The 72,089-nt window shown below is 38.6% G+C and overlaps 1 long non-coding RNA gene and 1 other non-coding gene across 3 annotated transcripts; one reads left to right on the forward strand and one right to left on the reverse strand.

The window, feature by feature from the left end:
- Window positions 1–935: 935 nt before the first annotated feature.
- On the forward strand, window positions 936–1,040 carry LOC111756992 (U6 spliceosomal RNA). Its single transcript, XR_002791379.1, has one exon. It is a non-coding gene; the product is annotated as a U6 spliceosomal RNA (small nuclear RNA).
- A 9,096-nt stretch (window positions 1,041–10,136) lies between these two features.
- Window positions 10,137–48,085, reverse strand: LOC134477996 (uncharacterized). 2 transcript variants are annotated; one of them, XR_010050333.1, is made up of 7 exons: window positions 47,916–48,085; window positions 22,438–22,522; window positions 18,666–18,864; window positions 17,711–17,824; window positions 11,829–11,930; window positions 11,147–11,276; window positions 10,137–10,585 (listed from the first exon to the last, which is right to left on the reverse strand). It is a non-coding gene; the product is annotated as an uncharacterized LOC134477996 (long non-coding RNA). The 2 variants fall into 2 exon arrangements; XR_010050334.1 differs by lacking the exon at window positions 18,666–18,864 and having other exon boundaries at window positions 10,140–10,585; window positions 47,916–48,080.
- Window positions 48,086–72,089: the final 24,004 nt, after the last annotated feature.

Consider the following 72,089-nt stretch of genomic DNA (forward strand, 5'->3'; position numbering starts at 1 on the left):
TTGTGTCTGATTTATTTCATTTAACATTATGGTCTCAAGATGCATTCATTTTCCTGTGAATAACTCAAGTTTATCTTTCCTTACAGCAGAGTAGTACTTTAGTACATGTGAATACCACATATTATTTATCTATTCATCTGCTGATGGATAAGACTTAGCTATTTTGTGCTACTATAAACATGGATATACATTTATCATTGTAATATGATGTCTATAACTCTTTGGGGAAGATACATAAAAGGGAATAGCGGGGTAAGATGTCATTTTAGTTTTAGTTTTTTATGTATTTCCATAGCGGTTATACTAGTTATACTAGTTTACATTCCCATCGCTAATGTAGAAGGGTTTCCTTGCAGTCTCATCAATGTTTCTTATAGTTGATTTCTTGATGATGACTATCCTTTCTGGGGTAAGATGGAATCTCAGTGTTGTTTTAATTTGTATTTCTCTCGTGGCCAATGATGCTGCATTTATTGGCTATTTTACACCTTCTGTGGCCAATTCTTCATGCATTTATTGGCTATTTTACACCTTCTGTGAAGTGTCTATTTATTTCACTTGCTCATTCTTTGACTAGGCATTTTATTTTGGAGGGTGTAATTATTTTGAGTTCTTTATATATTTTGTGTATTAGTCTTCTAAAGAACAGTTGCAAATTTTTTTCCCATTCTGTAAGTTGTCTTTCATTTTGTTGGTTGTTTATTTTGCATTGTAGAGTTTTTTAATTTGATATGATCACATTTGTTGATTCTTGATACTATTTTCTGTGCAACCAAGATTATTTTCAGAAAGGTCCTGTCTATGTGTATAATTTTTTAAAACTGTCAAAATCATAGAATGGTAGAGGTTATGGTACATTTTATGATTAATGGTAGTATAAATCACCACAAACTTTGGAAAGTAAGTTAGAAATATATAGTTTCAAGAATCTTTAAGTTCACTTCAGCCTCACATATACTAAAATTGTAGTGATACAGAGAAGGTTGGCATGACCCCTGCACATGGATGACATGAAAATTTGTGAAGTGTTTCATATAAATAAAAAGAATCCTCAAAAATTCAGGCAACTCAATGCAGCAGTTCTACTTGTGTGAATCTATTTTAAGAAATTAATCATAATATAAACCCAGTCTTAAACACAAAACTGCTCATAACAGTTATTTATAGTAGCTAAAACATTAGAAACAATTTCAATGTCTACTAAAAGAAAAACAGTAATAAATTATAGTATAAACATTAGATAGTCATCATCACATATGCTGTTTATAAGATTTTTAGTGCCATATAAAAATGTTTCTAATAAATACTAAGCAAAAGATTAGGATGTAAAAACTGTGTGGGTGTGTTATATCCAAACATTGTATGTGCATGTGAGGTTACTTGAAGAAATATAACATATTGTAAACTATTATAAACAATATTTATCTCTGGTATGATTCCTATAATCTTTATTCCTTTTACATATATTTCTATGCTTTCTAATTATCTGCCTATTAGAATCAAACTTTTATAAATAAAATAATATTAATTTTAGCTTAAATTATCAAAGAAAATTGTAAACTTAAGTGAAAAAGCTATACAAAGGTGAGTCACAACTCCTGCTTATTTTTGATTTTGCACTGATCTTATTGAATAGATAAATCAGTATAGGAGTAAAGGAATATGTGTGTTTATTTTCAGAAGCTCTCCTCAGGAAACTATAAACATCCCTAGGTAGGCTGTCTTTCATATACATTGATGACAACTACCAAAATCAATGTGATTTGGACAATAATTTTGATGCCCAACATTTGTAGCAGACCACACTGGCACTAGAGCTAATGAAGCACAGATTAGCAGGCTAGTTACTGTTTTCATTCTGAAAACTGACAAATATGCATTGTGCATAATTTAGACTCAGTAGCTATTACCAAAATAATAGCCATTGAGAAGTGTAGGTTACCTACATGAGACAGAGCTAAACCATAATTCAGCACTACTACTGCTGGTAGAGACAGTGAGGAAATAATGTAGAAAGTTCATTCTATCTTTGTAGAGAACAGTAGAACAGTGATAAGAGCTGTCAAGAACCCAGAGTATCACATTAACCTTGTGTTATGAATTAAAAACTGATGGTCAACTTAATTAAGTCAGCATGGTGTTCAGTGTACATGTTACATCTGAGGAAGGTTGCCAATATAAATAGAGACGTGGAGAAGAGGAGTGGGGCATTGTGGTTCTCCTATGTGTTGCTGTTTAAGCCATTAGTTCTCCTGGAGGAGCTCTGGTCCTTACAATGAGCATTGCTTCCTGGCTCTGGAGGGGAAAGATGTGTGCCATTTAATCCCCAGGACAAACTCGTCATGCTGGCCTCCTGGCATGTACTCGACTATGCTTATCGTCGGAGGAGCTCGGGGCCTCCATGTCACTGAGGATGGCTGTGGTGCTTTTCAGGACAGCCCTGGTCTTTGTTTTAAGCATGACTTCTCGGCTCCAGCATAGAACCCTCAACCTACCAGCACAGCTCCTTTACTCCACTGGCACAGACTTTCTCTCTTCCACCACTGACCTTTGGGCCTTTCTAGCACTGACCCACAAAAGAGACTGACGTGAGTCCTTCTTGTGGGCTCTAGACCTCCAGCTGGACTTGTGAGACGCATTGTCATGAGCTCTGGGTCTTCATATGGACTTATGTGGGACAGTGCTGTGGGATTCAGGCCATTGGCTGAATATTCTGTCTTTAGTGTTGTGGACAGATTTCCTGTACTTTCTTCTGTTAACTCTGGGTGACCATCATAAAATAATAGTGTAAATTCTGGGTCCTAATTCTAATTGTTCTCCTCACAACTCCTGACTGTAACACCTTACCTTCTTTTCTCATTTAGTCCTCCTTCCTCATTAACATAATTTGAAAGGAGAATGTAAAGGAAGGCAAGACCCCAGACCCTTAAAGAGCTGACACTGTAACAAGACCAGTCGAAGTTTGTGTGAAGGCTTGGAAGGCTGTACCCAAAAGTCCAGGAGAACATGGTGTTCCAAGACACCCAAATGTTAAATATTTATAGATAGAGCTCATAACAGTCCACAAAGACTCTTGAAAAAGAGGGGCAATCTGGCTTGAACGGAGGCAAATCGTGATGTTTATATTAAGTGGAAGTTAAAAAGGTTTTATTCAAGTTTGCTTTAAAAGTGAAGATTCTAAATGGCTATTCTTGGTTTTAAGTTAAGCCAAATTTTGTCATTTTAATGATACATTTTAGGAAATAGGAATAAAATGAGCAAAAAGAGGTCTTTGGTCACTATAAACATAAGCGGGGTTGTGATGGCTGAACATGGTTTACTCTGCCAGAATCTCCCCCAAATATTTTAATTCTCTGTGTGTTTGAGTGTCTGTCTGGGTGGTCTGAGCTCACTGAGAGGCCTCTGGAAAGACACAGGCCCTCCTTGTTTCTCAGGACTCTCAGCAATTGTGCACCAGCTATATTGCATGGGCAACATAATCACCAGATAAACCTTAGAGATACTGCCGAGTAATTACTTTAAAACAGTCCAATTAGTTTCAGTCTCACATTTAGTTAAAATCACACCCTTACAAAGGCCGTGTGAAAAACACCAAAGTACTTGGACTGGTATCTGACACACAGTTCTCCAAAAGTCACCAAGCCCCAGAAGCTGAAGGCACTAATTCCTTCTTCCATACCATGGTATTATGTGGGGCTCCACCCACCAGAGCGCTGCAGCCAGGTCAGCCCAGGAGCTAACAGCACTATGGAGGGACAGTTAATGAACAGAGAGCTCCACTGAATAAAATTTACCTTGCACTGTTCTACAGATAGACCCACTTTTGAGCACCACTCCAGATCAGAGAGGGCGAGGATTTGCCCAGCCTGCCAAGGCATCAGCATTGTCATTGACCTCTGCTACAGAATTACTTCCGGGCTTCACATCTTTCCAGCTTCATCTCCATATCTCCAGCTTTTTCTCATCACATCGTTCACCAGGGCACGGAAAGCATGTCCATTCCCCTATGGAACTGTTTCATGTTTGGCTTCAGTTTCTCACCCTTTTTTAAGACTTCTGTTTTCTCTGATGAGTCACCCTTGCACATTTGAAGTCTTGTTTTCTATTCTCTTGAGAAAGAGAGGTTCTTTCCCATGGGGTTCCCTCATAAGGAATCCTTTTTCCATATCAAAGGCTGGAGGACAAGACATGATTTCTAACAGTCTCCCCAGGTTCCCTCTTTGCCAGGACATGTGACATGGTGATAAAAAGTAGCAGAACACTGTTTGCACAGCAGTATGGCTTCTGCCAGAATATTTTCACATGGACATGGGTTTTCATACGGTTTGAATTACTTTTAATGGGATATTCTAAAGTAACTTTTTTTCGTATTTTCAAAGCCCTCAGAGAAACCATTGACACATAAAGCAAAGAAGAATTAATAAAATTAAAAAGAATTCTATTCTTGTTTGTTTTGGAAAAAAATTGTTATTGACTTAAAGCATGCATTTTTGAAAGTATCAGTAGAGAAAAAGCTTTTGAGCCTGGGTCCCTTGTATAAAATGATCATCAATAGAATTTAAGTAAACTCTTTTCATATTCAGGGAACTGGTATAGAAGCTAAAATGTAGACTCCAGATGCAGGCAGAAATTCACACCCTAAAATGTACTTGAGAAACTAGTGATCTTAATGAAGCTTAATTGTTTAATTATAAACTTCAGCTAAAGAATACAAAAGAGACTGGTTTGTCATTTGCTGGTGGGTAATTCAGAATTTGATCAGAAGGAGATAGGGGCTGAATATGATGCCCTTCCTTTCTTCCAATTTCTTTCTTTATATTTACTTATAGTTGATAGTGATTATTTTCCTAGCATAGGACTCTATTTCAGAACTATGGAACTAATATGGCCAGTCCAACTTCTAGTTATTAACCCTATCACAAGAAGATTTTTTAAATGAAAAGGCACTGTAATCACCAAGCAATTCCAATCTCCTAATTGCCGTTACCTCACCTGGAGAGGCAGAGGGGTAAAGAGTATTCCTGGGATAGATTACTCTGGCTTTTCCTGCATGCCATCTAGGAGTAGTTCTGGCTCTTACTTCCTTGGGGACTCCTCTATGGAATTTTTACCCAAACATTTTCCAGGTCCTGGGACACATTTTCTTTCCAGGACAATTTCTCAGTTATGTATTGGTCTTTCTAACTTGCTATGAAATCTAAAACCATAACAAAGGTGAGGAACTAATCTTTGGTTTCCTTCATTTCTTCATCATCATTTCTTTGTCTTTTTCTCCTGGAAAAACGATCTTTGTTATCCATATTCTTAAACAGTCTCTCTCTTTTTAATATCCACAACCCTGTGTCTACATCATAAAATTTTCTATAACCTAAATTCAAAATCAGTGGACACAGCCCCAAGCCAGCCTAGTACTTACTCAGGTCAATTCTTATACATAAACTGGAGACGTCCTGACCAGCAAAACTGCATGGCAACTGACACTGTTGAGTCTTTTCCTCTGCAGAGTATTGCCTGAAAAGGGTGTTCCAGCTCTGATATTCCAGTCACAAGCTTAGTTTAAAAACACTTGTCTTGACTTGTTTTGCTACTCTATTGCATTATCTTTGGATTCCTGCAATAATCATCCATTTTACATATTCTCTATTCTGATCTCCTGTCAGTTTATTAGAACTGATGCATGTACCGTCTCCCGTGATACTGCAATGGACCCTGATGGTTGGTTCTTCCTCCACCATGCTGCCTGAGTCATATCCACCTTGTTTCTTCTATAGCCTGGGACTTTCTCAGGTTAGTGTCATTTTCTGGGCCTAACAGATTTTCCCTTGACCTAGCAAATGAAACTTGGAGTTAAAAAAAAAAAAGATTACACATTTATAAAAAGGCAGTTGGGTCTCTTGTATTTAGCATAATCTAGATTACATAATTGGTCAGCATATTCATCAGCTTTCCTGTCACTGGAACACAACATCTAACATCCACAACTTAAAGGAGGAGATTATTAATTTGAGTCATGGTCCAAGGGATTCAGTCCATGTTTGATTAGCTCCAAGGTAAAAATATCATGGCAGAGGGTGTGGTGGCACAAAGCTGCTTAGTTCATTGTAACTGAAAAGCAGAGCAGGGGAACATCACTGGGGAGGAAGGGGAAAGGGACCAGATACAGTACCCATGGTCAGCCTCCATGATTCACCCAAACACATGCAGAAATGTGCTGTCCTAATCTCCTCCACAGCTCCTAAGACAACTGAGTTGACAAGATTAAGCTTAACTACCACAGTCATATAATTATAAAACTCGCTGGGTGCAGAAATACTGGGCTCACCTGAGAGTGAGCAGCCTTCCAGCAGCACGTACTTGGCCACTAGGAGGTAAGAAACAGTGTTCTGTGCAAAGGTAACCACAAGTTAAGCTGGGAAGTTGGTTAAGTGGAGGCCAGCTTATAAAGCCACTGTTTCATTTTTCTTATCATACCCACCAAGATTTAATTGTTCCCTTAAAGAAAAAAAAGAAGAAAGAAGAAAAGAAAAAGTAAGACATCTGTCAAACAATCAAACTTAAATGTGTAGCATTCCCAAGGGTGGCAAGTTCAGGAAAGTGACTCCTGCAAAAACTGTATTCCAATTACTCATGACATTTATGAACATTTTATGAAACATTTTATGAACAGAACATTTTATGAAAATCAACAGTGACCTTGGCTGATGCATTTTGTAGAATGCAGAAGATACTAGGCACGAATAATTCAAACTCAAATACCAAAGCAGATGGAACAATAGAAATCAGAGTACTAGGATATAATTCAGCAATAGTGTGATTGGACTAATAGACACACATAATTGCAGCTTGTTCTGTTATTTGCTCATCTATTTGAAATCTTGGAAAGGACTGCACCACAGAGTAAGGTGGCTTTGAAACACTAAACTGTTTCCTGTTTTTGCTTGAACAGGGCCGGCCACAGCGTGTTTAAACAAGGCTGTTTGTGCCTCCACTCTAGTGTGGTTTCACCAGCAAGTGTGGACAAGGATACTTTTTAAAAACCAAAAGAATTGCCACCAAACCAGGAAATCAATTACTAAATCTATCTGGTTTTCATTTTTTAAAAATCCTCTACTCATGCCCCTGGATTTAGCTCAGTGGCCTAAGCGCTTCCTGTCAAGCACAAGCACAAGGTTGTGAGTTTGATCCTTAGTACTAAAAAAAAAAATCCTCTGCTCATACTTAGTAAATCTGTATAAAAATCTTTTTTGTCACAAACATACTTAATTCTAAGGCTTTGCTATGGGAATGCTCAGACCTATAATCAAAGCATCAAATGATAGCTCCTTCCTTTCCTGCATTGACCTGCTTCGCTGGCCAGTCAACAAAGGTGTTTTGGGGGAGCATCTCCAGAGGAACCTGAAGCCCCAGAAGTAAAGGTAGACTGCTAAAAATAATCTTTCACTGTGTGAAGGACATTTACTTCTCAGGGGGCTTGCCTTGGGAGTTTTGTTTTTTTAATAAAGAAGAAGGAAAAGAAGAAAAATAATGGAGTGAGTTAGGCAGAAAGCCAAATTCATTGGCATTTGTGTGATTATAACTACCAAGAAGTATATATAAATCATATACATAGATATGCCACTCTCTTCCTCTACTCCTGAACTATAACTAGATTACTTATTTCTTGAGAACAACTGTCTTCTCCTTCTTTGTCTCCAGGTATCAGTTTTAACCAAAATTTTTTATAACACTCCACAAAGTAGCAGCTGCTAAATCAATGTAGGATAGTGTAGTACATAAGAGTAGGGGTTGTTTACAGGTAAATGGAGGCAACTTGAGACTATCCTCATAAGTGAAATAAATCAGACTCACATTTGTAAATATCCTATTGTTTTTCTAGTATTAAAAAATAATAATAATAAACTGAAAGAGTAATGGCATGGTTTATGTGAGTGGCCCCCAAACCTCATGAATTATGGTTTTGATCAAATCTAGCATTTGTGCTTGGTTCATTGTCTAGTGCTCGGTGTGAGTGCTACACCCGTCTAGGGATGGAGCCAGAATACTATGTAATGGCGGGAAGAAGGTGTGTGCGTGTGTGCCTCTCTGTTACCAGTCTCCACCTTGCTGTTTGTGGCTGCCATGAACTGCGGCTCTGCTATGCCATGCTGCCTTGGAGCCAACTGAATATGGACTGAAACCTCCAAAACTGTAAGAAATAAACTTTTCCTTCTTTAATGTTGGGCATCGGATATTTTGTCTCAGCAAGGAGAGTGAAAAGTAACTAAGACAACTAATAAGATCCAAAATGTATAATAGATATAGTAATAATGAAAGGGAAAGTGCTCTAAAGGATGTAACTGTATGTATGTTTAAGTATGCAAGATGGATAACCATACTACTAAGTTTTTGTTAGTTCATCAAACAGAATGGTTTGTACTGTCATTGTTTGACTGCCCACTTTTTATGCTTTGATTTTGTGACTTGAGCAACTACTTCTAAGATAACAACATGTATTTTATCAAATAGTGATTTCTTACTGTTATTTTTTAACTAGTCATTTCTTATTTTTTAATTCTGTATTATTTCTACCCTTTTTTTCTGTTTTGCTTTTTTCCTCTAAATTAAAAAAAAAAAGAGTAGAGGTTGTGAGCAGATTCCCTGAATTCAAATCTTAACCCCACCACTACCTTGAGCACAGCTCATAACCCTTCTGCATGTAACATCCTTAAGTGAATGTAGAGCTCTCCAAGGAGATGATTAATGTGTAGCAAACACCTGAAAAACATTGACCCTTGGCTGCAATTTGCTCCCCTTTGTATATGAGGAACCTAATTCCTAGAAGGAAAGTCTGCAAAATAGAAATGGAAGCACAGGTTCTGGTTAGTAGGATGGTATTAGAGCATGAATCATCTGGAGCCATTAAAGTGATGTCCCCAGAAATAGTAAATAGGAGAGGTGAGTAATATGCCTATAAACTATAAACCCAAGGGAGACCCTGTGAGTCCACTGGTATCTTCATGAAAGAAAATATTGTGACATAAAAAACAAGAAACCTAAATTATACCTAGTTCTTCCCTTGACTAGATTTATGGCACTATCATTTTCCCTTTTCTTCACATGAGAGCTTTAATATATATACAATGAGAACACTGACCCAGCAGTGCTGTCTAATGCTGTGATGAGTACATCCTAAGTCTGCATATGTAGTTGTTGAGAGCTTAAACTGTGGTGAACACAACTGAGGAGATATATTTTTACTTCAGATCAGTTTTTTTTTTGTTTGTGTGTGTGTGTGTGTGTGTGTGTGTGTGTGTGTGTGTGTGTGTTTAAGACACAGACTTGCTATGTAGTCCAGGCTGGCCTGAAGTCACTATGCAGCCCAGGCTGGCCTCAAAATCGAGACAATATTCCTGCCTTTGTCTGCTGCCAGAGTGCTGGGATTACAGGTTTGTGCTACTATGCCTGCTTTAATTGTTTTTAATCAATTTATGCTTAAATATCCAGGGCCACCTATGGTCAGTATTTACTGTACAGACAGAATCTTTTCTAAGACATTTTAGTTCTAGTACTTAGTCATTCAGGGACTTTCCAGGTAAAAAAATGTGGAAAATAGATGTTGTTAAAGTGAATGGTAAGAGTTTATTTGTCCCTAGGGTCTATGTCATTCAGAAGGCAACTAAAAACAAAAATGTAAAAAGAGAAAAAAAACTTGGTCTTCAGAAATTAAGGGTGATCCTGCCTAAGGAGTACTCTAACAAGCCCCAGTGATAGTTTTCAAATCTTTGAATGACTCAGATTTGCAGGTTTCACATTTTGCAAAGCAATAGCCAGAAACAGACAGTTTTTAGTACCTATGCTGGATTAACTCATTTAATCACAACAACATCATGACATAGGTGTATTATTGGTCCTGATTTACAGATGAAGAAAGGAAGGAAATGTTAAATAACTTGTTTTCAGGCCATACAGCTAGAAAGAATGAGCCAAGGTCTGAACACATATGATGAGGTCTGGAATTTTACTTTGTAAAAGGGAAAATAAACATTTTAATAAATAGTAACATACATACCAAGTAGTGATAAATTCAAGACCATACCATGTCCCTATTCAGTCACTACTCACCACGACCCAATGAAGGAAAGCTATACATAAGAAAGGCTTGTACTTAATCACTATGTTGTGTATTCCTGAATACACTATTAGATCTCATTCTTATGACCAAAGGAAAAAACAGACAATATAACAAGAGCAACAACCATGTACTTGGTAGTTTCAAATCTACAAGTAAAAATGTGTAATTCATAGACAAGAGAGCTATTCATTCAGGTAGAACATATTTATTGAGCATCTATATGATAAGCAGTATATTAAGGCACTGGATATTTAATGTTCATCAAAACAGAGTTCTTGCCTCATGCTGTTCTTAATCTTTGATCTAGCTCATCAGCCAATAAGTGTCTTAGAGCATGGAGGAGGCTTACTCAATGGTCTTTCTGCTGGTCACCACACAGGCTTGGCAGTAGAGCTGATGGTAATGCTGGCATCCCAGACAAGAGCTGGCCTAGAGCTGGTCCTTAGAATTTTAGCAAGCTCTCCTTGGAGTCTCCTGGAATTTTGGAAAAATGACAATTAGAACTCATTGCATGGCTTCCACTAAAAATAACTTTATAAACAATTTCTAAATACTGTCTTTAAAAGCAACAATTTAAGAAAAGTCTACATGCTGAATGTAACTAGAGTGATTACAACATGAGATGAGAAATGTGGAGATATTGCATGGTTGAGAAAAAAAAAGAAAAATGTCACCAGGGATCTCTACCCTAACTAATGAGGAATGGTTGCTCTCTACCAACAAGCAACTGAGCAGTTCTCACACATACTTTTTCCAGAGGGAGATAATGCAAGACAGCAGAGAACCCAGAGGTATTTCCAAACATATTCTGGGATATCCAACCACAAAGAACTAATGGCAGTAAAAATCAGCTTCCATGTGCTACTGAGAATTGAGCTGCTTCTGTCACCATGACCCAGACATGCCTAAGCAAATCTGGGGAGGCTTCAGGAACTTTTTAGTGGCTCAGGGAGAATATGGAAAGAAATCAAGACTTAAATGCACCCATATTTTGCTTTTTCCAGAGTTGATTTGATCTCCACTCTTGAAACTTACATGCTAAACTGGGTGTGGTGGCTCATGCCTGTAACTCAGCACTTGGAAAGCTGAGGCAGGAGGATTGTTGCAAGTTCGAGACCTTTGGGCTACAAAGTAAGCCCAAGGGTAGCAATTGCATAGCAAGACCCTGTCTCAAAAAGACAAAAAAAAAAAAAAAAAAGACAAAGTTACATTGTAGTCATTTATTGTAGACAATGAAACAAATGTGATACACTGTTTTACATGTGAAACAGAATAAATTGATATCAAATCTGTAAAGCAAGAGACAAACATGGCATAGCATTTACATATATTTGCTTAACATTATCTACATGCTAATATGACCCTTGGGAATTGTGCAAACCTATGAACACAGCATAAGGTCAGCTGTTTCGGTGTTGTTGAGGTTTATTTTGATGCTGAGAAAATAGCAATGCCAGCCCTGCAGGAATCGTGCCATTACTGTGTTTTCTTATCCAAACTCGGTTCTCACACTAGCTAGAGCTCTTGTATCTACTGTACAATGAAAACATACTGTGGGAACAACTGAAATTACATCTCAGGGGAAGAGAGAGAGTACATTTCTCTTGTTACCAACTCCATACCACTCTTCAGTCAGTCTCACCCACCCTAATGGAGCACAAGCAGCCTGGCCTATTGTAAACAGTGACTGGAGTGAGCAATAAACAGGACTTCTAACCTTAGAGATCTGGTGGGGGTTGTGCAAAGTGCTTGCAGGGAAATCCACATCCGGAGAGGGCAGCAAGTGTGTAATGAACTGCAACAGTGCCCTGGGTTTTTCCTGAAAATGAACAACAGACAGGCTCCTGGGAGCTTTGCAACTTCACTGAGGAGCAGCCAGGCTTAAGTAAAGAATTCTGCATAGCTCAGAAAGTTCTGACTCGATGAAAAATCTGAGCAAGAAAAGAACTTGGCTTCCAAGCGGAAAGGTCTGGACATCTAATCCATGGCTCCAAGTCTTTTCTCTCTGTGACCTCAGTTTGAGTTCAGTGAGGCCTGGCAATCTTCCCATTCAGGTCTTAGGCCTTACCCAACAATTGTACAAAACTCAATGCTTAGCCTGTAGACTACGTGAAGTATACCCACGGCTACTTGGTAGGAAGCAAAGATCTATGGAAAGCCTGGTGTCTTTGAGTCCTCGTGCTGCTGATTGGGAGGACTGCTAAGTCAGACAATGATTGTTGTCTCTGTGGCTGAAGGAGCCAGCTGCAAATGTGTGTCTGCTTGGTTTTCTCTCACTGTCACGTGGTTTTCCCTTTGCCCTTCACCCTGCCTTTTTCTTCAAGGGACTAAAGGCTAGATACTTCTGTTCATTCATTCTTTTATTTATCCTTCCCTCAGAAAATACTTATTGAGCACGTTTTGGGTGTCAGGCATAGTTTGAAGTGCTGGTGATAGAGCAGCATATAAGACAGTTAAAATCACTCCCGTTGTGGAGCTTACATTCTAATAAAGGAGAAAGAAAAAACCCACATACATAAGTAAATGTATAATTGTTGGACAGTGATAAGCAGAATGCAGAAAAATAAGGCAAACTATAAAGACAGAGAATCCCTAGTGTTAGACAGGATAGTCAGAGACAGTCACGTTATGGAGATGGCATTAGAGCCCAGACCTAATGATATGACAAGACCATGTCAACACGGCAGAAGAATGGTCCAGCTAGCGGAGAGTGTGAGCCCAAAGGCTTGGATGCTTTTCATGCAGGAGGAACAAGAATACAAGTGTCCTTATGAGACAGAAGTCAGGGTGGGGAATGAATAATAAAAGATAAGATCACCAAGGTAGACAGGTGCCTGACTCTGCAGATCTTGGATACAGACGTTGAATTTTATTTGGAGTATATTTGAATATGGTCAGCATGAGATCTTTATTGCAAAACTCTGTGGCTCTTGTCCTCACTCCATCATAGAACGAGACTGAAAACCAAACTTCTAATCAAAGAACATACTGCTAGAGAGGAGTAGGAGAAGTCCTGGAGATCACACGTATTCCAGTGTAACAAAGTTCACCTCTGACTGCAAACTCAGGAGGATTCTTTGGCACCATACTATCTTCTCTGCACTCTCTCTTTAGAATGACTCAGTTGCTCTTGCTAGGAGAAATGATGAGCACCTCGACTGGCTGCAGGCTCCTCCTTCTCAGGCACCGTCAGTAGCCTGAACCTCCTCCCTCTTCTATCACCTGCCTCTCCCTGCGTGCAGCTGAGGCACCTGTCATGGTGAATTATGCATCCTCTTCAAATGTACTACTTCTTATGCCAGAAATGTGTCATTTGCCTATAGCGACAATCTCTGCCTTGTATGCCTGACTAAATACCCACTCATTCTTCAAGGCTCCTCCTCTGGGAAGGATATACGACACTATACTGTATTTCTGTTTATATGTATCATACTGCATTAAAGTAGAGAGAGATGACCGTGAATAGAAATAAACAATCCATACTAGAGGAGAAATGTTACAATTTCAAGAGACATTTTTCTTAGTTTTGGGGATGGGAGAGGTACTACAGCCCTGCTATAGAAGAAGTAGATGACTGCAAAACGAACATGCGTTCAAGTGACCCTTTAACAGGCAGAAACAGACTAGCATGCGAAAGGAATTCTCAAGGAGTGGAGGAAACTGGGTTATACACTCAGGCATAGTCTGAGATGCTTCAACTCCATAGGAGCTAAGAGGGAGCTGGCCCAGGAAGCCAATGTGCATCTGAATTCCTGTGCCATTTCTATCACTGATGAGAGGGAATTGGAGAAAAAAGCAGAGTTTCTGTTCAACTTGAACAATGATGGCAGGGAGGGCTGCTCTGTCAATGATCAAGGCTCAGAGAAAGGTGAGGCACACAGCTACACATGAGTTAACAGTTCATTAAATCATGTGCTTCCACCGAAGAATGAGGAACCGCTGCAGCCTTTGCTCAAAAAGAAAGCAAAGTCAGTCTGACAAGTGATAGTTTGTGCTTCCAATCAAAGCTGATGAGATCACAAGAACAAATGATTTCTGATCTTTCCATTGATTCCATTTATTAGCCAGAAACATCATAATTATTATTTTGATAACTGGAAGAAGAGGTGGATTTTGAGTCTGGGTTATACCATCTTTTGACTATGTGTCACCCTACAAGTCACTGAACCATCTCAAATTCAGTATTCTCACCTCTAAGTGGAATACAGTGATAGTAAACTTGTGTATTACTGTGATAATTAAATGAAATAATGTATGTAAAGTCACTGTGTCAGTATAAAGCATTTTTAAATATAAGTAACTTTAAAATATATTTCAAGTAGAGTTACAATGAGAAAAGCAATGTGTTTACAACTTGTTTACTTTGTCATTACTAAAGAATATAACCAAGTTCAGTGTAGAAACATTAAGCTTTATACAAGTATGTGTATTCTAATCAACATATGTGAAAATTGTTGAGGTGTTTAATGTCAGTTTATCATAGTTGTGACAAATGAAAAAATCCTGGGAAGGAGTATGAAACCTATAAAAATAACGAGTAGTTTTTATAATTCATTAGCTTTTACGTTTTGAGACCCAAACACACCTCAAAACGTTGGTCCTTTATGCCCACCTCGAAGTGGTAAAATCATTTGGCCAGAAGCAAGGACTTTTTAGGCATAATGAGGACAGAAACTATAAATATAAGGATACATGTTGGGAGCCGCAGCCCCGAGCCCGGTCGCCTTACTTGGCGGACGTGAGGCCTGTAGGAAAGAGCAAAGCCTGAGCTAGATTACCCCTCCCATCGAGTGTGCTAAGATGGCGCTTATCTCCTGCTTGGTAAACAACCCGCCCTGTAAGATCTCCTGCTTCCTGCTTGGTAAACAACCCGCCCTGTAAGATCTCCTGCTTCACAACCCGCCCTGTAAGATAGTCTGCCTAGCAACAACTGAACCCTATAAAAGTGAGTGCCTCTCCCGCCAAGAAAAGAAGAAGAAGCAAAAGAAGCAGAAGAAGCACGCAAGGAGCCGCGGAGAGCGGACCGGTAGAGGCTTCGGGACAGACTGTAGGGAGAAGCACGCAAGGAGCCGCGGGGAGCGGACCAACAGAGGCTTCGGCCGGGAGGATTCCCGGGGCAGGCTGTACAGAGAAGGAAAATAAAAGAAAAGGTTGTCCACTGCCAGACTTTGTTGTGTGTCCTTCCTGCCGGCCGGGAGTGACATCGACAGATACATTTGATGACACAAAAATTCTGAGTCTCAGGAGAGTTAGCACCAAGCAAATAAATTTTAAATCACAGTTGAAAGGCTATACACTAGGATAAAACGTAACATATGGAAAAGTTTACATGTTGAATTTATGAATTTGTAATTTTCAACAAAAATCATAATTCAGTGAAAGAAAACATTCAATGATAACAAATAAGAGACACAATGAATAAGACAGAATGCTTAATCTCCCTAGTAATTAAAGGAAAGCAAACTAAAACAAGATACTATATTTTACTTATCAGATTGGCAAAGACTGAAAAGAATGCTAATATCCCTTGTTGGCAAGGGTATAGGAAATGGGCATTCTTATAAACTGTTGGTGGGAATTAATTTTAGTACAACTTTTCTGGAAAGAAATCTGGCAAACACTTGTAAAAATTTAAAACATGCAAACTCTTTGATACAACCATTCCACATCTAGAAATTTATTCTAAAGAAATCATAAGAAAAACATGCAAGATGTTTCTATAAAGTTATTTCTCATGGAGTTCTTTATTACAGAAAAGTGAAAGTACCTTATGTATTTGCATAAATGAATAAATATGTACACAATGGATTATTAAAAACAGTTTTGTACACATAATTATACACATGAAGAAATGTCTGTAATGAAACAATGACAATAAGCATCATTTTGGTTATTGTTGGTATATGGGATTAGTAATAGTGTTCCATTATAATTTTCTCAATTGTTTTGTTAATATTTTCATCATAGTAAGCATATGATAACTATACGTTAAAAGATGTTTCCAAAATGGTTATCTCTAGAAGAAGCAATGACTATTTTATAATAATTGTTTTATATCACAATCTTTTTAAGTGTGACCTATCTTTTTCTTGGCAGATTCCAACTTAAACATATTCTAGAATATTCCAACATAACATTCTCTTTAAGCAAGCTTAATTTGCCATGAGCTGATATGCTGGCATCAAAGCTGAAATAAAAACTTAACAGACCATCTACCCAATTCCAAGTCCTTTGCTAGGAATCTATAATTTCCACTAGGACAATTCTGAACTTTAATCAAAGAACTTGATTGCAGTGAATATCCTTTGCACACAAGGCTGCTAGTTTCTTTTCTGGTTTTTGCCTGCTTCTTTCTTGCTGATCAAGGGTCCAGACCTGGTGTTATTTTATTTAAAACAAGAATGTAAGTCCATTTAAGAAAATCATTCAACACAGTGAAAAATTTATTCAAGACTAGAGAGATTAATTGAAGAGAAAACAAAGCATACCATTTGAACATTCAGGTCTAGAACAGGACAGCATAGATTTAAAGTTTGGTTTTACTTAGTGGTTCTATGACTGTGGTAAATAACCCTTAAGCTTTTTTTTTATCTTGTATAAAATGAGGATGTTATACTCTTCATAGGGTTATTGTTAAGGTCAAAAAATAAATCACAAGTGAAGCATCTAGCACAATGCCTGACACTCAAGTGCTAGTCATTATTTTTACCATTTGTCTTAATTATCTGTTGTGTAATTATTCTAGTTTCTGCAGGTCAGGAATCTGGTGGTGGTTTAGCTGGGTGCGCTGGCTCTGGATCTCTCACAAGGTTGCAATCAAGTTGTCAGCAATGACTGCAGTCATTTTGTGGGTAAACTAAACTCTTTCAAATGGTTACTAACAAGAGTCTGTTTGTGAGCTGCTGGACTGAGGGTCTTAGTCCATCAGAAAGGTAACCTTAGGTCTTGAGCCAGCTAGGTCTTTCTGTATGGAGGTCCACCTCATGGCAGCTTGCGTCATCAGAATGAACACCTGGGAGTGCCACCAGGAGAGGAGTGCAAGAGATGGAGACTGTGGGCTTGTTTAACACAATCCCAGAAATGACATCACGTTACTTTGCCCAATTCTATTCCTTATTAGTAAACCCCTAGTCTCAGCCCACACACAACAGGAAGCGTTACACAAGAAACTGAATACAAAGAAGTAGGGATTATGAAGAGCCATTTTCAAACTATAGTCAGGCCCCACTTGAATGAGTTCCATTCTGGAATAATGTTTGTAAGTTGAATTTGTTTGTGTTCCTCCAAGTATACCGTAAACAGTATACCCATGGAACATCTCACAACTCAAAGGTTCATGAGTTGGGGACTTATTCTACACTATCATATCATTATCCAAGCTTTTCCAGGAAAATACTAACTTTAAAGAACTATATTGTGATAGTTAACTGTTGATAGTCAACTTGAGAAGAAACGTGCAACTGATGGGCTTAGTATGATTCTGAATATGACTGAATGAGTTTATAAAAAAGGAAAGACACATCCTGGGTATAAGTGCCACCAACCAATAGGCTTGCAGCCTCAATGGATTAAAAACGATAATGAAGAAGGAAGACTCACTTCTGTTTCTTCAGAGGAGCTCCAGTCTTTGCCATCATTTTGGGTGCCCATGTGCTGCCTTCCATTTGGCCTCCTAATACAGACTCACTGGGACTCTGAGTTCTGGGCATTTGACTTTTAAAAAAAATTATTTAAAGAAAGAAAGAAAAGAACAAAGCAAAACAGAAAAAAAAAACAAGAAAAAAGTAGAATACAGAATTTTTAAAAAGATTAACATCATAAAATCACTAGTTGATACATTACATATTGTCATCTTAACGATAGTTGTTAAAGTTACAAAATCTAAGCATAAAAAGTGGCTAGATGCTCAAACACTGGCAGTGCAAACTCTTCTGTTCAATGATCTAACAGAAATTTCGTAATATGAACATTAATCTTACACACTATATATGTGGTTATATCCTTTAGAGCACTTTCCTTCCCTTTCACTTTCACGATATTTATTATACTTTTACATCTATTATATTTTCATATCTATTATACTTTTTAGATACCATTATTCTGCTGGTTATTATTATTTTTTACACTAGAGAAACAATTTGATATTTACTAATGTGAGTCTTATTTATTTCATTAATGAGGATATTCTCAAGTTGCCTCCATTTACCAATAAAGGCCTTAAGATCATCCTTTTTATAACTGAATAATATTCCATTGTATAAAAATACCACAATTTTTTCATCCACTCTGTGGTTGATGGACATTTTGGTTGTTTCCAAGATTTGGCTATCACAAATTGTGCTGCTATTAACATGGGTGCACATATATCACTGTGACATGACCTTTTCAATTTTTCTGGGAAAATACCCAGGAGGGGAATAGCTAGGTTGAATGGAACTTCCAATCCTAGTTTTTGAGGAATCTCCATACTGCTTTCCACAGTGGTTGCATCAGTCTGCACTCCCACTAACAGTAAATGTTCCTTTTGCCCCAAAGCCTCGCCAACATTTGTTACCAGTTGTTTTCTTGATGGCAGCCATTCTTTCTGGAGTGAGATGAAATCTCAATGCTGTTTTAATTTGCTTTTCTTGAATGACCAGTGATGGTGAACATTTCTTCATATATTTATTTGGGTATTTGACTTTTGACTGGAACCTTTGGATCTGCAGCATGAGATAGCCCTCTTCCACACCTGACCTGATTCTGCAAAGCCACTATAAGTTTAAAGTGTAGATAGATGAGAGAGAGAGAGAGAGAGAGAGAGAGAGAGAGAGAGAGAGAGATTTGTAAACTTTTATAAGCCTAGACAAATGGCAAAGGGTCCATTTGAAGCCAGTGAGTTATTACTTTGAATTATGATTCATTTGACATGGAAATGAGTTCACAGGGAAATACTACCATAAGGGAAGGAAGGGATGCTAAAAGAAATCTTCTCTGGTACTTATATGGCAAAAACAATAGATATTCTGATTTTTCCTCAAATGTAACCCAATACGTTCTACTTTGAATATGTGCCTTTTTCAACTTTTAAGAGTTGGACATCTTCCAGGCTCTCAGAGTTACCCTTCTCTGAGAGCAAAAGAATATAGACCCATATTTGGGGTCCATCAAAGCCACTCTAGCCTCTTACTTTTGGTGGTTCTTAACCATCCTGAGGCTTTATTTCACTGTAAGCTGTGAGTATCACAATTTTCTTCACTCCTCAGAACACCAGAGAGATTTTCTGTTACTTGGCTTCAGAAGAAATTTAGTTGGTCCCGTGTGTATTAGTCTGTTTGCCATTAGTATTGTTAAAATTTCTGAAGCTAGTAAGGTATATAGAAAAGAGGTTCATTTAGCTTAGTTTTGAAAGATCAAGAGCATAACACTTACATTTGCTTCTGACAATGTTCTTTTCTACTATATCATACCAAGGTGGGTGGTATCAAGGTTACAGCAAGTATAAGAAGATATCACATGGTGATACAAGAAGGCATAGAGTGAACAGAGGGTTGTTTTGCTGTTTTACAACAACCCTCTTTCACAGGAACTAATGAAGGACCCAAAAGACTTTCCAAGGTCACTGCCTTAAATGACCTCACTATATTCCACCAAGGTTCACTTTTTAAAGTCACACCCACTTCTTAACATAGCCATGCTAAGAACCAAGTTTCCATGCATGAACCTTTGGGGAACACATTCAAATCACAGAATTTTTCTGTCCCTGGACCCCCAAAGTACCTGTTTTCATACTGAACAAAAATAAACAAAAATCATTCCATCTCTATGTGTCCCAACATCTTAACGCATTCCAATACCACCCAAAGGTCATCTGAGACTCAAGGCAAACTCTTTCCAGATATGAGTTTGTAAAAATCAAGAAATAAGTTTTCCTTCTAAAAAAAACCACTGGGATAAGAATTTATGTGGGGAAATCAGGGAAGCAGAAATGAGAAATATACCCAAAATAAGCAGACACACATTCATATGCACACAAACACATGCAATATATAAATCATTAAAAGAATGTATATACAATACTCAAGAGTTCACAAAAGATTACAGAAATATTAAATACACATCAATTCTAAATTAATATCATTTCCTTTAAAATAATACTTATAATAATATTTATTCCCCTAAAACCTTCCTTTTTTTGAAATTGCTAGAGTTAATTTATTAAATGAAACATACTGACAGGTAAAATGGAACTAATTATTTTATAATTACTACTTTCATTAAGAAAGTTTACAATCAAAACCACCCTTAAAAATGATGATTCTTCATACCTGAGATTACTTTTAACAATTCACAAAGTGTAATTTTTAAAATGTATGTAAATAATGGTAGCATGATAGAAAGAAATGACAAGCCTCCCAAGCAGCTCTTTGAAAGAAATGATAGCTATCTTTGATAAGAACATTTCTGTTAACAAACAGAAAAGGAAATATTATATTATTATAATTCCCCTGACACTTGAATGTAAATGCACATTTATACTGTATATCATATCTTACTATTTTAATGAAGATTTTAACATTTTAAAAAAATAACTCAATTTTTCTTGTTAATAAATTACTGTGGTCTAATTAAAAACTTCACAAAACACAGAAGTATTAGAGTGATAAGGATGAAGTTAAAATGATTAAGCTAGTTGAATTAGTACTTTCAGAAAAAATGGAAAGGGCATTAAGTAAGTCTTTATATAGGTTTTCTAGAAATTAAATCCTGAGAAGAATCAAGTTGCAGCTTTTTTTCTGCAATGGGGCCTCAGATAGCATTCTTGAATCTGTGTCTTTGGAACTAGAGCTTTATAACATATCATCTGAGAAGTATTATCTATGTTCAACAGAACTGAGCAAGCCAAGGGTTCTTTGTTTTTTTAAAGCAAGTTGGTATGAGTGAAACAGAACAAGAGTTGCAATTCATCAGCTTTTCCCTTTGCACTAGAGAATGGCAGCCATCATAACCATTCACCCGGTAGCTATAATCATGACCAAAGTCAAGCAACGCTGCTAGCACCTGTGCTTCAGAGAGAAAAGTTCATCACTCAGCCCAAGAACCCCAGTTTTTGCCTATGGATCCTTTAACAGGTACCTTACAGTGTCCTTCTATTGTCAACTTTTCACCACTGGTACCAAATATCTGACAAATGCATCTGAAAGGAGGAAAGGTCTATTTAATGTTCATAATTTTAAAGGATTTAGTCCATGGTTGATTGACTCTGATACAGGAACATTATGATGGAAGGTGTGGCAGAGCAAAGGTGCTTAGTTTATGGCGGTTAGGAAGCAGAGGAACTGCATCAGAGAAGGAGCAAGGAAGGATCCAAATATAGTATTCAAGTTCATGCCTCTATGACTCACTTATACACAACCAGAAAGGTGCTTTACTAATCCCCTGGCCAGTTTTCGAGCCAATCGAGTTGACAATCCAGCTTAACTGTCAATTTTGATGTCTAGACTTCAGTTTGGACACTAATCATAGTGAGCCAGCAAGGGTACATGGCATTTGATTCCTCTAGCTATATTACTAAAAATCTGTACGAAACCAATTCGAAGGCATTACTTCTGGGCCACCATTTTAGTCAACTCTCCATTGCTGAAATAAAATACTGTACCTGAGAGAATCACCTTAAAGGAATAAATATCTATGTTGCCTCATGGTTTCAGTCCATAGTCATCTCACTCCATTGTTTTTAAGCGTATAACAAGGCAGAAACATCATGTGTGACAAAGCTAAGCTGTTAACCTCATGGCAACCAGAAAGCAGAAAGAGAATTGCTAGAGAGAAAGGGGCCAGGGACCAAATATAATCCCCATTGGTAAGATCCCATAATCTACTCTCTTCAATTAAATCCCACCTTCTTTCTATCATCTCCTAATAATGCCATCAAATTATGAATCCATCAATGGATTAATCCATTCTTAAAATTAGAGCTCTCATGATTCAACCACCTTCCAAAAGTTTTAACTCTGAACACAGGAGAATTTGGGGGAACTTTTACACCAAAACCGTGACAATGCCCCATACTCCTTTGGTCACACTGTTGCTTCTCCCCTGTTTCAGTCACTGAACTAGATTCTGCTTTGGATTACAGACAGGGAAGAGTCAACAGGGAGACCTAGGAGACACTAGACTACAGTGAAGATGGGAGTCATGGGTGAACCATCGCTCCAAGACAGAACAGGGAAGGTAAGAAAAGCCAAAGACCAAGATGGAGACCTGAGGGACACTTGTGTCTGACAGGACATAGTGACTGACAAGTTTTAGAGACAAAGAACAAACAAATATATAATGATACCTACATTTATATCAAGTGGCTCAGTGACAGAAACTTTGTCTTATTTTTCTTTAGATCTTCCAAGGCATCCATAGGTACTTAGTTGTTACCTAGAGAAGAAACAGAATAGAATAAGATGCAAAGGACAGAAGAGAAGAAACAGAAAATAGAAGAAATAATATGGGAATGAGTAAGGTGAGCAAGAGACGACCAGCTTAAGAAATGGTATATCTACAAAGATTCCCTGGATAGCCTGCTTTTTTTAAACCCAGAACTTTGGTAATCACTTGAGTTTCAAATCAGAGGAGGCATTATTGAAAAGTCTGAGTGTGGAACCTTTGAAAGCATGTCCTACAGAATTTACTGTTGGGGAATTTAAGGCCAACTTCAGGAAACCAGCCTCCAGAATGGGAACAGAAACCCTACAAGAAAACAACAGAGTAAACAAGAAACAGTGACTTTCGTACAATCCAACTTCTGAAATGAAGATCTCTTCATTTGGTTTTGTGTGATTTGAAGAGAAAGCAGTAAAACGATATTAGTAACTCTGTTAACTCAGTACTGAAAAGTAGAAAAGATTTAGTAGCTCCAGACAATTATGTGTTTATAATATGCGTTCCCAGTGGTGTGCTGGCTTGTGGGTGATAATTACAACTGACTGGCAAGGAAAGGCTGGAGAGGGTTTGGTGCACAGCATACTGATACTGCCTCATAGCAGGTTCCCAACCATGATGCCAAGTGATATTTCCCCAACTGGCTATGGTTTGCATCTTCTAGAAATTCCATTTTTCTTCTCCCAACTAAAGTTCATCACTATTTGGTTTTGTAGGTCCTTGAAGCTAATAAATTATGGAACTATTTGCCCAGAAAAATATTTTTCATGGAAAGAATCTATCGTAATCTAGAGGAAACACTCACTGCCTGAATTCCAACAAACCTATGCCATGGCATGGTTAAATTCCTGCACTCTGCCCAAAGCCAAGAGGTGTAACATGAATAGAAATATTGCAGAGTTCTTGATCCAACATTCTTGTGCTGTATTTACTTCAAATTTGGTCTTGTGATAGGAAGGTGTCATGTGGGACAAGGGAGGGTTACAAAATTCTTTTTATCTGGCTATACTTGTAACTTTTGTTTAGTCTGGAGAAATCTAAATGATACAGTTCTTTAAGTTCTGAACTTTTCAGTTTGGCTCTGTTTGTGTGTGTTACATGCATCAAACAACTGTCAAAGTACAAACTCATTTTTAGAACAAGTTAGAGTCTGCCTATGTTAAACAAAGAATTAAAATAGTGTGTTGCTTTTCTGTAGTTTCTTTCTAGCACAATTTTAAATCTCTGGAAATTTATAGGAATTTTAGACAATACTTACCCCGTTTTTAAATGAAAAAAATATTTTGATAAATGACACTTTGATAAATTATATACAACAGACAATTTCTTTTAAGTCCTTGTTCTCTGCTTGATTTTCCCCTCTACTCACCACCTCTCAAAGAAAGGCAGTAAAAACAAATGATTTGTTTACACAACACACAGACTCAGAATTTAGATATTTACATTTTAAGAAAATCCAATACTCGAAGTGATTACAAATTCAGTCACTTCTGCTACACCATCTAAAAACGGGACCAAAAATGGGAAATTCTAGTTGACAGTTTTACTCCCTAAGGAAGAAAGCATTCTCTAACTACTACCTCAAATCTTACTGCAATTAACTGAGAAAGAGGGTCCTTCCTTTGAGTATGAAGCATAGGAATACAAAAATGATCACAGGTTTATGAAGTTGTTTATACACTGTGTATGTTGGAGTTAGCCTGTGAGCCTCCCAATGCCAGGTAAGAAACCTCGAACATTTTTTGCTTTCCCTGTAGATGCTATCACAGGGAATGGTTGCATTGCAAAAGGATATTTTATTGTGATTAATACATGACCACTGGAATTGAAGTTTAGACCAAGTTGTAGATCTCCACTTACTACTCTGAGCAAGAAGTTACTCCAGGCTCAGACTCCTCATCTGTAAAATGAATATGATGATACGACAGACCACAAAGACCTGCTGAACAATCAAATGCAGTAATGTGATAAGCATACTAAAATTCTTAGAATATAATTAGCTTTCAATAAAATATTTTGAGATATCATCTATTGTGATATGTGTTTTTGAGTAATGGTTAAATAAAGTATTTTAAGACAAAGCACTTTCTTCTTAAGATAAAATTACTTTACCTATCAGTTTAAGTAAAAATAGTGGAAAGGGAACAAATATTTCCTAAGCATCTGCTATAAGACAGACTATGAACTAAGCCTTTTATATTGTTTAATTCATCCAGCCCTCAGGACACTGTGAATTTACATTATATCTTCTTTATAAATAAGGCAGCTAAGGCTAGAAAGAAAAACCTTCCCAGAGCAGCCAAACTTTAGAATCAGGAGATAAACAAAAATTTGTCCAACTCCCAGAGCCTCCTGGTCTGCTTTCCAGCCAAAGAAAACTTGAATCCAACATCTACTGTGGAGATGCCTGGAAACCGAGAGAGAACAAAGTTGGCACAGGAGGTTCTCTTTAGTAAGGGAAAAAACATTCAGGTTGCCCCTGTAAGCCATGAACACAAAGTAAGGATACAAGCATGGGGGGAAAATAAAAAGGCAGGAGTAGAAGAAACAAGAACTGGTAGAATTTAGAAATATAATAAAAGAACAGCATTGCAAAAATCAATTCACATGAGATGTAGCAAAAAGTATCAAAGGGCATGAAGGTAATGGTGGAAAAAGAGGAAGATAAAATTAAAGTGACCAAACAGTAATAGAATAACTAAGAGTTTAGCAACAAGACGTTAACTATGAAAGATATTAAGAAAATCTGAAAAAAATGAGCATGTCTTAAAAAGATAAACTATGTAATAGAACAACAAAAAAGATAATCTATGTAACAGAACTATAGGATATTTCAAGGTGCAAATCAAAGTTTATTCTTGCTACCCCATGAGAGTAACACCAGGCAAGATAGTATTTGCAACAAAGGCCTATCAGTCCCTAGGAACCAGCTCCAATCAGGCTTTTCTGAAAAAAAAATTAGCTGCTGCCTGGAGTGAAATGTTTTGGATAATAAGATTTATTCTTTAGGTATAAAAATCTATGTTTTTTTAGTAAAAAAAATGAGGGAAATATTTAATCTAAAAATTCAAAGACATAGCCTGTCCCTAGGGAAAAATATTTGAAGACACTTACAGAATATAGGTGGGGACAATCAGTACTGGAAACAGGAAAGCCAACAGTGTTCTCAAGGGAAAAAATGTGACCCACGGATTTTATAATCCAACCATAAAAGTCTAAAAATGAGTAAACATTTTTGAACATGTAAGAACTCAATGACTATAGTTTTTGATTTGAGGAAACTTCAGGAAACAAATATTATCCAAATGAAAGGAGGAAATCAAGGGTCCAGTAAAGGAGCTGCTAGCTTACTTTGTGAATTTCACCTAATTGACTAAGGAAAAACAACTAGAATGAATGGGGATTTTATTTATACAACAGAATGTAAAAGAATCAGTTAGTAGAGTGAGGAGACAGCCAACAGAATGGGAAAACCATTTTGCCAGATTTTGCCAGCTATCCTTAGCCAAAGGATTAATATCTAGAATGCAGTGTATAAAGAGTTCAGAAAAATTAGACCACCTAAAATAAAAGACCCAGTCAAGAAATGGGCAAGTAAAAGAAACAGACATTCACAGAGGAAGAAACACAAATGGCCAACAAATATATGAAAAAGGGTTCAACATCTCTAGCCATTAGAGAAATGCAAATTAAAAAAAAAAAACCTCTAAGATTCCATTTTATTCCAGAAAGAATGGCAATCATCAAGAAATCTAAAAGTTACAAATGCTAGTACGGCTGTGGTTAAAAAAAGAAAAAAAAGTCCTCCTGCATTGTTGGTATGAATTTAAACTATTACAACCATTATGAAAATCAATGTGGAGATTTCTCAAAGAACTAAATTTAGAAAGCCCATATGGCCCCACTATCCCACTTCTAAGCGCCTTTCCCAAAGACCTTAAAACATCATACTACAGTAATATATGCATGCTAATGTTTATAGCAGCATAATTCATAATAGCTAAATCCTGGAAGCACCCTGTACACCAATCAACAAATAATCAGAAAAGAAAAACATGTTATCTATGCCTGATAGAATACTACTTGGCTATAAAGTGGGGCAAATTTGAGACATTTGTAGGAAAATAGATGCACCTGATAAATATGCTGAATGAAGTAAACCAGACACAATAGCTTAAATACTGTATGATATCTCTCATTTGAGTAAGTCAAAGTACAAAGCAGTTAATATAAGAATGGATAGAAGATGATAGGGAGATGGGTTTCTTACAAATGGGAAGGGGCCAAAGGGAGTAAGGGGCAGGGGTAAGGAGGAGAGGAAGGGAAAATAAGTGGAAAGTAGATATGCCATGGACAGGTACCCAAAACCTCAATGAATATAAACATTATAGGCCATAACGTGAACTAAGATTAACAATAAGAATAAAAATGGGCCCAGCGCTTGGGAGGCTGAAGCATAAGGATCGCCCTAAGTTTGAGGCCAGCCTTGACTACATAGAGTTCAAGGGCAGCCCGATCTGCATAAGAAGATCCTGACTTTAAAAAAAAAAAAAAAAAGTGGGTAGAAGAATGAAATTGGGGAAAGGGGAACTCAAGAAGAGAGGGAGGATAGAAGGGAAAGTGGACTAAAAAAAAGAAATAAATCATATTATGTACACATAAACCTTCCCCAAGATGATCATAAACTCTATGTTCTGCAAACAGGTACTGATAAAAAAAAAAAAACCTGATGATATCTGCTATCATAGATCTGTCCATTTTCCTGCGTATTTACCCAAAATAAAAAAGGAAACAATGTCCATTCAACACTGGTTCACAAGTAGTAACAATTTTATTCATACTAGCCAAAACCTAGCAGCAACCCAAACACCCACTAGTGGAAGAATAAATAAAAATTTGTAATAGACCCATACAATGGAATACTATTCAACACTATAAAGAAATAACTGTTCATGCAAACAATGTCAATAGTGAGGTAGTTTCCATGTGCCCAGAATGATAAGTTTTTTTTGTGCAAACCTGGTACAAACCTTATAAACTAAGTACTATTGATGTTCACCTTTTTTAGGGTGAGAAAGCAGAAACTTGGAGGTGACCTTCTGGGCCACCCTGCTGGTGAGTGGCAGAAGCAGGAAACAGAGGAAGTCAGTGTGAGGCAGCGTCCTCACATACACTGTGTCCTGCAGGGAGCCAAGTGTGCTTGGGCTCCGTGGGTTTACATGCCTCTCTTAGGAAAGGTGGTAGATGCGGTACAGGAATGACTTTCAAAAATGAGAGGTGGCTCAGAGTTGGTGCAAGGAGAGCAACTCTGGATGAGGAAAAAATTTTGTTCTTTCTTAATATGGCCCAGATGATTCACCCTTTCTTGCTTCTCAGATCCAAATCCTCAGTCTTCACCTTGATGTGTCAGATCTGGGGACTCAAAGGAGTGCTCCTCAGAGAGGCTGCCCTTCTGGCTCAAGCCACAGGTCCTTACAAGCAGCAGCTCCACCTGGGCACCTATTACCAAAGTGAACTGCAATTTGATATCCTTTTACTGTTTACTTCTGCTTTAATTACAGGGTGAGGGAGAGAGCTCCTAAGCTTTGCCAAAAACTTTGGTGAATTTTTTTTAAAAGGCTTTCTTTCTACTTGTTCGACTCTGTTGGGAAAGGCAATAGGAATGGTTTTGGAACTGAGCTCACTGCTGAGCTGCCAGGATTTGGAGATCTCTGCAAAGGTCGTTGTTTTTTTATAAAGGTCATTGTCTTTTCATGAAAACCCCGGCAAAGCATGCCAAAGCAGGAAGGCCACCAGCTTGCCAAATGTCCGGTGTCCCAGTCACCTGCTCTTCCTGCTCTAGGAAGGATGTGGACTGATCTCTGGAGTAAAGACATCAGATCGAGTTTGTTCCTTTCTTGCTCTTAAATCAGCTGCAAAAGCATGAACAAAGCACACACAGGATGATTCTCAGAGCCCTGTGCCTCCTCCTCATTAAGCACCAGCAGCTGCTGGGTGTTGCACAGAGCGAGATAAGCAATATGACATTTGCAGGCATTCACATCCTGAGAAGAGAGCATTGTGCTCTCACAGAACCTCTGAGGCTTCAGCCTGAAGAATGCCCTACAAGTGCAAATACAGAGAAATAGTGCGTACTGGGGTGGAGGTTCCAGCTAGGGACAAGCACAATCAAGCAACCAAGTCACGAGTCACTAGCTCTTTGGAAAAGTGGCTCTGCTGACAAGACAATTAAGGCAGGATGATTTTGGCAAGCTCCATGTTGTGTTAGCTGCACAAACTTTTCTTTCCTCTTAGCAGCCTCTTAACTTTTGGGTGGGGGCTTCTTTTCACACTTCACGTAGAGACTGCTTCCCGTCACATGTCCTGCACTGAGCGCCACAGTAGATTGGCCAAGCACGCCCAGCTCCACAGGCAACTGTGAGTCTAGAGGAGCTCAAAAAGATTGAAATGTGCAGCTTTCTTGGATTGGCAGCATTTTTGTGTTTCCGCTTTCTTCAGTATTTTCATATTATGTGAAGTAATTCTTATGTTTATCTCAACATTGTATGTTAAAGGAAAATATGAGGGAGAAGGTATCCAGTGTATTACAGGGGGGAACCGGTATTTGATGGGAAGCTGGCAACCCCCATGAGTGCACCCTGATTGGGGTTTCTTCCCTCCCCAGGCCAGCCTGTGACTCTCCTCTTATGGGAAGAGACTGACTGTAGACTTATGGATGTTAAAATTATATCTGCAATTTCCTGCCTACCTTCCTGCCCATTTCAAGAGCCTCCGTGTCCTTATCCCTTCTTCTCATCCCCTCTCAGAATAGTTCTCACTAAGGCTCCTGCATCTAAAAGACCAGCCCCTCCAAAGAGCCTGCTTGGGCTCCATACCAACCCCTGTTCTCACATCAATGCCCTAAGAGTGTTCTTATTATCTGGGGGTAGGGCCAGGCAGCACCCCAAATATAGTAGGGGATCTGCTGTGTATGAGCATTGCGGAAGATTCTTGTGGTAAAACAAAACTCTTCAAAGGGGAGACATCCAAATAGATAAGATAAAAACTTCCACTTAATGGAGCTTGAGGTTTAGCTCAGTGGCATAAGTACCCGCCTTGCAAGCAGGCAGTCGTGAGTTCGATCCCCGGTACTGATAAAAAGGAAAATGTATATATATGTTCTTCCATCCCACTTATTCATTCATTTATACAACTTAAAGATCATTTAGTACTTCCTAAATACCAAGCACAGTTCCAGGTACTAGAGACTTAGGAGGAAGTTATCAAATTCTCTCTTTGTAGCTGAAATATTGGTGGGATAAAATAACACCAAAAATATATAAGTGTCCATTTCAGGATATGACAAATGATATGAAGAAAAAGTAAGCTTGGGCTAGAAAGTGGTGGAGATTAGAGATAATATTTTAGGTGGGTGACTAAGGAAGCCCTCACTAAGAAGGTGACAGCTAAACAGAGAGCTGAAGGAGGCAAGGCATAAATCATAAAGACATCTCAGGGGTGAACACTGCAGACAAAGAAAAGCCAAGTACAAATGTTCCAGGGCAGGAATATGCTTGGTAGGTTCAAGAAGCAGCAGGGAGACCAGCACGGATTCTATGCAAGGAGTGAGAGGGGAAGGAAGTAATGAGGTCGTAGACGAAAGGACTCTAATGAGCTCCACAGGGTGTAGAAAGGTTGCCCAGCTGCTGGACAAGAAGACCTAGAGAATTTAGGGACAAAGGCAGAGAGTCAAGTTTAGAGGCAGCTACAGTAATCTAGGCCAGAAGCAATGGTGCTAGACCAAGGTCATCACTGTGCAGGTGGCAGGAGAGGACAGTTTCTGGATACACATAGTAAAGAGAACTGCAGGATTTGATGATGGGTTGGGTTTTCTAGATAACCTCAATCCTGAAACTTCAGGTTACACAGTGGACTAGGCAGAGGAATAAATTCATCAGAAATGGAGACTTCTTGAACTTTTGCTCTTAGGAAGAGGTCAAGGCCCTCTTTAACTACCTCAGAGGATTTCACAGAAACTTTTCTCCTATTTTTATAGCAAACTTGACTATTTCCACCCTGATGATCCCCTTGCAGAAGGAAAACCCAAGTGTGTGCAGAGTAGAGTGACTCAACAGGGGTGACCTCAGAAGTGAGGGAGCCTCCACAACCTCCTTGGCAGCCCTGCTCCTCAGAATTATGAGTGAAGGTGCAAGTCCAGGAATGGCTCAGCCCTGAACTTCCTCAACGGGGTCCCGGATGCAGCTGCTGGACTACAGCTACCAGAGCAGGAAAGCTAAGTGGGGGCAGGCAGGAGATCCTGGTGACCTTTCCACCCCCAGGCTCAGCCAACAGCCAGGCCACCCTGGTGCTGCCTACAGCCCCTATAGTAAAAACCCCTTGCTTTCAAAGTTTCTACATTACAATATCCACACATTGAAACTTTCAGCAAATCATCCTGGGAGGAGTCTGACCAAGGTTGCTGTCTGGGGTTAGCTCAGGCTGTTGAAGCAAAGAGATTCTGTTCAGCTCTTGTGCACCTGCACTGGGCGTAATCTATTTCTTTGCCGGTTGCCAGGGCAATGAAAACAACAGTGGCTGCAGAAAGCCCCTTAAGGCCACAGCTCAGGCTGATCCTGACCAACACAGCCTGATCAAACCCTGCCTCCCTGTCTCTTGCCTTTTTGACCATCCCCTGAAAATAGTATCTTCTCTGAAGCCAATCACCCACCCCTCTCCTCCCTGTGCTGAAATTGTCCTCCGAGCTTGACCATTGGAGCTCTTCCCAGCACCCCAGGTTTCTGAATCCCAGCACCCCAGAGGGAAGCTGGGACTCCACATTCTGGCATCGAGTGTATCCCACCCTAGAATACTATGGAAGCTGGTTTTTCCAAAGGATAGAAGAAATAGTTTCCTCAAATGTGGCCACCCATGGCTGCTGACCCCAGCACTTGCACCCAAACACACGTGGGCTGGCTGCTTTTCTAATTAATCACTTTCACCTCAGGAGAGGCACAGGGCCCACAGGCCCTGCCCATTTGGAGAGAATTAGTGTGGCAAAGGTTCCATGAGGAGGGAACACATGATTATGGTAATTTATGACAACAGCTAATTGTGGTGGAAAAGGCTGAGAAATGGACAGCCTGTCCCACCCATTAGCTCACAAATAAACTTCAGGGATCAGTGGCGCCCGTGCTCTGCTGCAAAGCACGTGCACAGCCCATGTGGAACTACAGTGATCAAAGGTGTCAAAGGCTCACAATCCTCCCTCAGGCAGCTATCCAGATTGCAGTAAAAGGAGCCCAGCATGAAGCTGTCTAGGCTCTTCACTCAGTTTCATTAGGATCAACTATGGGAATAATCCTTGACAGTGAGACAGGAAGGCACTTGTGCACTGTTTTGCTTAGTTTTCTCCACAACTCCACAAGTTAGATGATGTTATAAATAAGAAAATCAAAGCTCAGAAAGGTTAGGTGAGTAGCTTGAAATCACATAGCAAGCAAATAGGAGGACTAGAATTTGAATCTGGATGTCATGTCCCATGTAATACTGCTTCATTGAGAGGCTTAAATAAAGTGAAAATTCCTTAATTATTTCACATAGTACACAAAGTTAGAGCTATCTTTAGTTTGCTAATCTTGCCATAACTAAGAATCACATCTAGGGTAGCTAACAACAGAAATTTGTTTTACTGTGATTATGGAGGTACACATCTGAGATCAGTGAGAGGTCAGACTGGTTTCTTTTGAAGTCTCTCCCTCTTCTCTTACCTTCACATAGTTTCCTTATGTTCCTGCTTATAAGGAGACAAAAATCTTCTCTTCTTATAAGAATGTCAATCATATTGGAGATTGGGACCATACGAGTGACCTCATTTAATATTTGATTCCATTCCAAAGGTGCTATGTCTAAACAGTCATGATCTGAGGTATAGGAGATTAAGAGTACAACATGTGGGGCTGGGGATTTAGCTCAGCGGCATAAGTACCTGCCTTGCTAGCAGGCGGTCGTGAGTTCGATCCCCGGTACCGATAAAAATGAAAAAAAAAAAAAAAAAGACAAAAAAAAAAGAGTACAACATGTAAAATTTTGGAGATGAGAATTATAATTCAGTTGTGGTTTTAGTTGCTCTATAATGTATTGTTACATAAACAGTAATAGCAATAGTATGTCTATAAAACAAATATAAATTTGTGATAAAAGGGGGAGTTTTTATTAAAAATCAACTTTCAGTTATTCTGCTTCAACTTTTTTCAGACAGCATCTGCTATGTACAAACCACTTTGGTCATTCAGGTTCCCTATGCTATATGGCTCTCTACTCATTAAACTGCAGTATGCTAGAAAGTGAGATGGACCCAAGCACACTGGTGCTGGCTAGGGGAGAGTTTAAGATCATCGCTCCCAGTAGTGAAGGACCCACCCAACTTCCAGCCACACTAGACTGGACTCTGCAGTTTTCGCAGCCTGGCTGTGCCATGCCCAGCAACTTTCTTTCAATCTGGGGAACTGGGGCTGCTTGAGGTGAGTTCCAGCACACCAGTGCAGGCCTAGAGAGACTTTAAGATCATCCTCCCAGTGGCTAAGGACCGACCCAGCTTCCAGCCACACTATACTGGGCTCTGCAGGTTTCATGGCCCAGCTGGGCCATGCCCAGTGACCTTCTTTCAATCTGGAGAACTGGGGCTGCTTGAGGTGAGTTTGAACACACCTGCACAGGCCCAGGGGGGAAAGTTTAAGATCATTACTGCCAATAGTTAAGTGCCTGTCCAGCTTCCAACACACTAGATTAGGCTTGGGAGGTTTCACAGGCTGGACAGACCAAGTTCAGTGACTTTCTTCAATCAGGGGAGCTGAGGGCATGTGAGGTGAGATCCAAGGCATTTGTGCCAGCCCAGGGAGAGCTTTGGACTATCATCCACAGTGGTTAGGAGCCTGCCCAGCTTCCTGAAACACTGGAGGTGGCACAGGAGGTCCTGTAGGCCTGAGTGGATCACACTCATCAACCTCCATTCAGTCCCAGGAGCTGAGGGTGCAGGAGGCAATTCATAACATGCCCAGGGGAAGCTTTGGAATATCAATTGAAATATGGAAATACAGAAAAATGACAAGATGAAAGACCAAAATGCAATCTCAAACCTCCAGCCCATCTCAAGAAAGCCTAGGAGCCATGTACATAGAATAAAATATATGCCATACACCTGAAATACCTTAAATAATAGCAACTGAAATAAAGAAGCAACTCCAGGAAGCTTTAAAGAAATTCAAATTAGAAATAATCTCCCAGGTAAAAGAAGAAATGATAAAAGTAATGAAAGAAATGCCGACACATCTAAAGAAGACACAGTTTAAAAATTAGAGGAACAAAGTCAAAAAATAGAATCCTTAGATGAACAACATAAGAAACAAAAAGAATACATGAAGCAGATAAGATATATACACAAAATCAAAAATTCCATTGAAAATTGTCAAAACCACCTCAAAAAAAGTGAAGATAGAATTTCAGACCTTGAAGACAAGATTACAGCTAGTGAACAGGAAAGGAAAATTCTTTTTAAAATAACAAGGAATCAGGAAATAACAATCCAACAGCTGCAAGATGATTCAAAGAAAAACAATATAACATTGATAGGGATAAATGAAAAAGAAGGGGATAACACAAATGATATCAAGAGGCTATTTACAGAAGTATTAGCTGAAAATTTCCCAAACATGAGAATGGAAATGGACATATGGATTAGTGAAGCATATAGAACCCCAAATAGCCATAACCAAAATAAAACTACACCCAGACCTCTAATAATCACCATCCCAGAAATCCAACATATGAACAGAATATTAAAAGCTGTTAGAGAGAAAAGACAGATCACCTATAAAGAAAAACCTATCAGAATCACAGCAGACTTCTCAACACATACAATGAAATCAAGAAGAGCATATAGCGAAACACTTCAGGTCCTGAAGAAAAACAATTTCCAACCTAGACTGAAATATCCTGCAAAACTGTCCTTCAAAATGGGTGGAGAAATAAGATACTTCCATGAAAATGAACAGCTAAAGAACTTCATGATTACCAAACCAACCCTGCAAAGAATACTGAAAGACAGTTTAGATACACTTAGGAAAAAACCACTAAGCAAGGCAAACAAACAGAATGGAAATGTAAAGATGCAACAGCAGAAAGATAAAATGTCAATAATAAACCAACATGTAACAGTTATAACCATTAATGTAAATGGTTTCAATTCACCAATGAAAAGAAAGAGACTGCCAGAACGGATCATGAAACAACATCCAACCTTACGCTATCTACAAGAAACCCATCTAACCCAAAAGGAAACTCAGACTGAAAGTCAAAGGATGGAAAATAATATTTCATGCAGCAGGAATCCCCCCCAAAAAATGAGAGTAGCTATGCTGTTTTGCAGGCAATGTGAACTTCAAACCAAGAATGATCCAAAGAGATAAAGAAGGTGACTACATACTAGTTAGGGGCAAAGTTCAAGAGGAAGAGATAACTATCTTAAATACATATGCATCAAATTCCAGAGCATCCCAGTATACAAAGCAAGGATTAACAAAAATGAAAAATCAACTTAGCAATAACACAATTATAACAGGAGACCTTAACACACCATTGATACCAAGGGACAGATCAACCAGACAGAATATCAGCAAAGAAATAACAGAATTGAATCACAACTGTGATTCACAACTGTGATCAAATGGACTTGATAGACATATACGGAGTGTTCCATCCAACAACATCAGAATATACATTCTTCTCAGCAGTACATGAAACATTCTCTAAAATAGACCATATACTAGTCCATAGGATTTAAGTAAATGCAGAGGAGTTGAAATTATCCCACGTATGTTGTCAAATCATAGCACCATGAAATTAGAAATTAATGATAAAAGAAACTGCAAAAACCCCACAAACACATGGAAATTGAATAACACACCCTTAAGTAATCAGTGGGTCACAGAGGAAATTAAAGAAGAAATTAAACAATACCTACACGCAAATGAAAATACAAATACAGTTTACTGGAATCTGAGGGATACAATGAAAGCAGTCCTCAGAAGAAAATTTATTGCATTTATTCCTGAGTTCCCACATCAGGAAAACAGAATGAACACAAATAAACAACCTGATGCTGCACTTTAAACATCTAGAAAAACAAGAGCAAGTCAAGCCCAAAGCCAAAAGAAGGGAGGAAATTATAACAATCAGAGCAGAAATTAACACAATAGAGACTAAGAAAGCAATCCAAATTATCAGTGAATGAAACAGTCAGTTCTTTGAAAGAATAAAATTGATTTTACTAGAAAGGGAAAGGAAAAGCTCAAATTTATGCAATAAGGAATGAAAAAGATGAAATCGTTACCAGCTCGGTGGAAATACAGAAGATCATCAACACCTATTTCAAAAACCTCTACTCTCATAGGTTCGATAACATAGAAGAAATGGACAGATTCCTAGAAACATATGAAGTACCAAAGGTGGGTCAAGAAGATGTAAAACTGCTGAATAACCCAATTTCTATTAATGAAATTGAAAATATAATTAACTCTTTATCTACAAAGAAGAGTCCAAGCCCAGACGGATTCACTGTAGAATTCTACAAGAAATACAAAGAAGACTTAATGCCAACACTCCTTAAACATTTCAATGAAATCAAAAGGGAAGCGGTTCTTTGTAAGCAGTTCTTCATTCCTGGAAGCAAATATTACTCTAGTAAAATATTACTAGAGCAAATATTACTCTTTGTAAGCAGTTCTTCATTCCTGGAAGCAAATATTACTCTAGTAAAATATTACTAGAGCAAATATTACTCTTTGTAAGCAGTTCTTCATTCCTGGAAGCAAATATTACTCTAGTATCAAAACCTGAGAAAGACCCAACTAAAAAAGAGAACTACAGGCCAATCTTCCTAATGAACATACAATGCAAAAATCCTCAATAAAATATTGGCAAACAAGACGCAGCAAATCATCAAGAAAATTATACACCATGACCAAGTGAGATTCATCCCAGGCATACAGGGATGGTTCAACAGATGTAAATCAATAAATGTAGTCCACCATATCAATAGAACCAAAACTAAGAATCACATGATCATTTCTATAGATGCAGAAAAAGCTTTTGATAAGGTCCAACACTCATTCATGATAAGAACCTCACAGAAAATGGGAAAAATGGTCTTTACCTCAACATGATAAAGGCCATCTATGACAAGCCAACAGCCAGTATCATATTAAATGACCAAAAACTGAATGCCTTTACCTTAAAATCAGGCACAAGACAAGGATGTTGCTTATTACCACTCCTATTCAACATAATACTGCAAATACTAGCCAGAGCAAATAGACAAGAGAGAGAAATAAAAGGAGTAAAGATAGGAAAATTGAAAGTTAAATTATCATTATTTGCAGATGACGTGATACTCTACATAGAAGACCTGGAAAACTCCATTGGAAGACTCTTAGATATAACAAATAAATTCAACAATGTAGCTGGATACAAATTCAATATTCAAAAATCAATAGCATTCCTATACACTAACAACAAAATCACTGAAAGAGAAATAAGAGAAGCCACACCCTTCACACTAGCAACCAAAAAAAAAAAAATGAAATATTTAGGAATCACTCTCATGAAAGAAGTGAAAGACCTATACAGGGAAAATTATAATAACCTAAAAAAAAAGCAAAGAGGATCTCAGAAAATGTAAAGACATCCCTTGTTCATGGATAGGAAGAATAAATATTGTGAAAATGGCCATTCTTCCAAAACTGTTATACAGATTCAGTACAATCCCAATGCTAATACCATCAACATACCTCATAGATCCAGAGAAATCACTCCTAAAATTCATCTGGAATCAGAAGAGATCTAGAATAACAAGGGCAATTCTAAGCAGCAAAGACAAGGCAGGAGGCATCACAATCCCTGACTTAAAGTTATACTACAAAGCTACTATAATAAAATCAACATAGTACTGGAATAAAAACAGATCTGAAGATCAATGGAATAGATTAAAAGATACAGCCACAACTACAAACACACTCAACCACCTTATCTTTGATAAAGGGGCTAAATACATTCACTGGAAAAAAGACAGTCTCTTTAATAAATGGTGCTGGAAAAAATGGCTATCTATATGCTGAAAACTAAAACTAGACCCATGCCTATTACCATATACTAAACTAAAATGTAAATGGATCAAAGATCTGAAAATTAAAACAGAAACACTGAATCTGTTGGAAGACAAATTAGATAAAAACATTGAAGACATAGGGGTAGGTAGAGAATTCATGAACAGGAATCAAACTGCAAAGCAAATACTTCCCAGAATCAATAACTGGGATCACATCTTATTAAAAAGTTTCTGCATGTCAAAAGAAATCTCCAGCATAGTGAAAAGAAAATCCACAAACTGGGAAAAAGTCTTAGAGAGCTATCCTTCAGATAAAGGACTTCTGTCTAAAACATATAAATTTAAAAATTAAATATTAATAATAAAAATTTTAAAAATCAGATCCTTGAAATTCAAAGACCCAATCCAAAAATGAGCATCTGAGATGAATACACAATTCTCAGATGAAGAAATACAAATGGCAAATAAAGACATGACAAAATGTTCATCATCATTACTCATTAGAGAAATGAAGAATGGCCAGGATCAAGAAAACTACCAACAACAAATGCTAGAGAGGCTGTGGAGAAAAAGGAACTCTCCTGCACTGTTGATGGGAGTGTAGACTGGTGCAACCATTGTGGAGGTCAGTCTGGAGATTTCTCAAAAAGCTGAAATTTGGAAGTCCCATTTGACCCAGCTATTCCACTTCTAGGCATATTCCCAGAAGAACTGAAAACATCATACTACAGTGATATATGTGCACCCATGTTTATAGCAGCACAATTTGTAATAGCCATATCTTGGAAACAACCTAACAGTCCAATAACAGGAATGGATAAAAACATTATGGTACTTTTATACAATGGAGTACTACTACTCCGCTATAAAGAATGATCACAACTGAGATATTTACAAATAAATGGACATAACTTGAGACCATACTCATAAGCAAAATAAATCAAATTCAAATGTATAAATACCGTATAGTCTCCCTAGTATAAGAAACAGTAACAGTACATAAAAGTCTATGGTTATCATGATTCCCCATTACATTGCTTTGAAGCCTTATAATTTTTTCATTCATTAGTTGGAATGATTTTATTCTGTTTTGTTTGATTTTATTATATGTGATGGTATGAAGGGAATGAGACATTATAATAGCCATTGCTGATTTAATATCAGCTTGCTTTGAAGTCTTCCCATGCTTTTGTTCTTCTATTTCCATTGGTTCTATCATGTTGTATCTTATTGGATTTTAATATGTGTGAAAGTTTTAACACATTTTTTATGGAAAATGAGGTAATATAGTAGCCAATGTTCATTTTTTGTTATTTGGTTCTGAATGCCCTGTTATACTTTAATTCTCTTTAATGGTTTTATACTATTTTGTTATGTTTGATACTATCATATGTGAAGGTATGCTCAACTATTTCAAAGAAAGGGACATTATGGTAGCCACTGTTAATATCGGATTTTCTTGTGGTGAAGTACTGTGTTGCTTACATAGTTCTGTTCTGATCTGCTTTGTTCTGCCCTTGTCTTAATCCCTTTAAAATAAAATAAAAAATAAATAAAAAAAAGAAAGTGAGATGGATCCAAATGACTACCGTTCAAAACAGACATGTCCTGAGAACCATGACCTCCAGGTTCTGGGATGCCTAAAGGGTAGGAATCACTTCCATTTGGGAGGACTGAGGAAGACTTCCTCGAGAGGTGACATTTAAGCTGGACTTTCATAGTCACATGGGATTTTAAATACACAGACTTTGAGGAGTTCAGGTTTTTGAAAAATCCATGTAGAATTTGGATTTTAACTCCCTTCCCCCTCAATTTTTGCATAGAAATGGGAATATCATTCTGCTGCATTTCCCTTGATAAGGACCATTTCCAGGGAGACCAGACAGAAACAGAACAATGTGGGAAATTACATCCAGTGGCCTGCTTTGGCTGGCTGTATCTAAGTTCATGCCGAAGTGGGCGATAGGCTTTTATGCACTGGGCCACCCTCTTCCCCCTTCTTGTCTGGTGGCCCACCTGCCTGCAGCAGCCAGCAAAACCTTTGGTACTGCTGGGGAATTGTGAGGGCTGGGGTCAGCTCTGCGCTTCACTCTCCACTAGAAATGAAGAGGCCTTCCCATGGAACAGGCTCTGCCATGCAGATCAGGAAGAAACTCAGCGAGAAGCAGAACCACACCTCCCTATGAAGCAGGTTCCGCCATGTGGATTGGTAAGATATACACGGCAGCAAGACAAACCATGCCTTCCCATAAGCCAGTCGGTGCATGGGATGAGAAACCAGAACATCCCCAGCCCCTATCTCGGGGTAAGAGGAGGACTCTGGGTGAGATGATAGCACCTGAAGGAATAGGAAAAGCTAGATGTTTGTATTAGTTGGTTGGTCTCGTGGACCTGGGACTGTTGGTCTGGGCATTTACTTGGAAGACCACAATGTGCACTGTGGTAACTGTGGGGGATTTCCTCCTGAATGGTTTTTGAAATCCAATGTTTTGATCTATTTTACTGACTTTTTAAAATTTCTGTGTCTAGTGGCCTGAGAAACTACTTTGAAGAAAACAATGTGCAGTATCACAACCATTGTTAAATTTCTATTATCTTGGATCTGAATGCCCTTTAATACTTTCATTCTCTTGAATGGTTTTATATTGTTTTGTTATGTTTGATGCTATTGTATATGAACTTATGTTCAACTATTTCAAAGAAAGAGACATTATGGTAGTTACTGTTAATTATGGGTTGTCTTGTGATGAAATACTGTGTTGCTTACATTATTCTGAGCTGATCTGCTTTGTTATGTCCTCTTTTGTCTTAATCTCTTTTTAAAAAATTTTTTTAAAATTTCCTATTATCTTGTTTTGTAAACCTAAATATAGCTATTGGGGTGTTTTTTTGTTTTGCTTTGCTACGCTTTGGGGTTTTGTTGTTGTTGTTATTGTTTTTGGTTTGTTTGCTTCCTGGTTTACCTGTTTTTTCTTTTTTCTCTTTAAAATAAAATTAAATTAAATTTTAAAAAAAGAAAAGGCGGAAACTCATTTCCCAAGAAAGGACAAGATATACCTTGAGTAGACAGAGGCCTCCAGGACCACGTGCCTTTAAGAACAAGAGTTTTTTGTTTGGTTCCCCAACCCCATTACCTAATATGATTTATAACTCTGATTTTTTTCTCCCCATTATCTACCTACAGCTGTCTTTTAATAGAGGAGATGACCACTGAAGCCACAAAACCATCTTGCTACGCTGAGAACAACTTGCAGTATACAAACTAAACACGGGGTATATGTGCACTTAGTTCTCTCTGCTGAAATGGCCCTTATTCCTTTCTCTCATCCAATCTAATTACTTCCTACCCATTCCTGGAACCTCAGATGAAAGGGTCTGTCTTTAAGGAAACCATTTCTCTTCCACCAATTTGCATCTTGGTAGATTATTGTACCACATAGTCTCATTGCCCTCATCTTCATAGTTGGTAGTTATATCTAACTTGTATCTTCTACACCTGAATCTCCACAAAAGCAAACATCACTTGTGGCTATCATCATGTCTGACACATGGAGGGTGCTCCATGTATTATTCTGGACCAGACCATTGGCTGATCTGATTTGAGTGCCTTTGATCTCAATCATCAGAATTTCCTTCATGAAACCCAAAGTCTACCTTAGAATTTCCATTCAAGATTGAAGATAACCATCCAAGCGTGGTAGCACACACCTGTAATCCCAGCACTTGGGAGGCTGAGGCAGAAGGATCATTGTGAGTTCAAGACCAGCTTAAGCTACAAAGTGCGTTCCAAACCAGTCTGAATTGCATAGTGAGACTCTATCTCAAAAAGAGAGACAAAGAAAGAAAAAAAAAAAAAGATTGAAGACACCAGTAAGAGATTCCATTGATCCTCTATGTCTGTTAGGAGTAGAAAACAACTCATTCATTTAAGAAGAAAAAAGAAGTTATGAAAAGCCAGCAAGGGTAGCTCAGAGTGTCTAAAATTGTGCAAACTGAACTCAGAGACTCCACTTAGAACAATGTCCTGAATTAGGACATAACTGGGCCAAGGAAGACACTACAAGCATTGCTCTTGGGCAATGACCCAGCCCTAGTCTATGTGCCTAGTCAGCCCTGGATTGTGTGCACTGGTTATAGAAACACAGTCCCTGGAAACTAAATACAGAAGCACCTCTGTCCTGCCCTCACCAGAAGGCAGTATGTTCAAGGCCTGTTTTTGTTCTGTGTTAGAGTCTGGGAAAGGCAGTTCTGATTGGTGGAGACCAAGACAATTATGCCCATTGTTCAGCCACAGAGTAAATGGAGGAAACATGGGGTCTGCCCCACATTCAACTCCTCTAAGAGAGAGGCAGACTCTGCTTTATCAGGTGAGGAGATATTCCTGAAGGAAAGGGTTCAGTTACTGGGCACTCTAAAGGAATGACAGTGGTATCAGTCCCCTGGAATTTGCCTGGCTCCTATTTCCTCACCCTCCCTTTCCTAGCTTCATGAACTAAGCCCTCTATCATGGACTAAAAACTGGTGGCCAACTTAACACTAGTTGAATTAAATAAGCATGGTGCTAATTATAGATGGCCCACCTAAGTAAAGTTGCCACCATAAAAAGAGATGTGGAGAGGAAGAGTGAGACACTGTGGACTCTCCTAGTGTTGTTGTTTGGAGCCATTGGTTCTCCTGGAGGAGCTTGTCATGGCTAGCTTCCCTGATATAAATTTGGCCATTATCATTGGAGGAGCTCAGGACCTTGTCACTGAGTGTGCTGTGATTCACTTTCGAGTAGCTTAGTCCTTGCTTTGAGCATCACTTCCTGGCTCCACGGGGAAGATACATGCTGTTTAATCTCCAGAAGTTGGTCATGCTGGCTTCCTGATATGCACTTGGCTGCTTTCATCATTGGAGGAGCTCTGGACCTCCCTGTCACTGAGGATGGCTGTGGTACTTTTCAAGGGAGCTCTAGTCCTTATTTTGAGTGTCATTTCTTGGCTCCAGTGTAGAACGCTCAACCTACTGGCACAGATCCTTCACCCCACTGGCATAAACTCTCTACCTTCTACAACTGAACTTTGGGCCTTCCCAGTGCAGATCCATGAAACAGACTTGCATGAGTCAATTGTCATAGGTTCAGATCTCCAGTTAGACTTGTGAGAGGCATTTTCTTGGGCTCTAGGTCTTCATATGGATTCATGAATGATATTACCTTGGGATCCAGGCCCTTGGCTGGATTTTCTAGGTCATTAGTATTGTGGACAGATTTCCTGCACTTTCTTGTATTTAACTCTGGTTGACCATCATAAAATAATATGATAAACTCTGTGTCCTGTATATAATTATTCTCCTTGGACTAACTGACTCCTTGACTAACTGCTTTCTACATGTCAGGATTCTCTAGATGATTTCTCCACTTTATTTGCTTAACTCTTTCTTCATATGTTTATTTCAGTTCTGGTTGGGAATGATGGTGCATGTATGTAATCTTGGAACTGTGGAGGAGGACCACAAGTTCAAGCTCAGCCTGTAAAATTTAGTGACATAGCAAGATCCTCTTAAAATAAAACATAAAGCCAGGCTGGGGTTGCATTTCCATGCCTACTACAAAAAATAAATAATGCATATCAATTTTCCCCTTCCACATCACATGGCCAGCTTTATACATGCGTATGACCCACAGCAAACCCATCACACTGCTTCTTTTTTTTTTTTTTTTAAGGTTCAGGTTATTTCAAAATTACTCTGATCTTATGCAAATAGCAACAATTTCACATTTGCACAATAGGGAAGTGGCACTTCTCTCATGTGACCACCAATGTCAGTGTCTGAAATAGCCATTGTCAGTGAACATTATGCACTTTACATTTTCCAAAAAGTATATTCTTCAGTCAAATGAATTTGAGAAAATTTACCCCTGGTGAGTCACAATATACACTAAACAATTAAAGGCTCTGAAAAATAATTAAAGGAAGAAATCTATTAAACTTCCAATGCAACATTTCCAAAGTATATTTGACTACAACCCACCCCCATATTTTTGTTGTCCTTGTAACCTCTTTGTACAGTCAAAATATGCTTCCACAAAGATTCCTAGAAGGAATCTGCTCAGAAGATTTGCTCTGTTTTTCTGGTTATTCTGCCTCCCTAATTAAAATTATCATGAAGTGAGTGAGTCTGATGTGGCTGGAGAAAGGGAACAGGAAGAAGGAAGGGAACAGTACCGCAGATCCTTGTTATTCAAGAGTGCTTTGTGGGCCCCCAACATCTCCACTGCCCAGAAACTTGGAAACACAGAGCTCTGTACTCTCCCCACACCCCAGGAAAACAAAATCTGCATTTCAACAAAATGATTCCTATGCACAGTAAAGTTTAACCTGTGCTGGCATAGATGACTCCTACAACCACAAATTTCAATTCCTCATGATAAACATTTGAGGATTTCAACTCATGTTTAAATTCCCTTAAGTAGGTTTGGTTCCTCCCACTAGGATTGTACAGAGCTCAGCATTCTTTTACAGGGTGGGCCTATAACCTTCAGAATTCCAGGACTTCAAACAAACCCTTAGCAATTTGTGGTTGAACCACAAAGAAGCTGAGTTGACTTCTGTGATATTTCTTAGAACATCCTATGGGGATCTTCTGGTCCCTGACATTATGAGACGAACCATTAGTACCATCATTAGCTCCTTGCACACCAAGAAATTTCTATTGTAACTATCTGCAGACCAAGTAGCATTAAGAAACCTAATTCTGCACAGAATATGGAAATTCTAAAAGGGCACTTAATTAGCCTTCTGTAAAAACTAAGTCTATCAACACCACTGTTGGATTCAACAAATAGGGTGGATTTTTAAACAATGTAAACTGTCACCAGCACCAGTTTTGTCTCTGGATTTCAGCCTGCCTGCCGCCCTGTTATCTGCCTTAGGTTACAAAAAGTCTTACTATTTCCCACATTGCCCTGCTTTGTGGGGTAGAATCTCAAGGGACTAGGAGGCAGGCTTAAGTTCCAGGACTGCTCTGACTTTTAGCAGTCCAGTGAAGCCAAATGCTTTATCTCTCTTTGCCATACATGAGTGCCTTTCTCTAAAATGAGGCTATGAGGATTGGCTACACAGAACTATTTAAAGGAGGAATCCTTAAACAAGGCATGGAGAGAGCATCAGCACAGCACTTCACCGGCATGAAGAGTTCCAAACATATGAGACCCTCATAGAGGCCCTGGTTTCCAAGCTCACTCACATGCTTTCCCACATGCTTCCAGCCTGAAGTCAGCAGCCTCTGGCCCCGCAGCTTGGAAATGACACTCTGGATCCACTTTCTCTCCCTTTAATCCCTGTACCCACCCATCTTTCACTCCACAATGACCACACTCCATAAGACCCAGAGGCTGCCTAGAGAAACCTCTTTCACAGCTCTGCGATTCCTCTTTAACCTGTGACAGGCTGAGAAAGGAGGCAAAGAGAAGACCGTGGCAGAAAATGAGAATGGTATGATTGGGACTCCTGCCTCTACAGACCTACAATGTGGGGTCCATCTCTTCTACTTCTAAGAAGGAAGAAAGTGAAAGGAACCTTCCATGTGTTTTCTTTATAATCTATGGGACAAAGTAAACAATGGGCCTGCTGTCTTCCATTTAAACTTCAGGGTGATAGAAATTGATTCTACTCATCAATTTTCATATAGCTCTCATACAATTCTAATATGTGGACACAGATTGAGGATTCCAGCAGGGAAGAGACAGAGGTCTAACCATCAGATAAAGCAATTTTAAGTGACAAGTTGACTGAGTCTGAACGAGACCATCAACCACCAAATGATGGTTGTTCCAGACCCACTTGTGGGCTCACTGTCATTACCAAGGGAAAAATCATTGTTAATCACCCCACACAGATGTTTTTTGTAGCTAAGATAACTGATAGTGCTCACATTAATACTGCTATCAAGGTGGAGACAACAATGATTGGTGTTAATAAGTAGCAAGTCATGTGTTTAACTGCACTGATAAACAAATATGTACAATAAGAATTTTTTCTAAAATGTATTCCAGATATAGTTGTAGTTCAAATCATCAACAACAAAGAAAAAAGTATCAAACATCCTGTGTCTTAAAGTATGTAAAGGAGACTCAATTTCTAAACTCAGGTCTGAGATGGACCAAAGGAGTCAATGTGGATCCCATATACTCATCTTTCCTTGTTCCAGGATCCACTAGCAGCTGCACCTCAAATGTAGCCCACAACCAGCAAGGCTGAGATCACTGAGTCCTTCAGGGATACAGAATCACAGGCCCTATTCCAGATCTATGGGAGCAGAACCTGCATTTCAACAAGACCTGCAAGTGATCTTGGCGCTCATTATGGTTTGAGAAGGCTGTTTCAGAACTCCAGAAATCAAGAAGGTTGTTACACTCATTCTCTGGGTGCAGTCAAGCCAGGCAGATTCATTCTGTCACATGAATACAACTAGAAATGGGCAGTACTTATTTGCAACATTACTCACTGGAGACAAGAGGAATGTACCATGTACCTTTTTGCAGAGACTTCTGACACTTTCCTACTCAGATACATTAATAGTACCAACTTAGTAACTCTTGAAGCAGGAGCAAAGCATTCACATGCTAGAGAACCCATGGAGTCACACAACTTCAGCAGGAAGCCTAGTATCGCATGTGATGCAGTAAACTTGTCTTGGCCTCGCTCTTGCTCTTGTTCTTTATAGCCATGCTCATTAATCTTCAACCAGCAGCTGCATTGTAACAGGGGTGTGCTATAAAAGTGCAATACAATGGATTGTGCACCACTGGTGAGATGGAGACACGGACAAAGGATCAGGAGAGGAGAGGGAACCATGTTTTACAACATGTCCATGAATTATGACCAGCATGATGTGTGGAGCTGCAGGCTTTAGGAAGGGATGGGGAAAAGTAGCTAGGGAGTTAACAATGAAAGCCCATGTCTGGCTTTCATTAAATACATTTAAATGCATAATTAGGACCCTGTGAATTTCTCAACATTGCTAACAATTTATGCTTAGAGTATTTAATCAAACAGTTTGAAATGGACAGAAGAATCTCCATACCAAAATATTTTCATCAGATTTTAAAATGCACCCAAAGTTTGTGTGCAACACATAAAAAGGCATATTTATTTATATTGTGAAAGTAAACCATTGCAGTCTGTATCATCAACAGCCTACCTCTGACTACATGTCTTTGCCATTTGACCCATTTTTCTCTGCTTCTCAGAGAACAGCCAGAAAAATCACAACATAAAACTGAATGAGCATTCTTCTACTTTCAAATGCTACTATGAGCTGGATAGTTAAGTTTTCAGAAAGCTGGAGAAAGACTGAGTAAAGTCATTTTTAAAAGGTTCTGAAGTATTTTCTTCCTTTGTTAAGAATCTATTTCCACGAGAAAAGCACTTTATGGCATACAATTGCCAATCATCGGTACTTATCTGAATTTTAACTTCCATATTTATTTGCATGTCTTCCTTTCTGCAATCCTCTCCCAAAATTTCCAGGAAAGAATCCAGTTCTTCTCCAACTCTACCTTTATCACCTCAGGGAGAAAAAGCAGGCTTCAGTGCAGGAGCTGGAAAAAGCCTGACTTGGACAAGAGGAACTGAACAATGTAGGAATGTGTGACATTTGTATGGCCCTGCCCCTTATTTATAAACTTCCTTAATGTGAATCATCTCAAGTTTCTGAAGAAGTATGAATTGTATTTAATTAAAGCCTGAGTGATGGAAGTGGACAGAGAGTTATTTCGAGGCTGTACACACATCCTCAGCCCCTCTTATCAAGCTTTCAGAGCTCTATTTTAAAAGGTTAGGGGTGGTAGGAGGTAATTATGTCTCTTCTCTACAGCTGCCAGAGATTACTGCCTTCAGAGTAATTATCGCCAAATAATTGTCCCCTTTCTTCCCTGCTGATAGGGTAGAGACTCAACTGAAGTAGATTTTGTATTTGCTGAATACAAGTTGGGTAGCTGAGGTCAACAATCATCCATGGATTATTTCATCATCATGCCTATTGGCCGTAGAGAAAAACTAAAATTCATTTCATACCAAAGAGAAAACCATCAAATGTCGCTTCCCTAAGATAATGCCACTTTCTTAAATTTGAGCAACTGGAGTTAAAATAAATGCTTATTTTAGCTTAAAATAAATTGTTCTCAGCTCTGGATGAATTCTAGAAGATGGTAACAAAATGAGCATTTTCTGGAGCCTTGAATTTTGAGTCTAATACCTGACTTACCTCTGGAGTAGTGCTAATGATCCTTTCTGAAGGCCTTTATAATATTCACAGGAAGGTTATTAAAACTGTCCACTTGTCTTGTCTTGAGCAGTTGCAAAGTCCAAATTCTCCAAGGGATTTCTCAAACTTGTCATCAGACTGAAGATAAGATAGATATTATAATGTGAGTGAAAAGTTTCACAAATGTGGTAGTGTCATCCTTTAAGCTCCTATCTGGAATGCCCTAGACATCTGGGAAATGAAATTTTCTGTACTAACAAATATTTAGGTGCAATTCTATACAGGATAGTGAACACAAGCAAAGGCATGTTGTCAGAATCTTTAAAATCTAGTGATGAGAAAAGAGAAGGGTGACAGTTTCTATTCTCTCTCACTGCTGGAACTTTAATATCAACTGATAATCCTGCATTATTGTCTGATATGCATAGCACATGGTTGTAGGAGTGTGAGTAGAAGCCTGCAGTAACCTAGACAAATCTACTGCTGCAGGAGTTCACAGTGTATCTCCTAGTTTTTTCTTAAAGGAAGGAGAATAGTAATGAGGCCCCTAAATTTAAAGTCATAACATTGGGATTTAGCTTCACCACTGACCAGCTTTAGAACTTCAGCAGGTCACTCACTTGGTGTCCTGTTTCTCCCTATACAATTTGAGGATAAGGATACTCTGGTCACCCACCTCACAAGATTGTCATAAAAAAACTAAGTGAAATTAAACATGAATAACCTTTTTAGAAACTGCAAAGCATTATGCAAATATGAACATTATTATAATTATGGATCACAGCAAAAGATATTACTATATTCCTTAAAGTAGTGCCCAATCTACATAAACAATACCTAGCTACCCTTATCTTCTAAATCACTTAAAAATGAACCTGAAAAAAGCATTCTGGCTTTCCTTCAAAGGCAGGGATATACTGTTAATATTCTCTTGAGTCTGGTACCAACAGTATAGGAGGTGCTCAATAAATGCTGAAAAATAGAGGGGTTTTTTTGGGGGGGTGGTTTCCACAGTCAGGTTGGGGAAAAGAACCAAATAGGTTCCGCACATGGTGAGACTGGGCTCAGAACCATGCATCTTAGTGGTCTTATGTAATAGTGTCAATGTCAGTAATAAAGGTTATTTTGCAATGATTTACCTGGTTCTGGGGACTGCCACTGAGGAAGGATACACTAAAGCTTTATGCTGACAGATGCGTAGTGGAGGACTATGCTCATACCTTAAAACTTGTCAGTTTTGGTACCTGACATATTTTGACATGAAAATTTTGTTGGTGTCAGTTGCCTTGGGATTCAATACCAACCAAACCAATTTGTTTGGTGCTTGTTGTTTTGGGTACTTATTGCACCTCCCACAACCAATTAATGACAAGTACCACTGTAGTTCCACCTATGTTCTGTCTTGTATTTCAGTTAAGATGAGCAGTACACACACACACACACACACACACACACATACACACACGAATGCACTTTTTTTTTTTTTTTTTTAAGAAAAGCTTAAGGAGAAGCCACCTTGGTAGCAGAGGCTCAGCTTCTGCTCTCTATCTGCTCCTCCCTCCCTTCTCAGATCCTGCCCAGGTATGGCCAGATTCCTACCACTACCACTGGTCCAGGCTTCAGACTCCCTGTGCCTGCAACTGGCAGTTTCTGCCTCCTCCTTCTCCTGAAGATCCTGGGGAGCATGGGTCTAGGAGCTATTTCTTCCATGTTCCTCATTTGGTTTGTCTGATATACTGGCAAGTACTGCAAGGCCCTTCATCTGCTGTTCTAAGCTTGGCCTTAGACTTCTTTACCTGCAGCCTTTCTGGTTGGGTTTCCTCTTCCTCTGCCTTTTTCGCAAGCCCCATCACAGGATGCTACTGTGTGGCTTTGGCACTTTCCAAGCTTTCTCTACTCTGGAAACAGAGGTGTCAAAAGCTATTTATTGATCTACACTCTTATTACTTGCTCAACCATTATTTGTGATGTATTTTAGTTTTAGTTCTTTGGGTTCCCCATGGTACTTCCTCATTAGGATAAAGTGGTTTATTTGGCTGTGGTTCTGGGGGTGACATTATGAGGAAACATAGACAGGGAAGGGAAAGACACTAAAAAGAATAAGTTAAAAAGCTATGAACAGCTAGGGCTTCCCCCATAAGAAAATCTGTTGGGGGCTGTGTAAAATAATCCTCAGAATGAAGGCAGGGATGCTGGGTTATCCAGCCAGCCAGCCCTGTCCCTCCTTGATCAAAGGTTATTTTTAAGACAATCATTCCTTGTCCTTGCAGCCTAACCTGCATGCTCCCAGGTTCACTCCTACAGCTAAAAAGAATCCTCTGGCAAAGAGGAACAGCAAATTGTCCATTTCTAGAGTAGCTCAGTCTAGAGTTGAACACTGTGGTAGCCAAGAAGACATGATCGGGACATCAACTGAATTTTGTAGAATAGTGGCTGTGCCTGCTCAGAGTCCCCTTCCCAATGTGACTTTTCAGAAATTAACATGGGTTGAGTGCCCAACATATACAACAGATTAGACTCAGGCAAATATTATAAAGGTACGTAAAGCAGAGTTCTTCTCCACACAAAACTTCTGATGTAGGAGACAAATAGAAATAAAAGTTGCTAAAAGTGGAAAAGAAAAAAGAAGTGTTGTATTAGAACCATGAATCACAGGCTGAGAGCCAAAGGAAGATGAGATTAATTTCAACTAGAGAGAAAAAGCTATCAGTGCAGTTTTCCAAAGCCAAAATATTTTCAACATATGCTAAATCAACAAACATCCAACTCCCACCAAATGCAAGAAAAGAAACATTCTTTCATGGGGCTCTAAAGCCAGAAAATAGCTAGAAAATCATACCATTTGATCTCTTTCTATTAAATGAAATGTCACATATTTTGATATCACTCAGTCAGATACATTTAAAATCAAATTATAAGAAGTCCCTCTTGCTTTATATTTAATCATATGTTTGTAGTCTGTTGCCATTAACAAATTGAAAGATTTAACATTAACAGATTTTGTGAAACTCCCAACTCAGCAAGTATGACTTTCTCCTGCCTCTCTGTGACAAGTAACCACCCTCCATGGCCCTATCTTTGAAGGACAACTTTGGAACAAGGCCCAGTGAGATCTCAGCAGTTTTCCAAATCCAGGTGTAGAAAGTAGATGACCTCAGCATCAAAGACAAGGGTTGGGGAGAAGAAGAGAAGCACAGAAGACAGATGGATGAGTCAGCCCACATTCATGGAAAGCTGGGGTTTTGTTGGGAGAATCTTAAGCTTTCATTTTGTGGTGTTTGGAGGCTTAATTCTCAGCTTCTAATTAAATGTATAAACTATAATCACAAAGATATTTCACAGTTAGTTTCTTAGATCTGGAAGATTATGTGAACCAGTTTGAACTGGGGAGAGGCATGGAGAAGAGGTAAGGAGAGGGATAAGTAAACACCTCCAACTTACTGACTTGGGCTGGGGGACTATGGGAGAGGAGGGGAAGTGGAGGTGTAGATGGGACCTTCTTTTCCTTTCTGCTCAGATCTTGTTTCCCTGACTCTTCTGACTGCCCTGCTCCAAATGAAGACTCAGATATGCATCTGGAAGTTTAGAAACAGAGAAAAAAGTAGTGACCAAACCTCCAAGTTATCACTCAAGTTCACACCCACATGGGTGTGACCCTGCCATGATCTGAGAAAGGAAATGCTAGGGAGCAGTGATGGGAAGAGCAGAGCTGTGTGGCCCTGTCTAGCCTTACACTGCCCGTTTTTGCCTTTGCTATCAGTAAGAAGAGTGGGGCAAAGGACATTTCTTGAGATTCTCTCCTTTGATTACCTCATAGTGACATATCCTGGCCAGAGGTGTCAAGGCCCTGCAAAGAAGTTTATTTTCTAGATGGAAGAAATAACAAGAAGCAACTCAAAGAGAAATGTGTCTTAGGAACTTTACACAGTGTTGCTCTGTGATCAGCTACCCATCACTTGTCAACAATCACACAAAATAATTGCCAGGAATAACAAGTTCTAGATCATTCATGCTCATCTTCCAAACAGAAAAGTTCTCAGGGCCAAGGAAATAGCTCAGTGGCACAGTGTCTGCTTGGCAAGCAAGAGGTCCTGAGTCTGATTCCGGGTACCTCCCATATGCCCAAAAAAGGAAACAGAAAAGTGATCAATCACTGAAGTTTCAGATCCAATCCTAGCCTTTCTCCTTTTCTATAGTCTCCAAACATATTGAGGATAAGAAAAGGAATGAAATGATAATGTGTGGTTAAACAAGGCCTCCAAAACAACAGTGAAGTGTAAGAACTGTCATCTTCCATTTTAAAGATGGATAAAGATTGAAGAACTTGCCCCAAATCATGCAGCTAATAGTGGTAGTGATGCACTGAATAGAGCTTTGGTTGACTACAAGACCTACACACTTCCTACCCCAACACCATGTCTCTTTCATGACCAGGAGCATGTGTACTATTAAATATTTGGACATTTATGACTGGAAAACAATGATAAGGATGATTATTAACTTTCCATATTGGTTTCACAGAATTTTGGGACTCAGTGTCCTCCTTTCTAAAATTGAAAAGAAAATATCACTATCTACCTCATAAGGATGTGAAAAGGACTACACCAGCTATTGTTTGTAAAACACTTAGCACACTACCTGCACGTAGTCATATTCGGTAATTGTTGGTGATTATTGTTTATAGTGTTTAGACTCAACCCTCAGAAGGGTTTTTCTAATAACATATTATCTAGAATTAGATTAATTATAATTTAATCTTTGGGAGCTTGGGGGCTTTTGTTTATTTGTTTGTTTCTTTTGTAGGATTTTTGTTTTTTGGGGTTTTTTTGTACTGGGGCTGGAGCTCAAAACTCACAATCTCATGCTTGCAAGGCAGGCGCTTATGCCGCTGAGCTAAATCCCTGGTCCTGTTTTGTGTTTTTTGAGACAAAGTCTCACTGTGCAGTTCAGACCGGCTTTGAACTCACTATGTAGCCCAGGTTGGCCTCAAACTTATGACAACTTACCTGCCTTAGCCTTCGGAGTGTTCTGATTACAAGTGTGTACCATAATCCCCAGCAAATCTTTGGGTTTTGATGTATTCTCATTATTAGTCCATTCATGGTTCTCTTTATTAATTAATTATTAATTATGAATTTATTTCACAAGACTGCCATTTAACATGAGTTCTATACTTTTGAAAATAACTTACAGCCTTTATGTAATACAAAGGATGTACTAGGTATATAATGTCCCCTTTTGTATACCTATCCCCAAATTCTCAGTGTATCAGCATATTGAATTTACACAATGCTTAACTGAATAAATAAATCAATGTGTGAAATATTTCTTCATTGACTACTATCTATTGATTACTTCAATACTACTTAATTGACAATACTTCTTCATTGACTACTGACTACTTCACTGACTACCTCAGTACAAACTGAGGTAAGTTGTAAAGTCTGTGTTTATATGCCAGGTTTTTTTTTTTTTTTTTTTTTAAATCGTTACCGGGGATCGAACTCACGACCTGCTTGCAAGGCAGGTGCTTATGCCGTTGAGCTAAATCCCCAGCCCATATACGCCAGGTTTTAATTATGATTAGTCCCTTACTAGAACCTTCTGCAAAGACCAACTCTGAGACATCAGAATCATGTGGACTGGAAGGACCCAGAACTGGAAGTGTCTGGGACTTTGCATCTCCAGCCCCCAGATGCTCAGTCAAAGACAGACAGGAATGAGAGGATGGAGGCCTAGTTACTTTATCTCCAGCTAGTATAATGTAAATTGTAGTATAATTTAGACTTCATAGCTGTCCTGAGTATTAAGCTATGAGTTGGTTTTCATCGGAAATCACACCTTTGCCTTTACTTGGCTTGCTTCTCCCACTCCTTTCCTGATTTCTTCTCAGAGCACTTTACTCTAAATCACGCGCATGTGCATCCTCTTCATGGGCCCACTTCTAGAAACCTGACGTAAAACAAGTTGTTAAAATCACTCAATTGTACCAGACTAGTTCCCTCATAACTTATGCAGTCACCTAACTGAACTCCAGGCAGACTTCAAAGAAGACAACAATGCAGGTTGCAGGTATGGGTTGCAGGTATAGCTAGATGAACTGGAGCACAATCTCATCAGAAAGCACTCAAATCTCAAAATAGCAAACCTATTAAGAAAGAAGGGTGACTTCTTAAGCATTCTTAACAGGGCCTAAACACAGTGGCAAACAAACATTTATTCAAATTTGTTTTCATTCCTCCTGTGTGTTTTCCATCTCTTTTGACTGCAAATGTCCATTAGCACTTAAGGAAACTGAATAAACATTCCACTGAAAAGCATGCATTTTAAATGACAAACAGGTATTGAAAGTGAAGAAGAGACCTACAGATAAGGGTAAAGGTAAGTGTAAAAAAAAATTCCTGAGTGAAATTCAATACCTGTTTCTTTGCATAGAGCAACAGTCAACAGAAACTCAATAGAAGAACATTGTGTGTCTATTTAAAAGGCATTAGCCTGTAAAAAGACCTATGCCACAGGCTCACAGCCCTACAACAAATGGGGAAGAGGCCAAGTCCTTAGAATCTACAAGTGGAGTACTGTAACTCCTGGGAGGGTCAATGCATTTGGATGCAAGGCCACTTCCTAAGGCCACTCCTAATCCCCCAGTTAAGAGAACCTGATGGATGAGTCACAGGAACCCAACAAGTCCTTGGGGAACAAGCCCTGGGGAAACTGGCAACTTTATGGGGAAAAAAATGGAGATGATAGCTCAGTTTCCTGAGTCTCCTTCTCCCAATGTGTTCACACTACCATAGTTCCAAGTAGCAAATATCCACATTTTGTTTTTCATCCTTCCCCAACACCATCTAGATTAGAAGTAGTGGTGGGACAAATGAATCAAGATTTCAGGTTTTAAAAAAATTTTTATTGTAAAGCCACTAAGATAAAAGAGGACATAACAAAGCAGATGAGAACAAAATTATTTAAGAACACAGTATTTCACCACAAGACAACCCAATATAATAGTAGCTACAATAAATGTCTCTTTCCTTGAAATACTTGAGCATACCTTCATATACAATAGTGTCAAACATAACAAAATAGTATAAAACCATTAAAGAGAAAGTATTACAGGCCATTCAGAAGCAAATAACAGAAAATGAACAATGGCTGCAATATTATTCCATTGTCCATAAAAAATTTGTTTATACTACCACACATGATAAAATCCAATAACATACTACATGATAGAAGCAATGGAAACAGAAGAACAAAAGTATACTAGGACTTCAAAGCAAGAGGATATTAAATCAGCACAGGCTATTATAATGTCTTATTTTCTTCAAAATTGCTGTTCATACCATCACAGATAATAAAATCAAACAATGCAGGGTAAAACCATTCCAGCTAATGAAAGGAAACACTATAAGGCTTCAAAGCAATGTAATGGGGAATTGTGATTACCATAGACTTTTATGTACTCTTACCATTTTTACACTAGGGAGACTATATGGTATTTATACATGTGAGTTTGATTTATTTTGCTTATGAGTATGGTCTCAAATTGCATCCATTAATTTCTAAATATCTCAATGTGATCATTCTTTATAGTTGAATAGTACTCCATTGCATAAAAGTACCACAACTTTTTTTATCCATTCCTCAGTTGTTGGACACTTAGGTTTTTTCCAAGATCTGGCTTCAAAAATTGTGCTGCTATAAACATGGGTGCACATATATCACTGTGGTATGATGCTTTCAGTTCTTTCGGGAATATGCCTAGAAGTGGAATAGCTGGAATAAATGGGACTTCCAACCCCAGCTTTTTGAGAAATCTCCAGACTGACATCCACAGTGGTTGCACCAGTCTACACTCCCACCAACAGTGTAGGAGAGTTCCTTTTTCCCCACAGCCTCTCCAGCATTTGTTGTTGTTGGTTTTCTTGGCCCTGGTCATTCTTTCAGGAGTGAGATGGAATCTCAGTGTTGTTTTAATTTGCATTTCTCTAATGAGTAATGATGATGAACATTCTTTCATGTCTTTATTTGCCATTTGTATTTCTTCATCTGAGAAGTGTGTATTCAGCTCAGATGCCCATTTTTGGATTGGGTCTTTGAATTTGGGGGGTCTGATTTTTTAAACTTCTTTATATGTTTTAGACAGAAGTTCCTTGTCTGAGAGACAGCTCACTAAGATGTTTTACCAGTTTGTGGGTTTTCTTTTCATTCTGCTGGAGATTCCTTTTGACGTGCAGAAACTTTTTAATAAGAGGTGATCCCAGTTATTGATTCTGGGAAGTATTTCCCGTGTGGTTTGATTCCTGTTCATGAATTCTCTACCTATCCCTATGTCTTCAAGATTTTTACCCGATTTGTCTTCCAACAGATTTAGTATTCCTGTTTTAATATTCAGATTTTTGATCCACTTAGATTTTAATTTAGTACATGGTGATAGGCGTGGGTCTAGCTTTAGTTTTTGGCATATGGAGAGCCAGTTTTTCCAACACCATTTATTAAAGAGACTGTCATTCTTCCATATTTTGGCACTTTTTCAAAGATAAGGTGGTTGAGTGTGTTTGTAGTTGTGGTTTTATCTTCTAATCTATTCCTTTGATCTTTAGATCTGTTTTTATTCCATTACCATGTTGATTTTATTACAGTAGCTTTGTAGCATAACTTCGAATCAGGGATTGTGAGGCCTCCTGCATTGCTTTTGCTGCTTAGAATAGTCTATGCTATCTACTTCTCTTCTGGTTCCAGATGTATTTTAGGAATGATTTCTCTAGATCTATGAGGTATGTTGATGATATTTTCATTGCAATTGCACTGACTCTGTTGAACAGTTTTGGAAGAATGGCCATTTTCACAATATTTATTCTTCCTATCCATGAACAAGGGATATCTTTCCATTTTCTGAGATTCTCTTTGATTTCTTTTTCAGGGTATTATAATTTTCCCTGTATAGATCTTTTACTTCTTTCATGAGATTAATTCCTATGTATTTCATTTTTTTGGTGCTAGTGTGAAGGGTGTAGCTTCTCTTAATTCTCTCTCAGTGATTTTGTTGATAGTATATAGTAATGCTATTGATTTTTGAGTGTTGATTTTGTAAGAAGCTACATTGCAGAATTTATTTATTATACTAGGAGACACTGAATGGAGTTTTAGGGGTCTTCTATGTAGAGTATCACGTCTTCTGCAATAATGATAGTTTTACTTCCTCTTTTCCTATCTTTACCCCTTTTATTTCTCTCTCTTGTCTAATTGATCTGGCTAGTATTTCCAGTACTATATTAAATAGGAGTGGTGATAACGGACATCCTTGTCTTGGGCCTGATTTTTAAGTAAAGGCCTTCAATTTTTGGCCATTTAGTATGATACTGGATGTTGGTTTGTCATAGATGGCTTTCATCATATTGAGATAAAGATCATCTATTTCAATTATCTGTAAGGTTCTTATCATGAATAATGTTGGACTTTATCAAAAGCCTTTTCTGCATCTATAGAAATGATCATGTGATTCTTAGTTTTGGTTCTATTAATATGATGGATTACATTTATTGATTTACATATGTTGAACCATCCCTGAATGCCTGGGATGAATCCCACTTGGCTGTGGTAGTCTTTTTGATGATTTGCTGCATCCTGTTTGCCAATATTTTATTGAGGATATTTGCAATCTATGTTCAATAGGGAGATTGGCCTGTAGTTCTCTTTTTTAGTTGAGTCTTTCTCAGGTTTTGGTACTAGAGTAATATTTGCTTCCAGGAATGACTTAGGAAGAATTGCTTCCCTTTCAATTTCATTGAAAAGTATAAGTAGTGTTGGCATTAAGTCTTCTTTGTAGTTCTTGTAAAATTCTGCAGTGAATCCGTCTGAGCCTGGGCTCTTCTTTGTAGCTAAGGACTTAATTACATTTTCAATTTCATTAATAGAAATTGGGCTTTTCAGCAGTTTTACATCTTCTTGACCCAACTTTGGTACTTCATATGTTTCTAGGAATCTGTCCACTTTTTCTATGTTATCGAACCTATGAGAGGGAGAGAGAGAGCGAGAGCGAGAGCGAGAGAGAGAGAGAGAGAGAGAGAGAGAGAGTACAGATCTGTATTTCCACAGAGTTTGTAGTGATTTTGCCTTTTTCATTCCTTATTGCATGAATTTTAGCTTTTTATTTCCTTTTCTAATAAAGTTGGCTAGGGGGTTATCAATTTTATTTATTCTTTCAAAGAATCAGTTCTTTGATTCATTAATTCTTTGGGTTGTTTTCTTAGTCTCTATTGCATTAATTTCTGCTCTGACTGTTATAATTTCTTTCTTTTGGCTTTGGGTTTGACTTGCTCTTCTTTTTCTAGATGTTTAAAGTGTAGCATCAGGTTGTTTATTTCTATTGGTCCTGTTTTCCTGATGTGGGAACTCAGTGCAATAAATTTTCCTCTGAGGACTGCTTTCACTGCATCCCAGAGATTCTGGTAAGGTGTATTTGTATTTTTGATTGCTTCTAGGTATTGTTTAATTTCTTCTTTAATTTTCCCTATGACCCACTGATGGCCCAAGAGTTTACTATTTAATTTCTTTTTGTTTGTGGGGTTTTTCAAGTTTCTTTTATCATTAATTTCTAGTTTCATGGTGCTATGATATGATAACATGCATGGGATAATTTCAATTTTTTGCATTTATTTAAATATGTTCTGTGCGCTAGTATATGGTCTATTTTAGAGAATATCCCATGTACTGCTGAGAAGAATGTAAATTCTGATGTTGTTGGATGGAACACTCTGTATATGTCTATCAAGTCCATTTGTTTACAGATGTGATTCAGTTCTGTTGTTTCTTTGCTGATTTTCTGTCTGGTTGATCTGTCCCTTGGTATCAATGGTGTGTTAAGGTCTCCTGTTGTAATTGTGTTATTGCTGATTTGATTATTCATTTCTATTAATACTTGCTTTGTATAACTGGGTGCTCTGGAATTTGGTGCATATATATTTAAGATAGTTATCTCTTCCTCTTGAAATTTTCCCCTAACTAGAATGTAGTAACCTTTATCTCTTTGGATCATTCTTGGTTTGAAGTTCACATTGCCTTGAAACAGCATAGCTACCCTTGTGGGGTTTTTTTTTTTTTTTTTTTTTTTTTGGTTTCCTTTTGCATGAAATATTGTTTTCCATCCTTTGACATTCAGTCTGTGAGTTTCCTTTTGGGTTAGATGGGTTTCTTGTAGACAGCATATGGTTGGATGTTGTTTCTTGATCCAATCTACAAGTCTGTTTCTTTTAATTGGTGAATTGAGACCATTTACATTAATGGTTATAACTGTTACATGTTGTCTTATTGTTGATGTTATCTTTCTGCTGTTGCATCTTTATCTTTCCATTCTGTTTAACTGTCTGCCTTGTTCAGTGGTTTTTTTCCTATGTGTATGTAAACTGTCTTTCAGTTTTCTTTGTAGGGTTGGCTTGGTGATTATGAAGTTCTTCAGCTGTTCTTTGTCATGGAAGTATCTTATTTCTCCATCCATTTTGAAGGACAGTTTTTTTTTTATCAGTACCAGGGATGGAACTCATGACCACCTGCTTGCAAGGCTGGTGCTTATGCAGCTGAGTTAAATCCCCAGCACCTTGAAGGATGGTTTTTCAGAGTACATCAGTCAGGTTGAAATCATTTTCCTTTAGGATCTGAAATACTTCACTCTATGCTCTTCCTGACTTCATTGTTTTTGTTGAGAGGTCTCCTGTCATTTTGATAGATTTTTCCCATAAAGGTGATCTGTCTTTTTTCCTCTTACAGCTTTTAATATTCTATTCTTATGCTGGATTTCTGGGATGGTGATTATTATATGTCTGGGTGTAGTTTTATTTTGGTTATAGCTATTTGGGGTTCTATATGCTTCACTAATCCTAATGTCAGTTTCCACTCTCATGTTTGGGAAATTTTCAGGCATTACTTTTGTAAATAGGCTCTTAATATCATTTGTGTTGTCCCCTTCTTTTTAATTTATTCTTATCAATCTTATGTTGTTTTTCTTTGAATCATCTTGCAGCTGTTGTATTATTTCCTGATTCCTTGTTATTTTTAAAAGACCTTTCCTTTCCTGTTCACTAGTTACAATCTTGTCTTCGAGGTCTGAAATTCTATCTTCACTTTTGTTGAAGCAGTTTTTATAACTTTTAATGTAATTTTTGATTACCTATATATTTCTTTGGACCTGCTTCATGTATTCTGCTTGTTTCTTATATTGTTCATCCAGGGATTCTACATTTTTTTTGTTCCTCTAATTTTTAAAATGTGTCTTCTTTAGATGTGTTCAGCATCTCTTTCATTACTTTTATCATTTCTTCTTTTACCTGGGAGCCTTTTCCTAATTTGAATTCCTTTATAGCTTCTTTATAGTTGCTTTATTAACATTAATATTAATTCCTTTATAGTTGCTTCTTTATTTCAGTTGCTATTGTTTCAGGTGTATGGCATATATTTTCTTCTATGTACATGGCTCCTAGGCTTTCTTGGGATGGGCTGGAGGTTTGAGATTGCATTTTGGTCTTTCGTCTTGTCATTTTTCTATATTTCTGTGTTTCAAGTGTTCCAAGGCTTCCTCTGGGCGTGTTGGAAATCATCTCCTATACCTTCAGCTCCTGGGATTGAATGAAGGTTGCTCAATGTGGTCCAATCACAGCCACAGTACCTACCATGCCACTTTCAGTGTTCCTGGAAGCTGGGCGGGCACCTACCCACTGTGGATGATGGTCCAAATCTCTCCCCAGGCAAGGACCAATGTGCAGCAACTCACTTCATATGTTCTCAACTCCCCTGATTGAAGAAGTCACTGAGTATGATGTAGTTGGACCACAAAACCTCTCAAGCCTAGTCTAGTGTGGTTGGTAGCTTGGTAGGTCCTTGACCACTGAGAGTGATGATCTTAAACTCTCCCGGGCCTTGGGATGGTGAGCAGGAACTCACCCTCGCTGGGAGCCCAGTTCTCTCCTCTGGCAACACAGTTCTCCAGATTGAAAGAAGGTCACTGGGTGTGGCCCAAGCAGGCCAGAAACCTGCAAAGCCCAGTCTAGTGTGCCTGGAAGCTGGCGGTATCCTTGACCACTGGGAGTGATGATCTTTAACTTTCCCAGGGCTCAGGACGGTGAGCAGGAACTCCCCTACCAGGAGTCCAATTCCCTCTGGCAGCATAGTTCCCAGAATTGAAAGAAGTGAAGATTTCAATTTTAAGAGCTGAAACCATGGAAAAACTTCTTGATTGTATTTCAACTTTTTGGGACATATATTTGAGAGAAGTATCAACTGAAGAACAATAAGAAGCAAAACGGTTCTCTGTTAAGAGATTAGGTTGCAAAGCCCAACTGCCAGTTCAAATCCAAAACCAGTTCATACCCGCTGTGTATCCTGGAGCTAAGCTCTTCAACTCTGTATGCCTCCTTTTCTTCATCTGTCAGATTAGGATGATGATACCACCACCCACCTCCCAGAGTGGTTGAATTAAATAAGCTAATATTTGAAAGTGCCTAGTGAGTACCTAACTCAGAATAAGTGGTCACTAACCATAACATGTGTTTGTGTTGTAACAATTGCTGCTGTTACTGAAATCACCATTATTTTTACCACCATCATTATTATTGTTTAACCCTTCCCTGGCTAAGAAAGTTTACAAACTGGAAACTATGTCTTTTTAATTTAAGATAAGGAATATCTGCCCTGCTCTTTTAACCCCCCAAAGCTGAATAGATCCCTCAGAGTTTGTTGACATACATCTTGATTTAAAGGCTTACCCTGTAAACTCTTGAACTAAACACATCTTGCAACTTCCCTAATGCTTCAGAAAGTCAAGGGATTCAAAATACAAAAAACTTTAGTTATGTTTGGGTATGGAAATTACAGTAAGGAAAGTATAGGTCAAATAAATCAATTCAATGCTTTTCTTCCTATAGGGAGGCACACTACTGGTTCTTTTGAGCACTGGACAATACCAAGAATCAATAGTTTCACTTTACTTTCCTTCTTGTTGTTCCACCAAACTGTTTGTTTTAAATCAATTGACACATAATAAGAACAATGTGTTCCTCTTCTCTTCTATGTTCTGCAGTGAATCTTACATGCAGCATCAAGAGTATCTAATGCTCAGACTAGCCTAGTATTCAATTTAGGTTTCTTCTCAACTCAAGAAAACCATGTTATTTTCTCTATCACTTCATGAGCAGGGTCCTTGTCAACCAAACCAAGTCTTGTCAGAGCTTTACTCTGTGAAGACTACCCAGAGCATCTCTGAAAGGTTACAGTTCAGGTAGAATGTCACAAGAACCAGCCCTTCTACTGATCATGGACTATTATGAAGTGTTGACTAAGACAGGACAGAGGAAAGTCATGGAGGTGCTCCTCCATGGAAGGAAACTTAAGAGTCCTACTCATGGGTCCACTCCAGTGATCTCCCCATTTACAGGCATTTCTTTCTGCTAGAGGATCTAGAGCTCTAAATATGCCAGTGAGATGTGCCTGTGACCTACCTATTAAAAAACAAAAACCAAGTTATTTCTATTTGTCCAATTGCTCCACACTTGAGACTTCAAGATATAAGGAAGAAAGACCAGGCATGGTGTCAAAGTTTTGATTCCTAATCTTGGGTCTTACTAATTGTGTGATCAAAGGTGAGTCACTTAACCTCTCCAAGCTTCCATTTTCTCACCTATAAAAGGGAGTAATGAATGCCTGTCCTGGTCCTCACAGGATTGTAATAAATCCCAAATGTGAATATAAACCCCATAAGTCAGAATTTTGTGTTCTGTCTACTCTTATTCATTTTCTACTTTCAAAACATAGCACAATGTTAGTGTTCAATAATTCCAGTATCAAAAGTTACAAAATTATATTCCAAAGAGTATGAGTATATTGCATTCCTAACACAAATTGTAGCTTCCTCTTTTCTTCCCTTTGGTTTCAGAACTATAATGTAAGTACACAGTCACTTTAAAATTCTTTCTCATTTTCCATTCTCTCTAATTATATGGTGTCATGGGCCAAAAGATAGACCAGGAGATCTTGAGGTTGCTACAACTTGCAAGTGACGCAAATTATCATTAGCAAACTGCACCCGAAACTGAGAGTGCTTCACCCAAAATGATCCCAAGACAAACAAAGGCTGTGTTCACAGTTTAAGGAACACATTCACACAATCTGGAGGTGTTTTAAAAACACTCATTATTGCTATAGCAGGTCATAAGAGAAACTAAACCAACTGCACTTATCTGTAATGATTTAAAAAAAAATGCTACCAAAGCATTTCACATGTGCTGAAAACTCCAGGCTAAATTGGTTGTGAGACATAAGGCCATCAGTGCATTCAAAGAAACAGTCACTGCAATTATCACTAATTAACCAGCCCTAACAGTTGGCAGCCAGTTGGAGAGGTTTATGCTTGAATGTAAATGAGGGAAAGAGGCTTGCAGGAAAGAGACGGTGTGGAGTGTTTGTTTTGTTTTGACTTCTTTCCAGACATATTTCGTTTACATAAATATTTGAAGGTTGGATCAGACAGGATTTACAGCACAATAGTATCAGGAATGTCTTTATAAAAACTTTGATATGGTCTAAATTAGGTTTCAAGTAGGGGAGAGGAAGTCGTGGGAGCAGGAGTCTTTTTCAATATATAACTCTACCTCTGACTGCCACACTTAGTAAGTCACAGGTATGCTGTACTTATAACAACATTTCCATGCCTAGATTTTAGCTATCAATTTCAGCAGCAACAACTGCCTAGGGAGAGTTTGCCGGCCTGCAAGTTTCAGCACTAAATGTGACCTTTGGTTGACCTCGGTCTCTGGGACTTGAGGGTTAAAATTGGCATTGGAGACTGACTTTTTTTTCCTCCAAAAGTACTTAGAGAAATAAGAGCAGGCCCCACCCTTCACAACAGGGCAAGCTGTTTCCTGTAGAAGCAAGAGGTAGTGACTATGCCACTTCTTCCCTGTAAATAATTCTTCAGGAGAGAAGCTCTTTCTCAAGGAATGTGTTTCTATTTCTTCATCAGCTTCTAGCCTTCCAAAGAGCTCAGTTAGCGGGGCTCTCCACATGAAGGCAGCTAAAACAAAACCAACTCATGAAAAGCTGAAATCTATGTGTTCTCAAGTTAGCATTAGATCAAACCAGGAAGGAATCTGACAGGTTGGGCCAAATGAAAATCCTGTACCTCCTGAAGGTGGGGTTCCTGAGCATAAACTGTTTCCTCCTGGAGGTTAAGGGGCAGGTGGGTAATGGGAACCTTAAAATACATGATCATCTCTTTAATAAACACATTTTCATTGAGTCTGATGGTTGATTAGAGGTGTAACATGAAACAAATTAGCTTATTTCTAAGTGAAGCAGGAACCTTCGTAGAGAGCTTTTATTGTTTACATTCAATGAAAGGAAAAGTCTGACTTGAAGTACTCAGATTAAATCTCTCTCTGAATTTAAATGGTTCTATTGTACTATGACTGCTGGTGCTGTTAAGAAAGGTGAATCCAGGATTTTTGCCCAGACAGAGATCTCTTTATACAAGGGAGCTATACATGTGGTCACAAACAGACGAACACGCTTGGTTATTGGCAGCCATCCTCAATGCAAGAAGAATTTATTTTCCTTTAGGAACACACAGTTGAACAATGTTCTGGTGCCTGAGCTATTTCATAACTTTCCATGTAATTAAGCAGTTGGCATGACCTTCCATAGCAAGATAATAATAGGAGTCAGCAAAGGCAGGGCTTGTACACAAGAACGCTTTGGACTGCCTAAGCTTTCAAATAAATGCAAAACCATCTTTCAAATTCAAAGAGCTTTCCCATTGCAGGGACAACTCCCAGCATAGGCACATGTGCACACACAGCACACACACACACACACAAACTCCGCAGGTGAACATGATGCAATTTCCTGTAACTTGAAAACTGCAAGATATAATTCAAAAAGGTAGAGAGGAAGCAAGCACTATCTAACCTTAATCAAGAGCCACCTCCTCTATTCAGATGAGAATGAGGGTGCATATCAAAGCCAGTCATTTGCAAAAGACAAATCACCATATATTGTAAGATGTAAGTTGGTTTTGAAAAACAAGATTTAAAAAAATTATGAGCAGAACACTAATTACATGGCTACTAAATACCAAGTGTTCTAAAATTAAGATCTAGTACAATGGACATGTACCTTTCCTGGGACAGGAAATCTGAGCACTTCTATGCCCTGAGTAGCTCAAAAACCAGGCAACAGCAGACAATCATGATGGTTGGACTCTAAAAATGACTGTGTCACTGTCTTCCCTTCCCGTACACACATGCTGCTTCTTTTACTAACATGGGGAGCTAATTCCATTTTTGACTCAACTGGCCTTAGTTCTTAGCCAGATAAGAAATATGGCAGAGATGAGGTTGCATAATTTTCAAGACAAGTTCATTAGAGCGTTGCAGTTTCACAGGTGTTTTGCACCACTCGTTGGAGGGAGGCTTCCTTTTAGACCCAGCTGCCATACTGGCAGAAGCTTGCACTTCATTGAAGCCACACATAGCACTGTGGTCAAGAACCTCAGACACAGCCTTAACTGCAGCTGTGCTGGCTCCCGGTGTTCAGCCGGCAGCAGGTGCCAGGTTGTGAGGAAGCCGATGTGAGTGTCTGGACCCAGCCTGCATCTGCCTGCAATCGCATGAAGGAGTCCAAGCAAGAATTGCCCAGCTGAGCCCAGTTAACAGAATGATGAAACATAATAAATTGGGTACATGTGTGAGGATGAGGCATGAACTATTTTGTTCATCTTTTCTTATCAATTTCAAACAGCTTTTTTCGATGAGCAATAGTAACTCTTTGATATTTTTACACTGTACTTTAAATTTACCATTTTGCCAATTGTCTTTTTTGTGCTGTACATTTGGTTTTGGTTTTAATCAATTAATTATTTGTTTCTACAACTTCTGCTTTCTTATGCTGTTATGGATTAAGAACTGGTGGTCAACTTAACACCAGCTGGATCAGCATGGCACTGAGCGAAGATGGTCCACCTGAGGAAAGTTGCCAGCATAAATAGGTGGAGACGGCGAAGGAAGGTGTTATTGTGTTGTTGCATTGAGGCATTGTGGGTTTTTCTACCAGTTTCTGTTTGAGCCATTGGTTCTCCTGGAGAAGCTCTGGTCCTCACAACAAGCATTGCTTCCTGGCTCCTGAGGGGAAGACATGTGCCACTTGGTCTCCAGGATGAACTCATCACGCTGGCTTCCTGGCATGTGCCCAACTGTGCTTGTTGTCATCAGAGCTCGGGGCCTCTGTGTTGCTGAGGATGGCTGTGGTGCCTTTCAGGATAGCCCTGGTCTTTGTTGCGAGTGTGACTTCTCGGCTCCAGTGTAGAGCCCTCCTCATCCCTTAGCACAGCTCCTTCACCCTGCTAGCATGGACTTTCTGGCTTCCACTGCTGACCTTTGGGTCTTCCTGGCACAGATCCATAAAAGAGACTGGCGTGAGTCCTTTTTGTGAGCTCTGAACTGCCAGTTGGACTCGTGAGAGGCATTGTCGTGAGCTCTGGGTTTTCATCTGGACTCATGTGGGATTTAGGCCCTTGACTAACTATTCTATGTCTTTGGTGTTGCAGATAGATTTCCTGCATTTTCTTGTGTTAACTCCTAGTGACCGTTATAAAAATAATACTATAAAATCCATGTCCTGATTTAATTGTTCTCTGCACAACCCCTGATTACAACATATGCTACTTCACAAACCTATCCCAGGCTAAATCTATGTTCATTTATTTGGTCATACATGGATGAATTCAACAAACACTCGCATACAGAAGCTACTCTGTGTCACATACTCTTTGAGTTCTTAGGGATATGAGAGTGAATAAGAAAGAATCACAGCATGCCTTCAGTTCACAGTCTTCCGGGTGGATGGGGGAAAGCTGAACAGAGAACTGCCATAAAAGGTGCCACACAATAATGGATAAGTGTCCATCAGCTGCCAGGCTGTATGGTGACCCATAGTGGAAGTATTACTGGTTTCCAGGGATGTCAGCTAAACTTGCCTATAGGAAATATTTTTCAAGCTAATACCTACCTATGTTCTATATTCGCAACTTTATTTTATGGTTAAGTCTTTGATCCATCAGGAGTTAATATAGTAATTTCAGGTTGCAGTGTCCCTAATAAATACCATATCTAGATCTGGGGTGCCCTCACCGGCCTCTCTGCGTGTCTGGAGGACTCTGGATATCTGCGCCCAGACTGCTGGAGTTCCCTCAGGCTTCCAGGTGCAGTGAAGGGGAGAGGTGGGTTTGAGGCTTCCACATCAGCCTCCCCATTCCCGGCTTCACTTGGAGACCTGCTCAGCTCCCGATAGGTGGGCTGGCCCACACTACCAGCCTAGCCCAGCCTGTTTAGCTGCCGCGCCTGGCCATTGGTCTGCAGAGGAGGAGCTGGGCAGATTTGGGGTGCCTGCATCGGCCTCTCCATGTGTCTGGAGGACTGTGGATATCTCTGCAACCAGGGAGGGTCCACAGGTTCCTGAAGCACTGCGGCCTGTGGTGAGTACCCTAACCCGGCTGCGATTGAAGAACTGTGGAGCTTCCAAGGGGCAGGTGGGCGCACAGTGTCCCTGAGGCCCAGCTTGTCTGGAACTGCAGAGTTCTGAGCAGGCAGAGGAGGGCCACTGGTTCTGTAGGCCTAATGGCTTGGGGTAGCGCAGCGCCAGAGTCTCAGTAGCTCGAAACATAGAAGGGGATTTTCAACAGATCCTGAGGAAGCTTTCAAATAACACTTGAAACACAGAAATATAGGAAAATGACAAAATGAAAGACCAAATTACAACCTCAAACCTCCAGCCCATCTCAAGAAACCCTAGGAGCGATGTATATAGAAGAAAATATATCCCATCCACCTCATATATCGGACACAATAGCCACTGAAATTGAAGCTTTAAAGAAATTCAAACTCGAAATAATCTCCCAGATAAAAGAAGAAATGATAAAAGAAATGAAAGAGATTCTAAATATATCTAAAGAAAACACAGATAAAAAATTGGAGGAACTAAACAAAAAGATAGAATCCCTAGACGAGCAATATAAGAAACAAACAGAATACATAATGCAGATGCACAGAGATATACAGGAAATAAAAAACTCCACTGAAAGTTGTAAAAACCGCCTTAATGAAAGTGAAGATAGAATTTCAGACCTTGAAGACAGGATTGCAGCTAGTGAACAGGAAAGGAAAGATCTTTTGAAAATAACAAGGAACCAGGAAACAACAATTCAACAACTGCAAGACGATGCAAAGAAGAATAACATAAGAATGATAGGGATTAATGAAAGAGAGGGAGACAACATGAAGGATGTCAGGAGGATATTTAGAGAAGTAATAGCTGAAAATTTCCCAAGCATGAGATCAGAAACTGACATCAGGATCAGTGAAGCATATAGAACTCCAAACAGTCATAACCAAAATAAAACTACACCCAGACATATAATAATCACCATCCCAGAAATCCAACACAAGAATAGATTATTAAAAGCTGTCAGAGAGAAAAGACAGATCACTTATAAAGGAAAACCTATCAGAATCACAGCAGACTTCTCAACACAAACGATAAAGTCAAGAAGAGCATGGAGTGAAGTATTCCAGATCCTAAAGCAAAATGATTTCCAACCAAGACTGATATATCCTGCAAAACTATCATTCAAAATAGATGGTGCAATACGATACTTCCATGACAAAGAACAGCTGAAGAACTTCATGAACACCAAACCAACCCTGCAAAAAATATTGAAAGACAGTTTAGATACACAAAGGAAAAAAGCACTAAGCAAAGCAAATAATTAAACAGAACAGAAAGATAAAGATGCAACAGCAGAGAGATAACATTCCTACAATTAACCAGCATTTAACAGTAATAACCATTAATGTAAATGGTCTCAATGCACCAATCAAAAGAAACAGACTAGCAGAATGGATCAAGAAACAAAATCCAACCATATGCTGTTTACAGGAAACCCATCTAACCCAGAAAGATACTCACAGACTGAAAGTCAAAGGATGGAAAACAATTCTTCATGCAGCAGGAATCCAAAAAAAGGCAGGAGTAGCCATTCTGTTTGCAGACAACGTGAACTTTAAACCAACAATGACCATAAAGGACAAAGAAGGTCACTACATACTCGTAAGGGGAAAACTCCAAGAGGAAGAGATAACTATCTTAAATATATACGCACCAAACTCCAGAGCACCCAGTTATATAAAACAATTATTAACAGAAATGAAAACTCAAATTATCAGTAACACAATTGTAACAGGAGACCTTAATACACCACTGACACCAAGGGACAGATCAACCAGACAGAAAATGAGCAAAGAAATAACAGAACTGAATCACACCTGTGAACAAATGGGTTTGATAGACATATACAGAATGTTCCACCCAACAACATCAGAATACACATTCTTCTCTGCAGTACATGGATCATTTTCTAAAATAGACCATATATTAGCTCACAGAACATATTTAAGCAAATGCAAAAGAGTTGAAATCATCCCTTGCATATTATCGGATCATAGCGCTCTGAAATTAGAAATTAATGACAAAGGATACTGCAAAAATTCCGCAAACACATGGAAACTAAATAACACACTCTTGAGTAATCAGTGGGTCACAGAAGAAATTAAAGAAGAAATTAAACAATACCTAAAAGAAAATGAAAATGCAGATACAACTTACCGGAATCTGTGGGATGCAATGAAAGCCGTTCTGAGAGGAAAATTTATTGCACTCAATTCCCACATCAGGAAAACAGAACGAATACAAATAAATAACTTGATGCTACACCTCAAACAGCTAGAAAAAGAAGAGCAAGTCAAGCCCAAAGCCAAAAGAAGAGAGGAAATTATAAAAATCAGAGCAGAAATCAATGCAATAGAGACTAAGAAAACAATCCAAAGAATCAACGAATCAAAGAGTTGGTTCTTTGAAAGAATAAATAAAATCGATAAGCCCCTAGCCAACCTTATTTAAAAAAGGAAAGAAAAAGCTCAAATTCATGCAATAAGAAATGAAAAAGGAGAAATCACTACAGACCCAATAGAAATACAGAGGATCATCAACACCTATTTCGAAAACCTCTACTCTCAAAAGTTTGATAACACAGAAGAAATAGACAGATTCTTAGAAGCATATGAAGTACCAAAGCTAGATCAAGAGGATATAAAACTGTTGAATAACCCAATCTCTGCTAATGAAATTGAAAATGTAATTGGGTCCCTGCCCACCAAAAAGAGCCCAGGCCCAGATGGATTCACTGCAGAATTCTACAAGAAATATAAAGAAGACCTAATGCCGACACTCCTCAAACTATTCAATGAAATTGAAAGGGAAGCAATCCTTCCTAAGTCATTCCTGGAAGCAAATATTACTCTAGTACCAAAACCTGAGAAAGACCCAACTATAAAAGAGAACTATAGACCGATCTCCCTAATGAACACAGATGCAAAAATCCTCAATAAAATATTGGCAAATAGGATCCAGCAAATCATCAAGAAGATTATACACCATGACCAAGTGGGATTCATCCCAGGAATGCAAGGATGGTTCAACATACGCAAATCAATAAATGTAATCCACCATATCAATAAAGCCAAAAATAAGAATCACATGATCATCTCTATAGATGCAGAAAAAGCCTTCGATAAGGTCCAACACTTATTCATGATAAGAACTTTACAGAAAATTGGAATAAATGGTCTTTACCTCAATATAATAAAGGCCATTTATGACAAACCAACAGCCAGCATCATGCTAAATGGCCAAAAATTGAAAGCCTTTACTTTAAAATCGGGTACAAGACAAGGATGTCCTTTATCACCACTCCTATTTAATATAGTACTGGAAGTACTAGCCAGAGCAATTAGGCAAGAAAGAGAAATAAAAGGGGTAAAGATAGGAAAAGAAGAAGTTAAATTATCATTGTTTGCAGATGACATGATACTCTACATAGAAGACCCCCTAAACTCCATTGAAATACTCTTAGATACAATAAATAAATTCAGTAATGTGGCTGGATACAAAATCAATACTCAGAAATCAATAGCATTCCTATACACGAACAACAAAATCACAGAGAGGGAAATAAGAGAAACTGGACTATTCACATTAGCAAGCAAAAAAATGAAATATTTAGGAATTACTCTTATGAAAGAAGTGAAAGACTTATACAGTGAAAATTATAATACACTGAAAAAGGAAATTGAAGATGATCTCAGAAAATGGAAAGACATCCCTTGCTCATGGATAGGAAGAACAAACGTTGTGAAAATGGCCATTCTCCCAAAACTGTTATACAGATTCAATGCAATCCCAATAGAAATACCATCAACATACCTTATAGATCTAGAGAAATCACTCCTAAATTTCATCTGGAACCAGAAGAGACCTAGAATCGCAAAGGCAATTCTAAGCAGCAAAGACAAAGCAGGAGGCATCACAATCCCTGACTTGAAGTTATACTACAAAGCAACAGTAGTAAAATCAACATGGTATTGGAATCAAAACAGAGCTGAAGATCAGTGGAATAGATTAGAAGATACAACCATAACTACGAACACACTCAACCACCTTATTTTTGATAAAGGAGCCAAGCAGGTTCACTGGAAGAACGACAGTCTCTTTAATAAATGGTGCTGGAAAAACTGGCTCTCCATTTGCCGAAAACTAAAGCTAGACCCATGTCTATCACCATGTACTAAATTAAAATCTAAATGGGTCAAAGATCTGAATATTAAAACAGAAACACTAAATCTATTGGAAGACAAAATAGGTAGAAACCTTGGAGACATAGGAGTAGGTAAAGAATTCATGAACAGGACTCAAACCGCATGAGAAATACTTCCCAGAATCAATAACTGGGACCACTTCTTATTAAAAAGTTTCTGCATGTCAAAAGAAATCTCCAGCATAGTGAAAAGAAAACCCACAAACTGGGAAAAGATTTTAGTGAACTCTCTCTCAGACAAGGGCCTCTTGTCTAAAACATATAAAGAATTAAAGAAACTCAGACCTCCGAAATTCAAAGATCCAATCCAAAAATGGGCATCTGAGATGAATATGCAATTCTCAGATGAAGAAATGCAAATGGCAAATAAATACATGAAAAAATGCTCATCATCATTGGTCATTAGAGAAATGCAAATTAAAACC

The sequence above is a fragment of the Cavia porcellus genome, unplaced genomic scaffold (genome assembly GCF_034190915.1).
Source record: "Cavia porcellus strain 051 isolate PalLab524CR breed Dunkin Hartley unplaced genomic scaffold, mCavPor4.1 scaffold_11, whole genome shotgun sequence".
Lineage (NCBI taxonomy): Eukaryota > Metazoa > Chordata > Mammalia > Rodentia > Caviidae > Cavia > Cavia porcellus.